The sequence below is a fragment of the Salvelinus fontinalis genome, unplaced genomic scaffold, assembly GCF_029448725.1.
Source record: "Salvelinus fontinalis isolate EN_2023a unplaced genomic scaffold, ASM2944872v1 scaffold_0011, whole genome shotgun sequence".
Taxonomy (NCBI): Eukaryota; Metazoa; Chordata; class Actinopteri; order Salmoniformes; family Salmonidae; genus Salvelinus; species Salvelinus fontinalis.
In genome coordinates, this window is record NW_026600220.1 from 1124572 (window position 1) to 1196660 (window position 72089).

Genomic DNA, 72089 nt, shown 5'->3' on the forward strand with positions numbered 1-72089 from the left:
TAGACACAGCTATGGGAGCACTGACCATCCGTGACATACAATGTATTTTTAATGATGTTTTTGGTTATACAGTGTTTGTTTACATTTACGTTGTACCATTGGAGTAAAACAATCTTAGGTCTAGGCCTAGAGCCAATCAGATCAAGCATTAACAGGAGATAGCCCACCTGCACAGCTGATGTTTTGGTGGTGTCAGAGATGTAACTGTGTTGGAGCTGTCAAATGGTGAGCAGCTGCTCTTGTGATCATTGTCACAAAGCCACATCCATCCCACTTGTGTTAGAAGTTCAGAAGGAGAAAGTGTAGGCTTTATAGAAATAATGAAGCTCGAATTGAAAATCATTAAACAAAATATTGTGTCAATTTAAACCTTGCACAAGACAGTCCACAGAATTGTCAATTTAAAAACATTTAGCCGACTTATACATTACTACATTTAACAAACATTCGATGGTTAATACAGAGATTCTTATTTGCCCCGATTCGGCAGTCTCGTCTCGTCTCGTCTCGTCCAGATTATCATGGCATTTGTAGTTCTTTATGATAGCCACATTAGCAGCTAATTGGCGTTATAAGTACAGAGGGGGGTAAATACAGGTGAATATATTGATAAAGTCACCTTGTCCTAGAGAGATTTACACGGTTATCAGGGTAAGTCTACACAAAATACAGCCCTTGTTTTAAAGGTTTCAAAAAATCTCCTATGGGAAAAATGTATGGTGGAAAAACGATTGGAACCATTTCCCTGTTTGACCAAAAGGTTTTGTGGGTATTATGACTCATACTGAATAATGAGGATTTATATCAGCCTAATCGAGATGGAAATGACGTCTCACATTCCAGTGATCGAACTTGTAAAAAGGCTGCATGGGATTTATCTTAATGCAACATGGTGCAGGCAATGGTAATGTCTGCTTTCCGCTTGTAGATTTGACAGCTCTAACGCAGTTCCATCTCCGACACGGCCAAAACAACCGCTATGTGTATGTTGGCTAAATATCCTCTGATTGAATCGAGCCCCTAGATTCAATCAGATCAAGCGTTAAATGGCGATTGCTAACACCCGTATAGATGAGGTGCATTCAGTTCACTTGAACGTTTGCTACTGAACAACACGTTTCCCCGTTCAACGTTCTTGTACTTTCTTGAACAGACTTTGAGGTACTGTATGTTTGCTGCCGTTTGGTGTGTGTGGCGAGGTGTGGCTTGAGGCAATGAGTGACGTATTTAAAGGGCAGTGGCCATTATGACAGCGTTCCCCAACCGACAACCCAACCCCTCCCTGTTTTTCAACTGGTCGTTTAGTACAGCACCGTGTCTGTTTAATTGAACGTTTCAGAATGTAAAAACGTACTGAACGCAGCCCTGATGCTTTGAAGGTGTCGGGGGTGTAACCAGAGACCGTAGAGAAAGCGAGACACTCCCTCGTTTTTTTCTGATCGGGGCGGAGCCACTGGTGTGCTTAATGCCCCCACCCTGCTGACGGGGTGCCCCAGGGTGACACATCTCACTGGCAAAAGGTTTCTGGTCGGGATAGGGCGAGCGGAAAGGGGACAATAAGTAAACTAGAGCCAGCTGTTCCTCTCGAGTGAGCATGCCAGATATTATAGAGGGACCGTGAGCTCAAGGGGAAAAGCTTATTCAAACGAGAAAAGCTTGCTCAAGTGATAGAGGAAACGGCCACTTACACAGACAGGAACCTTGAAAAAAAAATTCAATTGTAATTGCCTGAGTAAACTATCTATGGTGTAATTGTGTTGGAGCTGTCGAGTCGGTGAGCAGCTGCTGTTGTGATCATTGTCATGAAGCCACACCCATCCCTCTCACTCTGAGAAAGAACAACAAATCAGAAAACAGGAGGCGTAGATATCTTTCTGTGTTCCCTTGTTTAGGTGGTTTAGTATTTGTCTGATAGTCTTTGCATTACAAACTAAATGTGAGCGTCTGCATATCACCCACCTCACTTGTTTAATCTGATACATCAACACAGACACCATGATGCACTATTCAGAAATCGCTGTCATTTCCCTGGTGCCAAAAATGTGAATTGTTCACCTAATTTCAGTTTTGTGACAAAACAAACAAGTATAGTGTAGAAGATATTTTTACTGTCTAAACCACTTTGAAATATATTTCCATCATCAAAAATATTGTATTTTCAGCTGTTTGAAGGTGATGTAGACACCTGAAAGTAAAACAGCTCTACTGCTTCTTAGACTTTCTTTCAATGAGTGACAGATCTGTAACTCACATTTCTATGTGAATTTGGTTGGTCGCCCAAAAATGTTATATTGCAGCTTTAATGTTTGGAAATAAACCTCTAGCAATAGTTTAAAATATCATTGTCATCTTCAGTCAAAATGTCTATGTACTTAGCTTGATTTTTCAGCCTTCATATTTTCACATACATTTTCTTACCATGGATATTTTAGACCACAGCCTTGTCATAACTAAACAATATAATATTATGCAAAAACAGACAAGTGTCAACTTTCACCAGCTGGCGACTCTACACTACAATAAATGTTGATGGGTCGGGGACTCAGAGAATCAACTTGTTCCAGAGTGGTTGTGAGCTGTTCCTTTCTGCTGTACTGCGTAGGTTGTAAAGTTCAGTTGTTTCACCAGCAGAAAGCGCTATTTTGCATCATTTTGCCTAGGAAATATCACCAATAAATCACAGTTCAAACTTGTAGTGTCTGTTATATTAGTTTGTACCTGTCTGTGGACTGCCATGCATTTTCAAGGAACCGCCAACATATGACACTCATCTGCAATCGGCCTAAAAGATATTCACAAGTTGATCATGACATGAAGCAATATAGACCTATTTCAGCACAGGATGGGCAGAGGGACATCAGTCCGTGCACAGGATCAATGTGGTTTTAGGCAAAAACTACATTTGGAAAGCTAAACAAAGATACTTTGAATACACCTTAGTACATTTTATGTATATTCCTCATGACTTATATTAAAGTGGTATTTGAATTAGAATTCCTGTATTTTCTTTACAAGAAAAGTGTATTTATAACGTACTTCAAGTATACAAATACACTTCTACTCATAAACCAAATGACATATTGTAATTAGTCATTTAAAGGTTACCTTGATTGGCCAAGACATCTTCTCAGTTAATGTTAACATGCTATTTACAAATCAGTTGTGGCTGGAGCAATTTACAAGTAACGCTTTTGATAGATGTGAACCAGTGGCATTTCACACCTTAGTTGTTCACATTATGGTGATAAAAAAAATTCTATAAAATGTGTAACGTGTATTATGTCATGTGTAATAAAAAGTACAACAAAATTCAGTTTGAAAATGAAAGAAATAAAAAATATCATTGTCAACTTTGTCTTTACTCTTCTGAGCAGGAATTCAAAAAGCATTTTAAAACTCATTATTGGTACTGAAACTATAATACCTTGCAAAAGTGTACCCCTTGGATTTCTCAAAATTGTATTGTTGCAAAGTGCGATTAAAATCTATTTAATTGTACTTTTTTTGTCAACAATTGACACAACATTCTCTTAATGTCAAAGTGGAAGAACATGTTTTATAATTTTTTAAAGAGTGATAGAAGAGACTAAAATATAGTCGTTGCATAAGTATTCCACTCCCTGAGTCAATACATGTTTGAAACACCTTTGGCAGTGATTACAACAGTGAGCGTTCTTGGGTAAGTCTCTAAGAGCTTTACACACCCGGAGTGTGCTGTATTAACCATTTAGTATTTTTATAATTCTGTCAAGTTGTTGGGGATCTTCAAGTCTTGGCATAGAATTTCAAGCAGATATAAGTCAAAACTGTAACTTGGACACTCAGGAACATTCACTGTGTTCTTGTAAGCAACTCCAGTGTAGATTTGGCCTTGTTTTATGGGTTATTGTGCTGCTGAAAGGTGAATTACTGTCCTAGTGTTGCTTGTAAAGCAGGTTTTCCTCTAATATTTTGCCTGTCCTTAGCTCTATCCCATTTCGTTTTATCCTGAAAAACTCCCCAGTATTTGCCAATGTCAAGCAAACCCATATCATGATGCAGCCACCACCATGAAAATAAGGTGACAGTTACTCAGTGATGTGTTGTGTTGGATTTTTCCAAACATAAGGCTTTGCATTTAGCTAAACAGTATATTCCTTTGCCATGCTTCTTTTTGCAGTATTACTTTATTGCCATGTTGTACACAAGATGCATGTTTTGGAGTATTTTGATTCTGTAAATTTATATTCTTATTTTCACTTTGTCATTTAAGTCATTGTGGAGTCACTACAATGTTGTTCATCCATCCTGTTTTCTCCCATCGCAGCCATTGAACTCTGTAACTGTTTTAAAATCACCAATGGCCTCATTGTAACATCCCTGAGCAGTTTCATTCCTGTCCTGAAGCTCAGTTCAGGAGGACGACTGTATCTTTGTGTCTGGGTGGTTTAATACATAATCCACAGAATAATTATTAACTTGACCATACTTAAAGAGATATTCAATGTGCGATTTGATATTGTTACCCATCTAACAATCCCTGCCCTTCTTTTTTTAGGCTTTTGAAAGGCTCCCTGGTCTTTGTAGTCGAATCTGTGTTTGAAATTAAATATTTTTCAGATGTTGTATGTATGGGGGACAGAGGAAGGGTTAGTCATTCAAAAATCATGTCAACCCCTATTATTTCACATGTAACATATTATGGGATTTGTTAAGTCAAATTGTACTTCTGAACTAATTTCGGCTTGCCTAACCAAATGGGCTTAAGAGTTATGCAACGACTATTTTTTTGTTATGAATTTGTATTCATCTTGCTTTTTTCTCTTTGACCTTACAGAGTAATGTTGACAACAAATGAAATCCATTTTAATCCCACTGTTTAACACAGTAAAATGTGAAGAAATCCAAGGGGTATAAATACTTTTGCAAGGCACTGTGTACTTATAGCTGATCCCTCACCTGCAGAATTTCATAACAAAAATCAATGCTTCAACTCATTCTTTTGAATGAATATACTTAATTACAATTAAAGTGTTTGAAATATACTATACTAAAGGACTGAAAACAATGAATTTAAAGTACATTTGTATTAAGTGTGTTGAAGTGTGATGATAGCATATTTATAGTATACTTAAGATATACAAGAAAAGTAAATCATATTTGAAATATATTATTTGAATTTTTTGTATATTTAAGAATACTTTTAATATATTCAAATATGTTTTTTTGTTTTGCTTGAGTTTCTATGTTTGTTCTGATTCCAAAAATGGTAGCATCCAGGAATGTATTCCATTGTTCTGCTTTCACGTTCACCAGTTTGCTAAGGGTCCTGAAGCATACTGTATAAAGATGTTTGAGGATTATGTCATTCCAATGTTGTTAGAACTTCTAAATTATATTCACCATAACTTTGAATTGTGGCATTCATCCTCTCCCATTTGTTTGAGGGTGGTACGGGAACAAAGGCTACATTCTATTTCCATCCTCTCTCTGTTCTTTCAAAGTAGGAAAATAATGAATTGCATTTACCCACTCTAATGTCAATGCTAACGCATGTGAAAAACATGTGAATGGTAAATGAGGATACCTGTAATTTACAGGTCAATTTACACAAAATGCTGACCATTAGACTAAAAAGTATTAGTAATGTTTGGACTAAAACTCACCATGTACACAGATTCTTTCCATTGATCAGTTTAAATACTTTTTGGGGTGCCAATCTTGCAATTTCACAAGGCAGCCTGTGAACTCCTCTGCACAATTTCTCGTTAAGGGGACAGCCTCTGTCCATTTTGTATAGTAGTCTACCATTACATAGATGTACTGGTAACCACATGCTATTTTCACCCTGGTTAGGTCCAGCTCAACTACGGTTGACATGCCATACTCTTTTTGGCCAGACAGCATCAGATACAATGGCTACACATACTCAGACAGAGGGGCGCTGTTTCGCTCGCTCTAATGCTTTACTTGAGTTTGATGCTTCTTTCTGTCTGCGCATGTCTCAGTAAAATAAATTATCACTATTTAATCAATACTTAAATATTTTATTTGGACGAGCAAGGAGGTATAGTAGTGCGAGCCAGGCCTCCAAAGGCCCGCCCATAACGCTGACCCTGAGTACATGACAATCCAGCATCATGGCATCGACACTTCCTAGAACAGCCACACATTTTGCAGCCACACATCAGGAGTTCTCTGCAAACTTTGTCAGCCTAATTTGAGAGTGTCCATAAAGGTGCACAGGAGTCAACTGTTGTAGCCCATCCAAATCGTGTTGACCAAATGCTTGTTTGGTGCACTGCACAGTTTGAATGTTGCAGCAGTGCAGCCTGGGTTGGAGGGATGTTTTCGATCGAGTATGGCCTCTTGGAGAAGATATCCTTACTCAGATCATTGACAAAATCTAGGCTGGTTGTCTTGTCATAGACAACACAGGTCTCTCTCAAGCAATGTGAAAGTGGACCAATCCAGATCAAGTGGTTGAAATGGTTCACCTTTGGAAATGACTTCCATGCGCTCCACGCTGTCTTTTTGCCCTTTCTATGAAACTGTGCAGTTGTATCATAACCTGTGATTGTGTGGAAGTCTGACAAAGATTCTCGTAGATGATGTTGATGCCAAATCTCCTGCTAGTTTTTACCCATACCGAAAGCAATCCACAGCTTTATGGTTAGATAATCCTTGGTATAATGGAAGAACAGCCCATAAAGGAGAACAGTTATCTCTGTATCCACTGTTAAATGATAGTGGTTTGTGCACCCTGTTGAAGGGCATCTTTAAGATGAAGTCATACTCTTGTGTGTGCCTCTTCATGGTCTCATTCCAGCATTGATGTCAGAGAGCCCTTTGAGACCACAGATTCATCAGTTGTAGCGTAGATCTCTTTTCCATCTTAAAATTCATTGGCAAACACCTGCTGTGTCAACATTTTGAAAAGCTCTTGTTTGTTATTAGGATTTCTGAGAAAGTGAGAACTTACATGAAATTTGGTTGTCTCCCCAACTTTCTTTCTGACGCCTTTTCCTTGCTTCTCTCTTGTTGAGTCTTTTAAACTATCTTCTTTGTATGTGTCCCACACAAAATATGGATGTTATAGACGTTTTTTAACTAGTGCTCTAGCCAAGGCAGGAAGACACTACTGCCATATTTGCAAAATGTTGAAACTTTGTGGTTAGGCAAGGAACAATGACAGCTCCATCAATGATTTTGGCATCAAAAGAAGCGGGCAAAGGTGAGTAGGAATCTACAGCGATCAGGCCTAGAAGATCAGATTTTGACAGGTTAAACATTCTGTTATTTGAAAGGGCTGGATGACATGGGTTAATTCTTATGAGGTTCCCATCTCAGAACTCTGATACTCTCTGATGGATAGATGTGTTTCTGTACACATGTTTTTATGTTGAGAAGTGCGTAGTTCCTCAATTAATTAATAGTACATGATGACTGTTGTTTCCCATGGTCTCAATAAATTAGCTACATAATGTAAATTGTTGGCCATTTTTAAGCTTGATAAAATTATATTTTTAAGGTGAGTCATGTGGTAGTTAAGCAAAATTATTAAATATAATGGCATATTGTTGAAGACTGGTCCACTAGTCCCAAATATACAATATATTTGATTATATATTGCAACAAAAATTCTACAGTAATATCACCTTTTCAAAATCTGATTCAGTTTTGGCGTTTTGCTCTGTAGTTCATCAAGATAATTGTATAATGAATTCTAAATCCCACTGGCAGTCAGTGTAAGGAGGCCAAAACGGGACTTGTATTTCAGTGACTTGAGTTTTTTGGTTTTTGTATTTGCAATTTGTAACAAGCCACTTTTCTACAATTTGCATAGTGAGGTCTTCTGTAGCTCAGTTGGTAGAGCATGGTGCTTGCAATGCCAGGACAGTGGGTTTGATTCCAGGGACCAAGAGGACATAAAATATATGCATGAATAATTATAAGTCGCTTTGGATAAAAGAGTCTGCTAAATTGCATTTATTATAGTGGTTTGCAATTGTGTTGCCCCTATCATCAAAAAAATATGCTGCATTGGTTTCAGTCGTATGGCCCTAACGTGTGACTGTGAGGCCCACAAACCAAATCTTACTTAGAGCCCCCACATATTAGGGTCGGCCCTGGGTCACAGGTTGTTTTATAACTTATTTAAGGAGGCTACTTGCAAATGTATTTAATATTTTCTATATTTTAAAATACAATACCATTTCTGGCAGCAGTATATTGTTATTTATTTTGCTAAATTGCTTGGAAGGTATTTTGTAACAGAATACATTTTGATGTATCTTTGCCCAGCTGTCTTTACTGTTGGTTAATCATTCACTCGTTATATTTGTTGTGAGAGTAAACAACTAACAATGTTTTTACTTTGACAAACTCTAAAAAATCATATTATGTTTTCCCTGGCAGACCTCAGAAGCCCATCCAACTGTTGGTGGTGGGATTCCCCACCAGGTGGAGTTAAAGTGATGGAGAAACCTGATGATGAGGAGTCACCAGGTGGAATTATAGTAATGGAGAAGGCTGATGATGAGGAGTCACCAGGTGGAATTATAGTAATGGAGAAGCCTGATGATGAGGAGTCACCAGGTGGAGTTAAAGTGATGGAGATGCCTGATGATGAGGAGTCACCAGGTGGAGTTAAAGTGATGGAGATGCCTGATGATGAGGAGTCACCAGGTGCAACAGGTGGTGAAGTGGACGGAAGAGACACCACACCTGTTCACAGCACTGGCACTCCTGAAGGCTCACCAAATGTTGTAGCAATGCTACAGGGCTTCAGGTTGAATCAACAGCAGCAACAGCAGCTACAGCAGGCAATGCAACAGACAATGCAAGAAATGCACCAACAGATGCAGCAGCAGATGCAGCAACAGATGCAGCAACAAATGCAGCAGCTGATGCAGCAACAGATGCCGCAGCAGATGCAGAAGCAGATGCAGAAGCAGATGCAGCAACAAATGCAGCAGCAGATCAGCCAGCTACAGGAGGAGGTGCAGAAAGGAAAGACAAAGCAACAGTGTGTTGTGACCCCTCTGGCAGCAGCAAACCCAGACACTTTGACAAGACCAGCTCCTCAGTCACCAGGTAAGTTGTTCAACATGCAGCTCTTTGAGGATAAAAACACAATACACAACAATGAAACACTGCAAATGTTCATTCTTCAAAATAACCACTTCCTGCATGTATGCTGATGTACAATACTATATCTCACCCTCCATTCTAGACCCAGCAGAGGAGGTATTAGGTGAAAACGTTGACAAGAAGGAGGAGGAAGCAGAGAGGGTAACCCACACTTACATAATTTACATCAGGGGTGTCCATCCCACAAGCCCATTCAATCCGGACCTCAGAGTTTTATGTAAAATAATATAAATGAAACGTGCAAGAATTTCATTGATTTTATTGAGTTATGTCGTGGTAAATCGTCTCAAAAATATAACACTCGTAAGAACTTGTGAAATCAATTTAGGCTTTTAATACAATTGTATAGCCAGCTGGAATGTCCCGCGGAACACACACCGCTTCCCAGCCCCGGCTCCAGCATTTATACACAAATAGCATATGGGTCCACCCCATATGCAAATAAGCATACTTCCCCTAATTCTTCCTGCCATCATTATCTTTTTAGTTCAGGCTTCCTGCTTGTTCACGCCTACTAACGCCCATATCTGCTTTCAGTTAGATTATAATAGTGGCCAGACCTATGCTTGTCTTAAAAATAATATATGTCCATCTATCCTATAGGCCTATGACTTAGCCCTGTATTTAATTCAGTGCCCCAGCATGTTCTCTGGTATGTGTCCTTATTGGAATCGGCAGACTATGTGTCTCTTCTATCATTAGTGTGTCCAATGGCCCTAGGCGCATATTTCTCTGGTATGTCAATCTACTCTTTGTTCTGTTCTCCCCTATCCTTAGTGTGTCCAATTGCCTTAGGCGCCTATGTGTCTGGTATGTCTGCACTCAGTGGAATCAGCAGACTCTATGTCTAGTGTGTCCAGTTGTCTATTTTTAATGTTCAGCTAGCTTATACATCTATGTGCTGTCCTATACGTATATATGTTATATATGTATCTCATGTACTCCTACAGTTACAGTTCATATGAGGAAATAAGGTAATTTAAATAAATAAATGATGCCCTAGTCTATGGATTTCACATGACTGGGAATACAGACATGCATCTGGTCACAGATGCCTTACAAAAAGAATGGGCCTCACGGTCTCCTCACAATAGGTTTGTGCATTCAAATGTCCATCAATAAAATGCAATTGTGTTCACTGTTCGTAGTTTATGCCTGCTCATACCATAACCCCACCGCCACCATGGGGCACTCTGTTCACAACGTTGATGTCAACACAAAGCCATACACATTTAGCTTTTTGTGCATATGGACAATTTCTGCTATCTTTTATTTCAGCTTATGAAACATGGGACTGCTAGACAGTCAGGGAGCAATCAACAATTCCAAAAACAATGAATAGAGGACTATGTTTTGGTAATTTTGACAGCGAGGAAATATAACACATTTTAAGTGCGGCCCTCCAGACCTTGACGAAGACTAAATGCGGCCTGTGGGGCAAAATGAGTTTGACACTCCTGATTTACATTCTCAACAGACCTGGAGTTGTAGATTCAATGTCATAATGTATTACATGTGTTTTATAGAACTTTCAAGAGAAAGAGCCACTGACACAAGCCAGAGATGAGTCAAAACCAGAGGAGGAAGGTTCTTCAGGAGAAAACATCGAAACAACCCAAGGTACCACGACACACAACACACTCGACAAATTATTTGTTAACACTTTTGTCACGTTCTGACCATAGTTATTTTGTATGTTCTTTGTTTTAGTGTGGTCAGGGCGTGAGTTGGGTGGGTATGATCTATGTTTTCTGTTTCTATGTGGGGTTTCTCCTTTGGCCTGATATGGTTCTCAATCAGAGGCAGGTGTTAGTTATTGTCTCTGATTGGGAACCATATTTAGGTAGCCTGTTTTCTGTTGGGTTTTGTGGGTGGTTGACTTCAGTCTTTGTGTGTCTGCACCAGATAGAACTGTTTCACTTTTGTTGTTTTGTAATTTGTAGTGTTCAGTTTTTGATTATCATTAAATTAAGATGAACACTAACGACGCTGCGCTTTGGTCCTCTCCTTCTTCCACCGACGAAAGCCGTTACAACTTTGTCATAAAACATAATTAATAAGCATTTATAAAGTATGTTAAACATGTGTGCACTGTTCCAGAATCTATACACATCATATGCATTAAAAGTACTCGTAAGCATAGGAAATTAGAAGCATTGTAAGCATTTATAATGATTAGGGATCCATGTGCTATTGATCTTACTCTTGACACAATGATTCACCGGAATGGAAGCAAACATTGTGAATTCAGATATGAGCTGCAAATCTATTGATCAGATATGGTATGCCTATGGTAATTTATGTTTGTTTAACCCTCATGCTACCAACATATTTGACATACAGTGGGGAGAACAAGTATTTGATACACTGCCGATTTTGCAAGTTTTCCTACTTACAAAGCATGTAGAGGTCTGTAATTTTTATCATAGGTACACTTCAACTGTGAGAGACGGAATCTAAAACAAAAATCCAGAAAATCACATTGTATGATTTTTAAGTAATTAATTTGCATTTTATTGCATGACATAAGTATTTGATCACCTACCAACCAGTAAGAATTCCGGCTCTCACAGACCTGTTAGTTTTACTTTAAGAAGCCCTCCTGTTCTCCACTCATGACCTGTATTAACTGCACCTGTTTGAACTCATTACCTGTATAAAAGACACCTGTCCACACACTCAATCAAACAGACTCCAACCTCTCCACAATGGCCAAGACCAGAGAGCTGTGTAAGGACATCAGGGATAAAATTGTAGACCTGCACAAGGCTGGGATGGGCTACAGGACAATAGGCAAGCAGCTTGGTGAGAAGGCAACAACTGTTGGCGCAATTATTAGAAAATGGAAGAAGTTCAAGATGACGGTCAATCACCCTCGGTCTGGGGCTCCATGCAAGATCTCACCTCGTGGGGCATCAATGATCATGAGGAAGGTGAGGGATCAGCCCAGAACTACACGGCAGGACCTGGTCAATGACCTGAAGAGAGCTGGGACCACAGTCTCAAAGAAAACCATTAGTAACACACTACGCCGTCATGGATTAAAATCCTGCAGCGCACACAAGGTCCCCCTGCTCAAGCAGGCGCATGTCCAGGCCCGTCTGAAGTTTGCCAATGACCATCTGGATGATCCAGAGGAGGAATGGGAGAAGGTCATGTGGTCTGATGATTCAAAAATAGAGCTTTTTGGTCTAAACTCCACTCGCCGTGTTTGGAGGAAGAAGGATGAGTACAACCCCAAGAACACCATCCCAACCGTGAAGCATGGAGGTGGAAACATCATTCTTTGGGGATGCTTTTCTGCAAAGGGGACAGGACGACTGCACTGTATTAAGGGGAGGATGGATGGGGCCATGTATTGCGAGATCTTAGCCAACAACCTCCTTCCCTCAGTAAGAGCATTGATGATGGGTCGTGGCTGGGTCTTCCAGCATGACAACGACCCGAAACACACAGCCAGGGCAACTAAGGAGTGGCTCCGTAAGAAGTATCTCAAGGTCCTGGAGTGGCCTAGCCAGTCTCCAGACCTGAACCCAATAGAAAATCTTTGGAGGGAGCTGAAAGTCCGTATTGCCCAGCGACAGCCCCGAAACCTGAAGGATCTGGAGAAGGTCTGTATGGAGGAGTGGGCCAAAATCCCTGCTGCAGTGTGTGCAAACCTGGTCAAGAACTACAGGAAACGTATGATCTCTGTAATTGCAAACAAAGGATTCTGTACCAAATATTAAGTTCTGCTTTTCTGATGTATCAAATACTTATGTCATGCAATAAAATGCTAATTAATTACTTAAAAATCATACAATGTGATTTTCTGGATTTTTGTTTTAGATTCCGTCTCTCACAGTTGAAGTGTACCTATGATAAAAATTACAGACCTCTACATGCTTTGTAAGTAGGAAAATCTGCAAAATCGGCAGTGTATCAAATACTTGTTCTCCCCACTGTACATGTATTACCAGAAACTATTAGAAAAAGCAACAATCATAGCAAAATACAAACTTAATTCTTATCAAAACATCATTAGACATGTAAATAATCAAATTAAATAAAAATACCAAATCAAACTGTTATTTTAGCAAAATTATAAATAATACCTTTAAAGCAGCAATCAGCAATAACTAAATCCTACTCCCATCCCTGTTTTGGTAAAAAGCTGAGGAATGGGTCTGGAGACTACAACCAATATGAAATTCATAGACAGAGCTATGAATGCATGAACTGATCATCCATGATATATCATAGTTTTAACCATGTTTAGAGGCAATATAGTGTTTGTTTACATTTTCTTTGTTGATAAACATCGGAGTTAAACAAGCCTATATGTTGGGTTCTGATGGGGTACGAGAGTTGAACTAAGCTCATTAGGCATTTCTAATAAAAAACGTATATTTTCCTCTTATAAATAATGTGAAGCTTTTTTCCAAAGTAAAATCCACATTAATACTAAATAGATGACCATCATTTGATTGTCTATTTATGTGGTAATAACGCCAGCTATTCAGTGAGCCCCACCTGTTTCACATATCTGTTTGAAAACATGTTTTTTTTTAAATCCTTGAGTTAATAAAGCCGCATACAAACATGGTCTCTTTTTGCTTTCTTGAGTAAGGCAGCTTCAAAATGCAGGTTTTTCAGCCGAGCTCAGTGCTTTGTGTGGAGGAGGGGCAGCCAGCGAAAGCACAAAGCCTAGGAGTTTGTAATCTTCTCTAGTTGTGCCGTGATTGGCTCAGTGTTCTGTCACTCATGGGGACACTACGTCACCGCAGAATCTGCAGGGAGAGCTAGGCAGTTCAAGCCCCTTGGGTGCTGCCATAGATATACAGTAGAAGTGCCCGTCCAAGAAGGCTCAAGGTCGTTGACCAAAGATAAAATTACATCAAATCACGTTTTATCTACCGTAGCTTTGATTAGGCTGATAATGTCAACACCACACGTTCATAATCTTAGCAAGCAAGCTATCTAGCTAGACAAGCAGTCATCACCGCATTCTAGCCGGTGTCTATTCCACAAGTTACCACCGGCTAAATCTATGACGCTGAAATGCCTATTTACTCTGTTCCATCAATTTATAAACTTGATCTCCAGTATAAAAAGCATCTAGACATTATCTCACATGACTTTTAGACTAACATTTAGTTTTCAACAGAGGAGATTTGTATAAACCTTGCTGTCTGTCTGTCTTTCTAACATTTTCAACGTTGTTTCAATATTCAAATTCGATCTCCAGCTGTCCCAAAGTAATAAAAGTGTCGGGAGTTGGGACTAGACAGACAGGCAGGCAGCGTTTCTCAGCCAGTCCATATCATGAATCAGCTGGCACCATTTTTATGGACATATACAAAAAAAGGTAAATTGAATTCGGAGGTTTACATACACCTTAGCCAAATACATTTAAACTCAGTTTTTCACAATTCCTGACATTTAATTCAAGTAAACATTCCCTGTCTTAGGTCAGTTAGGATCACCACTTTATTTTTAGAATGTGAAACGTTAGAATAATAATAGAGAGAATTATTTATTTGAGCTTTTATTTCTTTCATCACATTCCCAGTGGGTCAGAAGTTTACATACACACAATTAGTATTTGGTAGCATTGTCTTTAAATTGTTTAACTTGGGTCAAATGTTTCAGGTAGCCTTCCACAATCTTCCCACAATAAGTTGGGTGACTTTTGGCCCATTCCTCCTGACAGAGCTGGTGTAACTGAGTCAGGTTGGTAGGCCTCCTTGCTCGCACACGCTTTTTCAGTACTGCCCACACATTTTCTATATGATTGAGGTCAGGGCTTTGTGATGGCCACTCCAACTTTGTTGTCCTTAAGCCATTTTGCCACAACTTTGGAAGTATGCTTGGGGTCATTGTCCATTTGGAAGACCCATTTGTGACCAAGCTTTAACTTCGTGACTGATGTCTTGAGATGTTGCTTCAATATATCCACAAATTTTCCTTCTCATGATGCCATTTATTTTGTGAAGTGCGCCAGTCCCTCCTGCAGCAAAGCACCCCCACAACATGATGCTGCCACCCCCGTGCTTCACGGTTGGGATGGTGTTCTTTGGCTTGCAATCATCCCCCTTTTTCCTCCAAACATAACGATGGTCATTATGGCCAAACAGTTCTATTTTTGTTTCATCAGACCAGAGGACATTTCTCCAAAAAGTACGATCTTTGTCCCCCTGTGCAGTTGCAAACCGTAGTCTGGCTTTTTTTATGGCGGTTTTGTAGCAGTGGCTTCTTCCTTGCTGAGCGGCCTTTCAGGTTATGTCGATATAGGACTTGTTTTACTGTGGATATAGATACTTTTGTACCTGTTTCCTCCAGCATCTTCACAAAGTCCTTTGCTGTTGTTCTGGGATTGATTTGCACTTTCCGCACCAAAGTACGTTCATCTCTAGGAGACAGAACGTGTCTCCTTTCTGAGCGGTATGGCTACTGCGTGGTCCCACGCAATATACTTGCGTACTATTGTTTGTACAGATGAACGTGGTACCTTCAGGCATTTGGAAAGTGCTCCCAAGGTTTAACCAGACTTGTGGAGGTCTACAATGTTTTTACTGAGGTCTTGGCTGATTTCTTTTGATTTTCCCATGATTTCAAGCAAAGAGGCACTGAGTTTGAAGGTAGGCCTTGAAATACATCCACAGGTACACCTCCAATTGACTCAAAATATGTCAATTAGCCTATCAGGAGCTTCTAAAGCCATGACATCATTTTCTGGAATTTTCCAAGCTGTTTAACGGCACAGTCAACTTAGTGTATGTAAACTTCTGATCCACTGGAATTGTGATACAATGAATTATAAGTTAAATAATCTGTCTGGAAACAATTGTTGGAAAAATTACTTGTGTCATGCACACAGTAGATGTCCTAACCGACTTGCCAAAACTATAATTTGTTAAAAAGACATTTTTGGAGTGGTTGAAAAACGAGTTTTAATGACTCCAACCTAAGTGTATGTAAACTTCCGACTTCAACTGTAAATTGAAAAAAGTAAAAATGAAACACAGCTAATTTGCAGTCTTTTCAGCTTCAGTTTGAAGTGATTGTGTTAGCTGTGTTGTTGGCTAGCTCCTCTGAACAACAGCGTCCTGATGAGATAGAAAATGTTCTATGCCAGGCGAAATCGTGCCTCATTAGCCAATTGTTATGGATGTATCCAGATAAATGTCACTAGAAAACAGCTTTATCAAATGCAAAGGCAGCTACTTTGCTGTTATTCTGGCTGCACTTTTTGACGTGACTGTAAGTTAGCAGTAGTTGGCTAGCTAGCAAGCAAGGGATAAGAATGTTAACCGGCCAGTATGGCAATGGAACATTTAGAACGAGCCACTGGGTCATGTCCATAGATACAGAACAAAAATACTGAATGACTGGGTCACGTCTCTAGCAACCGAACCGGTAGAACAAACGACCAGCTGGCTTCAAATCAAATCAAATTGTATTTGTCACATGCGCCGAATACAACAGGTGTAGACCTTACAGTGAAATGCTTACTTACAAGCCCTTAACCAACAATGCAGTTTTAAGAAAAAAAAGCGTTAAGAAAGTATTTACTAAAATAAACTGTGGTAAAAAATAGAAAATGTTTAATAATTAAGGAGCATCAATAAAATAACAGTAGCTAGGCTATATACATGGGGTACTGGTACAGAGTCAATGTGTGGGGGCACTGGTTAGTCGAGGTAATTGAGGTAATATGTAGGTAGAGAGTAGCAGCAGCGTAAAAATGGGGGTGGTGGTGGGGTGGGGGCAATGCCAATAGTCTGGGTAGCGATTTGATTAACCGTTCGGGAGTCTTATGGCTTCGGGGTAAAAGCTGTTAAGAAGCCTTTTGGACCTAGACTTGGCGCTTGGTGTACAGGGAGAATACTGTAAGAATGGCCCATCTTCTGAATTCGGTTGCTGTCCATTTCAAAAGTCACAAACAAATAGGCATATGACAATGTCGGTCTTAGCTCACTGATGTCTTAATCGAAATTACAGCTTGCCTCTTATCTGCAAATGTTTCTCTTATGCCATAGTTTGAGTATTCATCATTTTAGGCAATGTTGGAATGATGCATTACATTTCCATTGTTTTGCTTACTTTATGTATTATCAATCAATTTTATTTTATATAGCCCTTCGTACATCAGATAATATCTCGAAGTGCTGTACAGAAACCCAGCCTAAAACCCCAAACAGCTAGAATGCAGGTGTAGAAGCATTTTATTATAATTAGCTCATGTTCTTTTCTCCACGAGAAGAGGACACTATAATGTTTTTTGGTCTGTAACAATTGCCAGTGACAGTCTCTTCCCATTCAAATATATTTTTTCGACAAAAAGTTCAGTAATAGACCCATGCAATTCTATTGCGAGGGTCCGCAATGCGCTCGTGATATAATTTTCCTTTTTTTATGAAATAGGCCTAATAAGATACTTCAAATGGTAGGGTAAGTGCGTCTCTCTCTCTCTCTCTCTCTCGCTCTTTCGCTGAGGTGACTTAAAGAAGAGTAATGTTAAGGCCTCAACATCTGGCTGAATTTACCTCGTCGCAGCTCGTTTGCCTGCACTTGCTTATACTCAGAGCTGTGTTAATGATATAAGAACAAACATGATGAATTTACTGAACATACATGTAATATTGTTGGTGTATGGTTCAAAAGTCACAACTCAGGTCGGCATTCGTTATTATTGAAGGAGAATGTGGTTCTTATCGAGTTTGTAATGAATACTCAGGAGGAAAAAGTATAGATTCAAGCGCAGAGCGCGGCAGGTTAATTGCGTCTTCACCAAAATACAGAATACGTGGTGACAGGCTTGCAAAAGTCAAAAACATGAAGGGAGCCAGACAGGTGAAAACAAGAATAACTCACTAAGGCCAAAACAGAAACAACCAAACTAAATAAGTAACTAATGATACCAGGTGAGAAAAAACACAGGTGAAGTCAATGAATAAAAATGAAAGACAGGGCACGTTCAAGAACACAAAAAACAAGTCTACGTACAAAACACAAGGAGAAAAAAGAGAGGAAAAAACAGAACCTTACGGAGTTTCACAAATCCACAAGGAGTCAGTAGAAAATCATATTTATTTAAGCAAGTCAGCCATATCAACTATGGTTTTTAAAAAGGCATTAAATGAGGGCGAATGAACGGTTTCGCTGCCAGGCGAGGCTCCGCTGATAGCCAGGTGTAGCGGTGGAAAGGATTAACTCCATGGTGCTGAAAGGAAAGCTCCACTGTCGGGACAGCTTTATGTAGGACCCAGCAGTTTGTGGGCACCGTTTGTCACTGTTTTAGTGCAATTCATGTTTTGTTTAGTGTTGTGTAGTGGCTTTGCTGGCATGTATATAAAAACAATTGTCTGAGTTTGCCACACCAAGATTTACATGCTAAAATCACCACTGCTTCCGTTTAAAGGGGCTGTACACCAACATTTGAAATATACTTTGTTTTATTGACAAAAGTGATTGATCCTGAGAGACAATGACCAAAAATATGACTTAGTTGTCTTTATTTACTTACCCCATAAATAGCATTAGCATCTCTGCTAGTGAAACAATGAGAGTGGTAGGGCCTATGGCAGGATGTTTCTCAAATTCTCAATGTCACTTCAAACCAATTGTTATAGCAACCCATAGAGCATAAAAAGTTGCACATATATATACTATTGGAGGAAATTATAGGAATTCTGGTACTTATATAACATTTCCTGTAGAATATAATTATTTTCGGAGAATACACAGCAATACAGCATTATGGGTACATTCAGAGGGTAGCTGGTTTCTGGATTACAGTTCTACCAAGTATTCCAACCACTAACAGACTTTATGAGCTGTTGTGACTGCATCTAAGCATGCACAGTCACCTCCAAAATTATAGGCACCCTTGATAAAGCAGCAAAAAAGACTGTATATAATAAATAATAGAAACATTGCGCTATATTGGTGCTAAAGGTTTTTTGTTGTTATTTTTTTATACTAATACAATTGCTCAGAAAAATATATTTTGTTTAACAAGTAATAATGATAAAAACATCAAATATAGATAGGTTTCAAAATTATTGCCCACCTGAATATTTTTTTTTATAAAATCGAACAAAATAAAATCTGCATTAATCTATCTTTTTAAGCTCATCTCAGCTTAAAGATAAACTGCCCCTTTAAAACAACTTCTCATTTAGAAAACAGCCTATTTGGCATCGATACGAGTCAGAAACATGTATTCTACTGTCAAATTTTAGTACAAAGTGTAAATATGATAATTTCCCTAAATAGCCCCGGTGATAGACTATCCAAAGTCAAACCAACATTCCCATTATCGCACACTAGTCAGCTGAATCTAATTGGCGAAATCATTTTGCTAAGTCTTCCCACCTACGAACACACAAGTGACAACTACACCAAACCAGGAAAGGCAAAGACCTCACAAACTAAACTTGGCTGCAAGTTAATCTTCCAACAAGACAATGACCTCAGGCACACATCAAAATGCACAAAGAAGTGTTTAATTGACCACAAAATCAACATTTTGCAATTGCCATCTCAGTCTCCAGACTTGAACCCCATTGTATGTATATGTTACTCAATTAGTTTTTATCGGCTAATAGCAGCAAGGCCAAATTCAATGTTTAATAGCAAAATTATCCATGGTATGACCATCTTAAAATAATTTTATATGTTAGCTTAGTAGAACCCTCCGACTTATTATCTTGTTTGAACGACTTAATTGTTCTTTTGTCAATATAGGACTCGTTTGGTACCTATACTGGTATACCATCAAGCCCTGGTGTTTTTTCAGACTGAAATTTTTTTATTGCCTCAAAGTTCCTCTTCTGTATGTTGGCCTTCACACCGGTCTTTCTGTAAATGTGTTAATTTACAGTTCACATCATTCAGTGGAAATGGACTAGACTGAAAAGAAAACATATGCTTAAAATATTTTGCTTCCTCTTTTAAAATATTATTTGGTGAATCATGGATAATTCCATCATTTCTAACAAGTTTCTGTAAATAATTTTTGGTAGAATTTCTGTGTTGAAGATTCAAGAGAACTTTTGTGCATTTTTCCCCATTTTCCATCTAATTCGCTTTATTTTTGTAATACGCTACACTTGATCGTTCTTGAACAAGTACCTCCATTTCCTTTTATTTTTCCTCTAACCTATTTTGTGCCTCTATGGTACAGTTTCCATTACCATCTTCCTGCGCTGTCACGTACTTCCTCTATTTCCTTTATTAGTCTCATCTCTTTTGACCTTAACTGCTTTTGTTTAAATGATGAGTATTGCATTGAATGGCCTCTAAGTATATTTGAAAGTGTCCCATACAAGAAGGGGATCTGCTGTACCCATGGTATACAAAAAAAAGTCAATTATGATTGATTTTGTCTTAGTTAAGAACAAATTGTCATCCAATAGGCTTTGATAAAATTTCTAATATCCCCGTCCACATGGAAATTCTGTAAGAGTTATATGAAGGCCAATTAGATGGTGGTCCAATCTCATTCGGTCTCCTATTAACACTTTTTTAAAACTTTTGATACCAGCAGGAACGAGACTAGGAAGTAATCAAGCTTGATTAAGCTTGATTAGCTTGATTAAGCCTCCTCCATGTATATCTCTCTAGGTCAGGGTTTTTTAACCTCCATATATCCACTAGTTCTAATGTATCCATGATCTTTGTGATCTCCTTAAGTGCTTGAGGGTGATAGTTTGTAGTGTGTTTTCCTTTACGATTCATTGTGGTACTTAAAATCGTATCATAATCTCCCACCATAATAATAGATTATTTCGTTGCTTGTGAGCTCAATAGATTATTATATATATTTTCGAAAAAGTGTGGATCATCATTATTTCGCCCATATAGATTAATTAGCCAGATCTGTTTTTGGTACAATAGAATATTTAAAATAATATTTCTTCCTTGAGGATCTGTTTGTACAGTTTGCACAATCAGATCAACATTGTTATTAATTCATATAATCACCCCTTTTGAGTTTCTTTGACCATGACAAAAATATATTTCTCCTTCCCAGTCCTTTTTCAACCAACCTCATCTATATTTGTAGAATGAGTTTCTTGTAAAAAGTAGATATTATATCCTTTCTCTTTTAGCCATGTAAAAATGCATCTTCTTTTTTTATGATCTGCTAAGCCATTACAATTATACCTTGCTATACTTATTTCCCCACTTCAATTACACTTACCACAACCAATGTTTGTAAACTTACCATTAAAAAGCACCATGATGATAAAGTGTCCATATAGCTGTACCATAATAATTTGCACTGTTAAGCATACTGTAGCTGCAACTTTGTAAACCTCCAATTGTCCTAATATTCCACCTACTAAAACCTCCCCCCATATCTAGGTCTGTTGTCACTAAGACCATCAGACCCTCTCCCTGACTCATGAGGCACCTTTGCGTCCTAAAGCAAACCCTTGGCCGCCAATTGGAGTTGGCCAGAGGGAAATATTCGCAGTCCCATGATAACATAATTATCTATGAGGATACCTAATAGAACTAACCAAATAACATGCAAAACAGTCAGAAAAAAATGTTTTGTAACAATAATAGATAATATTAATATAAATAATAACAGCACGATCTTATACATGCACACTCATATTTGAAAGTCTTAGCAAGGCTATAAGCATGTCAGCCCAGCCTGCTCACTTCATTGGATTCAATTCTTCGTAAAAAATATATATGTATATATATATCGCAAGACCAGTCCTTTTTAATGTCCATTACATGCAAGACATATTTCATGTAGCCCTCATTATATCCTGTTATATTCCGACAAAAAAAGTAAGAAGGAAAAAGAAACTAACGGATTCTAACGGCCGCTAATGACGGAAAGTCAAAATTTGTCTTAGGCATCACATTATATCCTGTTGTATCGTGCCATGGCGGTGCCAGAGCCGACCGCAAGCCAACCCCAGGAATTCCCTTATGGGAAGGCATGCTCAAGTTCAAACTCACAATCAATTCTGACACAACCACAGCATGACAGCCAAGAACACATGCAGTACTGACAATCGAGAGCGAGTAAACCTGTAAAACCAACCCTCTCTCCACCCTACACATTATGCTTTTTATTCCAGGGTCGTTGCTCTATCACCTCGGCTGTTTTACATCTCGGCCTATATCATTAGGATCAAGAATATAAAAGGTAGCATATATAGCTTATATAGAAATATATAATATACCTTTCTCTAGCTTAGAGAAGTGCTTCCATAAGCCAATTATTGTATTAGTTCTACCGTTAACTTGAATCCCTTTATCCCAGTGTTAAGCAGCCCACACACACTAGAGACAACAGCCCTGTTGACAATACCTAATCTATCCATTTGCCGGGGTGTATTGGAAGAATAATCATCTTTTACATTTTTTATATTGAGATTTATTTTTTAAATGTAAAAGGGTAATACGAAATATTTTAGGATCGTATAGGCCTATTTCAATAGAGAACCTAGGCAGGTTTTTAATTATATAATAATTTATCCAAGCCGTATAATACCACTATTCATATTTAAGTTTTATCTTAAAAGCTAATCATTCCAATTAACATCGAGTGACAAGGGCCGCACTATATAACAGCTTTTAAGTCATAATATACTCGACCTCTACAATTAGGACATATCAGATTAAACAAAAACTAAAGCTACCTTGGTATTTCTAATGTACAATCTTCAAATTAAATACATTTTAAAAAATTACGTTTTTAAAGTCAGTCTTACCCATACTCGCCTTCACCCAAATCAAAACCTGATATTACGTCCATATAGTCCAAAGTTCCATATTGCTTATATAGAAAAAGGAGTATGGTAAAAGATAGGGTTAAGGTTTCAAATCAGATTTTATGACTTTGGGGCTGTGCCAGCGTCTAACCTGTACCGCTTAAGGGGAAAGTAATCTTCACGTAACGGAATGTAATCCAAAAGTTACATTACTGATTAAAATGTGGGACAGGTAACTAGTAACTAATGGATTACATTTAGAAAGTAACCTACCCAACCCTGGATCTAAGACCATTGATATCCTTTGTCTCCGCTCATGAAATGCCTTCTTCAATTCAAACTACAGGTTTTCAATGGTTTTGAAGTCCGTAGACTGAGATGGCCATTGTAAAATGTTGATTTTGTGGTTAATGAACTATTTATTTGTGGATTTTGATGTGTACTTTGTACTTTGGTATTGTCTTGCTGGAAGATCCACATGAAGATGTCCAGGGAATGGGTAAAGTTCATGATGTCGTTAACCTTAACAAGGGCCAGTGGAAGCAAAATTGCCCCATGACACAAAAGATCCCCCACCATATTTTACAGTAGGTATTGGGTTATTTTCTGCTTATGGAATCTAATTTCAATGGCAAACCCACCACTGGTGTGCATGGCCAAAGAGCTCTAGTTGAATTGGAACCAATGCTTTGGTCAACTGACATGAACATAGAGCTCTTTTGCCACGCACACCATTGGTGGGTTTAGCATCAAAATGAGAACACATGAGAAGAAAATAACCCAATACATACTGTAAAATGACTTACTTAGTGGTAAGCTAGAGTCATAAACACAGTTTCACTGATATCACTGCATCTCTCTTCTGCATCTGAGATAGTGCCATCACTAAAGTAATATATATCAATCTCCATTCCAGGTGCAGCAGAGGAGGTATTAGGGAATCACAATGACAAGAAGGAAGAGGCAGAGAGGGTAAGACACACTTTTACATCCTCAGTGGTCATGCTGATCATGTTCCTGTAATGTGACATGTTCCATTTCAGGGTTAAAGCTAAATGTGATAAAACATTGACTTCCAGCTTGTTTTTGTTGTAATATACATTTTGAATATACGCTATGTAAGGTGAATAAAAATAATACTCTAATTGTAACTGTATGGATCTAGTGACATCACTAATTGGTGGGTGTATTATTGACTCAAAGCCCCGTCCAGAGATTTCAGCCCCATCCCTTTCCAATCCAGAGATGGTCTTGAAAGAAAATACTCACCAGGGAGAACAAAAGGTGGGTAATGACTAGGGTTGTGCTGAGTAGAGTACCCTGAAAGTATGTACTTCCATAACATTCTAGATAGAAGCCACTGTTTTGCTGTCGCATTGCGTGATCTTGCTCCAATGAAATCTATTGGGTGCAGTGCTTGACTTGGGAAGGAGCTCACCGGAACTGAGTACCGGCACCTTGAAGGTTCTACTGCTTAAATTCCTGCACTTCTTATAGAATACTAGCTCAAATGTATTGTGGAATGCCCTCTAAATTAGTACTGGCACCTATTTCAGTCCAAGCCAAGCACTGATTGGGAGAGATCTTGAATTTTATCAATAGTTTATTGTGGATGTTTTGGCTGCCATTTTAACACAGATATACTTTCATAATTTGCTATCCGTGTTAAGATTGGAAAATAAGGGAACATGTTATATTTAATAGGTTAAGTCACTTGCCTTTTTCCAAACGTATCACCTCTCCTATTTGATGGTCACAACAGGGCAATGTCAGCCGTAGTATGAATTAAGCCCAAACTAGGCATGCCAGACTAGGAATTCATGTGACCTAATTCTAAATGGAATCTATTGTGCTTTATCCTCAACAGACCAGAATTGAAGATTCAATGTCATAATGTCTTTAAACATGTTAACCTATGAATTCAACTTTTTATAGAAATGTGAAGAGGAAGAACCACTGTCACAAGCCATAGATGAGTCAAAACCAGAAGAAGATTCCTCAGGAGAGAACATAGAAACAACCCAAGGTACCACAACACACTCCACATTCAATGATATACGATTTGGTAACACTTTGTCATAAAAAAAAATATGAATAAGCATTTATAAACAATTTAAAGGTTATAAGTATGTATGTATGTATGTATGTATGTATGTATGTATGTATGTATGTATGTATGTATGTATGTATGTATGTATGTATGTATGTATGTATGTATGTATGTATGTATGTATGTATGTATGTTGTATGTATAAGTATGTTTTATGTGTGCACTATTCCAGCATGTATACACATTCATAAGCATTGAAAATGATAAGCATCAGTTGGTTAGGTAGCTCTGTCTCATTAACCACCAAACGTTGCTTACGCTAGCTAGCTAGCTAGCCACTTTATATAACTTTTTTTTCTCAAAACAATTGTTAGTAATGTTATGAATACAACCCCCATCTGCTGTCGACATCCGGATCCGATTTGAGTGCACTAGTTAGCTCCAAAAGTGTTTATAGCTTTGTCTGCATTTTGACAGTGAATTTAGAGCCATTCAGTGGTAGCAATAAAACATGTATTTTTTTACTATGTTCCCTCAAAGTAATGACAGTCCACCACAACATACCCAATAGTCTCCTGACTAGTAAGGGGTAGTCTGTGTTTAATTTCATTGTGTATTAGAAACACAGTTTGAGATCATTGTGTTGTGCTTCCTGAGAAAATGTTGTCGGAGGTTGCAACACTAACCAAGGGGGTTGGGGACTAGTGAAGGATAAATTAGCTAAATATTCCTGTCACTAAAACGTGAAACATGTGCAGTGACCACTCTCTCGGACTCTGCAACAGGGATAAAGTCGAACATTTGTCATGACAAGGAAAACCACAGTTTCCTCACCCGAATTTGCATTTGCACAGATCATGTAACACTTTGCACCTGTGTAGAATTTGGATTCTTGGAAAACACATTTGGATTGACTGACCTTCATGACTTAAAGTAATGATGGACTGCCGTTTCTCTTTGCTTATTTGAACTGTTCTTGACCTACTATGGACTCGGTCTTTTACCAAGTAGGGCTGTCTTCTGTATACCACCCCTCCCCCCTCCCCATCCTGCCACAACACATCTGATTGGCTCAAACATATTAAGGAAAGAAATTCCACAAATTAACTTTTATGAAGGCACACCTGTTAATTGAAATGCATTCCAGGTGACTACCTCATGAAGCTGATTGAGAGAATTCCAAGAGTGTGTAAAGCTGTCATTAAGTCAAAGGGGGGCTATTTGAAGAATCTCAAATATAAATATATTTTGATTTGTTTAACACTTTTTTGGTCACTACATGATTCCATTTGTGCTGTTTCGTAGTTTTGATGTCTTCACTATTATTATACAATGTCGAAAATAGTAAAGAATTAAGAAAAACCCTTGAATGAGTAGGTCTTCTAAAACCTTTGACCGGTAGTGTATGTTTCTATTATTATTAGTACAAAATAATATAATTACCCATTTCCTTTGCATACAATAAAGCTTAATATTTGTATTTTTAATGTATCCTTTTTATGGACATTTTTATCAAGGGTGCCAATACTTTTTGGACCTGACTGTATATATTTTTGGGGGCAGAAACAATTTAGCAGCGGAATTGCCGAATAAATATATTTTGATACATTACAAATCCAACTTCTGTTGTGTGATTTCTGTTTTTAGCTTATTTATATTTCTTCCCATATCTAAAGGCATTACAACACAGACTTTTTAAAAACGTTTTAATTACTATTATTCAAGTCTCCTCATGTAATATATTTCTAGAGTTAAACTGTAGCACTAACAATAATGTATTTTCCCTTAGTAATTCCTGCTCCAGAACAGTTGACTGTTGATGCAAATAGTCTGTGTCAATGCAAATAGTCTGGGGAGCCATTTGACTAGACGTTCAGGAGTCTTATGTCTTAGGGGTAGAAGCTGTTTAGAAGCTTCCTGGACCTAGACTTGGCGCTCCGGTACCTCTTGCCGTGCGGTAGCAGAGAGAACAGTCTATGACTAGGGTTCCTGAAGTCTTTGACAATTTTTAGGGCCTTCCTCTAACACCGCCTGGTATAGAGGTCCTGGATGGCAGGAAGCTTGGTCCCAGTGATGTACTGGGCCGATCGCACTACCCTCTGTAGTGCCTTGAAGGTCGGTGGCCGAGCAGTTGCCAAACCAGGCAGTGGGGCAACCAGTCAGGATGCTCTCAATGGTGTAGTTGTAGAACCTTTTGAGAATCTGAGGACCCATCAACCAGTGCTTGTGAGACAAGGGTGGATCACGAAAGAGCCTGGGGCTGGGTCTTTTTTCAGAAACATCTGTTGAGTCCGAATGCTTTGAGCTACAAACAATGACACACTATCTATGAAAAGCTGAGACTCTCACGAACATTCACAAGTAACATGTTTTGCTCTATGATGCTCACAAGCTAAACAAGAGTTGTTACTTGGACAGGAGGTCTTCATAGAAGATCATATGAAATCCCAGGACATAGTGTCTATAATACTGTAATAAGCTCACATAGTTGCTGTCACAAACTCCAAATTCCACACAGTTTTCACTGAAGAATTGGATATTCATTTCCCATTGAGCAAACACTTTCTGTACTAACAGCATGAATATAAATCCATTTATATCAGGATCTTTTGTTACCACAGCCCACATTTTTTCTATTGACATTTGTCAACAACACTCATGGATGCAACGGTTTATGTCGTTTTTTTGTGTTCTACTTGTAGCCCTGGTTGTCCTGAAAAGAAAATGGTTAAACACTTCTTTTTGAGGCTAAATATAAGGGCTGGACATGCAAACAATTGAAAGTCAATTAAATGAAAAGCCACATTTTCCTGTGTTCTCTGGACTGATAGTGTTACGTTTATCCAAAGTACAGTGTTAAACACTTGTTATTGTGGAGAGGATTTATAATTATAGCATTGTTTTTTTTTTTTTTTTTTTGCCTTGATGCCAACAATTGAGCAGTGGCATAGTGAAGTTGCTAAATGCATATAGCGAAACATTTTATTCATTAATTCATGTTTTTTCCCTTAGAACTTCCTGCTCCAGACCAGCTGACTGTTGACTCAGTGGACACCACATCAGCTGCTGTTAGCTGGAGCCAGCCACCAGGATTGGAACAAACCCAACATCATTACCAGATCTCCTACCAGTGTCCAGGGACAGAACCGCACATCACTACCACATCTTCACACAGCATCACTCTCTCTGACCTGCAAGGTGGTGCTCAGTACTCTGTCACTGTCTGCACTGTGCTGGAAAATGGAACGAAAAGTCAACTGGTATCAACAACCCTCACCACAGGTAAGGAAGTTCCCTACTTAAGTATTGTCTGGGAAAAATCTGGTTGAATCAACTTTATTTAAACGTAAATTGTCAACGTATTGTGACATAGAATCTATGTGGAAAATACATTGGACTTGAAAAAAGTAATCAACAAACTGTTTTTTTGAGGGGAGTAATTCTACTCCAGGATCATGTCATCATGGTAACCAAATTTCAACATAGAAAAACCTTTTTGTAAAATATGTTGGATTTGTACCTTCAAAACAATGTCAGCTCTTCAATGTAATATCCACCTTCAGAATAAACAATCAGCTGGGAAGCACCTCCTACCTGAGAGTTGATCTACCCTTTTGTCTCCCAGGGTTTTAACCTTCTTGGCTATGATATATGTCAGTTGCCAAAAAATCTAAGTAAAAAAATGTGACTAAATCAAATCAAACTTCATTTCAGGTGCATTTAAAGTTTGATTCAGTCAAGTTCTTTAACTTCGACTTTTGGTTGAGATGTAGACGTGACTACCACATTGCAATTATTAATTTGTAGACAAACTGAAATTAAAGCCAGACAGTGGCACAGATGGAACTATCCAGGCAGAAGATAAATCACCTTCAAATGTTGCTATGTGACTGAGTTGACAACCAAACACAATTCAATATCTCTTTTGAAATACAATAAATAGCGCATTAATTGGATGTCTCTAACTGAACCAAAAACTAAAGTTAAAGGATGGGATTAAGCCAGATGTTCAGATGGAGCTATCCAAGCAGTACTTACATCTCATTTAAAGTGAGAATCCTTCATTGAAACAATAACAAAGCAGAGCACCCCGCCTCTGTTTTGGTAAAGAGCTGAGGGATGGGCCTGGAGAAATGTAACCACTCAAATGCATAGACAGCGCTATGGATGCATGGACTGACCATTCAGGATATCTACATTATAGACCATGTTGTGTGACTTCTGTTTTTGCATATTTCTTATCCATATCGAAAGGAATTGCAAGCTGGCTTTTTCTACTATTCTACTTTTACTCCTGTAATATATTTCTGCAGTTAAATTGTAACACTAACAATAATGTATTTTCCCCTTAGTACTTCCTGTACCAGACCAGCTGACTGTTGACTCAGTGGGCACCACATCAGCTGCTGTTAGCTGGAACCAGCCACCAGGATTGAACCAAACCCAACATCATTACCAGATCTCCTACCACTGTCCAGGGACAGAACCACACATCACTACCACGTCTTCACACAGCATCACTCATTCTGACCTGCAAGGTGGCACTCAGTACTCTATCACTGTCTGCACTGTGCTGGAAAATGGAAAGCAAAGTCAACTGGTGTCAACAACCCTCACCACAAGTAAGAAAGTACCCTACTAAAGTATTTTCTGGGCAAAAACTAGTTGAATCAACTATATTTAAACATGATTTGTCAACGTATTGTGACATAGAATCTACGTGGAAAATACATTTGAAAAAAGTAATCAACAAACTGTTGTTTTGACGGGAATGTCGGAGTGGCGTAGACTAAAAAATAAATATATGATGGTGAATTTCCTGGATCTTTTCTTTTTCCTGATCTTCCTTTCCATTTACAGAACCCAGTCTCAAGGAGCTGTTGTCAAAGACTGGACTAGAAGATCATTATGAAAACAAGCTGACGTTAAGTTCTGTCCTTGAGATAAATGCTGATACTACATCAGATGAACCTCTTACCACTATGCAGTCACTTCCAGGGGCCTTCCTGAAGAAATTAATGATGGCAAATGTGAATGCTAGGAGTGTGACACTAAAAAGTGACACTGATGAGAGTGACTCTGAAAACAGTTATGCAATTAATCCACTGGACCTGATTACAGCCCTGTTTCTGTGTTCAGATGGTTTCCTGCAGCAGGAGATGGTCCAGAAAATGTCCATGTGTCAGTTTGCTGTTCCTCTGCTGCTGCCCAACTGTGACACAGAACAAAGCACGTTGATGCTGTGGGCCTTGAGGGACATAGTGAGGAAGTTTAGACCCTCTTCACAAGTAGACACAAAGTCCTTCATAGAGGAGAGAATTGTACTCTCTGATATCCCTATGGTGTCCTTTGTTAGGCTAGGAGAGAGCAACTTGTCCAAGTCTAATATGTTGAACAAACTGCTAAGTAATCCTGACACATTTGTCCATCGTGATATGGACTGTGGTGATGTACCTCGGAAGATTTCAGATGGTCTAGTTGAAATCAGCTGGTACCTCCCATGTGGGAAAAGAAACATAGACAGGTTCACCAAGCCTGTGGCTTTTGCCAATCTCAGAGGAGACATCAGGTCCTTTAAGACACAGTTTTCCTTTCTGTGTCAAACATCAGCAGCAATTTACATGTTTAGTGATGAATTAGAGGCGGATTCTGAGGTTTTGAAAGACATAAACACGGAGTTATTTCTGGTTGTTAACTCTCAGAGAAAAACATTCACAGGAGACAAAGTCACACATGTAATAGAAAAGAAGGGGAGGAATGAAGCAGCATTTGTAAAAACCCTGCAGTCATCTGTTGGTGATGTAATTGAAAATTGCCAAAACAAACTGACAATTGAAAAAATGGATGTTATTGCTCGTCAGAGTGGGATTCTGGTTGATGAAGACAGTGATGAGTGTCAGAGTGCCAGGAAGATGGCAGATAAAATCACCAGCAACATCACAGACACAATTAAATTCAAAGACAAACAGCTACCCTTACAAGGAACAATCTGGAAAGAGCTTTCCCAGTTGGAGAAAGAGAGATGTAGACTGAGAAAAGCAGGAGCTCAAACAATTCAACACTACATGAGCTCTCTGAAGAAAAAAGTTAAAGAACTGAGAGAGAAGCAACAAAGCTTTGATATGACAGAGGCAATGACAAATTTCCTAATTGGCATGTCAACTTCAGAAGTGGAGCGATCCTATTTCATCAAATGGATGCGGATATATTTGGACAATATGTCACGAAAGAATCTGTCTGGTTTACGGGAAAAGTATAAAATGCTCCAGGAAAAAGAATCTGCAGATAAAAAAGACATTGCATATTTGGATAGGCAGAAAAAAGACATTACAGATTTGGATAGGCAAATATCTGACGGTTCCCTGGGACTTGAACACTTCCTGCGTGAGTTGGGCCAATTATATGAAGCTTCCTGCTCCCTCCCTGAAAGTAGCCGTCAAAGGAAACAGATGGAGAATCTCCCTGGATTGTGTGCTCAGATGCTGATGGATGGTTTCCCCATTGAGCTTGTGGATGGAGATGCATCAAATATCCCTCTGAAATGGATATCAGCTGTTCTGACTCAGCTTCATACTCTTGTCCAATCCAATAGCAAGATTCGCGTTGTGACAGTTTTAGGGGTTCAAAGCACTGGGAAGTCCACTCTCCTCAACACCATGTTTGGGGTCCAGTTTGCTGTCAGCAGTGGAAGATGCACAAGAGGGGCCTTCATGCTACTGATTAAAGTCAACAAAGAACTCAAGGAGGAGCTGAAATGTGACTTCATCATGGTGATTGACACAGAGGGGTTGAAATCACCAGAGTTGGCTCAACTAGATCATAGCTATGAACATGACAATGAACTGGCAACACTGGTAATTGGACTCAGTGATGTCACTATCATCAACATGTCCATGGAGAACTCCACAGAGATGAAAGACATTCTGCAGATTGTTGTTCATGCTTTTATCAGGATGAAGGAAGTGGGGAAGAAGCCAGTGTGTCATTTTGTGCACCAGAATGTGTCAGACGTGTCTGCTCATGACAACAACATGAGGGACAGAAAGAAGTTGTTGGAACAGTTGAATGAAATGACCCAGGCAGCAGCCAGAATGGAGAAGAAGGAGAATATCACCAAGTTCACTGATGTGATGGAGTATGATCCAGACACAAGCAGTTACTACATCCCAGGACTCTGGCATGGGACTCCACCTATGGCTCCAGTCAATGCTGGATACAGTGAGGCTGTGTACGACTTCAAGAAGAGCTTGATGCAAGATTTAAGACAATGTCAGAGTAATGATGACATGACACATTTCATGAAGTGGACACAAAGTTTGTGGGAGGCAGTGAAATTTGAGAAATTCATCTTCAGTTTCAGAAACAGCTTGGTTGCAGATGCATACTCCAGATTATGCTCTGAGTACAATGTTTGGGAATGGGCCTTCCAGAAGGAGATGTATAAATGGATGGTGAGTGCTGACACCAAAATGTCCAACATTGGAATGACAGATCAACATCCCCAGAGGTCCATAAGAGATGTGCTACAGGACTTGATGATAGAAGCATCTGAGAAGCTGTCAATGGGAGAAAATGACGTACAAGACAATCTAGTAAAATACTTTAAACAGCAAGATGGCCATGTCAATCTGGTGGAAAAATACAAGGAGGACTTTGTGAATAGTGCTAAAACACTGAGACGAGAGACAGAAAACACAGTGAAGAACAAACTGCAAGGAGCTGTTGAGATCAAAGAGGGAATGACAGAACTGAAGAACATCAAGAGCTCTCAGGCAAATACAATGGAAAAACAGGTGCTTGATTTGCTTCAGAAATGTAGACAGAATAAATCTGGTCTATCAGATAAGGACATCAGTGAAGAGTTTGAAAACATGTGGAAGAAAACTCTGTCTGAGATACACTTCAAAGGACTTCCAAGAAGAGATGTGGCTCAAGGTGCCTTCCTCATGTTAAGTGGAAATCTATCAACAAGGGGTGGGCACGTCAATAAGATGTTGGTTGGAATCAGCCTGGTGGATTGTGGTAAAAAAGAATTTGTTGTGGAAACTGGGGGTTTTGGGGAGAAATTCGGGGGCTTATTTAAGCACGGGGACTTCAACCATTACAGGAAGAAACTACAAGACTTCTGTAATGACATCATAACACAGTGTCAGTTGTTTATAACACAGAAGGTGGAAAGCAAAACAGATTACCATGATACTTACATCAAAGAGCTGCTGAACAAGATTGATGAAACATTGCAACAACACAAGAATGTACAAATCAGTGAGGAATGTGAGGTTCCTCTCAAACAACACATCTGTGGCAGAGCAGCCAGAGAGTTTCAGAAGATGCATAATTATTTCATTGAAGTTAATGACCCAAGGAAGTGTCTGGAACAGTCTAAGAACAAGTACCTTTCTGAGTTCAAAGACATATTTCATAACCAAGACCAGTGCCAAAAGAAAGCTGAGGAGTTCTCAAAGCTGTGTTTGCAGCCAGCTGTACAGGACTACATTACCAAAATGATTGGTCCTGATGTGGTTGATGAAGTGAAGACAGGTGAAGGGTCAGAGGATTACAGCACCCGAGGGGCTTTCCAGTTCTCCATTTTAAAACAACTCCTGACAGATGGACAATATGATAAATATGAAAAGTACATTGACAATTATGAAAGCTTTGTGAAGGACTGGCTGTTTGACCAGATTGTCCAACAACTGTCAAAGGACCGCAGTCTGGAGAAATTGGAGGAGAAACATCTTTCAGAGATGGTCAAGATGATCACTGACACAATCTCTAACATCAGAGAAACAACTGGCACAAAACATGTAAATGATGTCAAGACATTCATTCAGAACATCTGCAGTGTCCTTGAAGAGAAGCTGGTCCTCAAGGATGCTCTGGATTCCATCTTGATTCTAAACACTTCTGACACAAAACAGTTTGCTGTCTACCTCACAGAGTTAGTGGATGAAATGAAGCAGTCACTGGCAGCTAAGTACAACAAGATAGGAGACATCAAAGAGAGACTCATATCTCTGCCATTCAAGCCTCATGACGAGATGTTCACCATTCTGTTTGGCTGTGGAGAACAATGTCCCTTCTGTGGTGTACCTTGTGAGGCAGGGGGGATAACGCACGTAAAACACCATGCCTCCATTCACCGTTCAGAAGGTATCAATAGTTATAGGTGGAGGAGTTCAAGTAAATTAGTAATAGAGATATGTTCATCTCTTGTGGTTAGTGACAAAGCATTCTCCAATGCCGAGACTGGAGGAACATTTCACCCCTACAAGGACTACCAGAAATATTACCCTGACTGGATCATAACTGGAGATACCAGCATTGAGGCTTCAGACTACTGGAAGTATGTGATGGTCACATTCAATAAGAGAATCGCTGAAGACAGAGGAGACTCAACACTTCCTGCTGATATCCCAGAGGACTGGAAGGCATTAACACCTGATGATGCAATGAAGAGCTTGATGAAGTCATTCAACATGAAATAAAGTGGAATACTTTCTAATGCCTTGTTGATCACAAACATGATTGACGTTTCATAGACTTAACAACCAGAAATGACATATCACAGAAACATCATATGTAGAACCAGTCATCTCAATAAAGTTGTTGTAATAATGTGCAGATCTTGCAATACCCAATGCAATTTAGAAAAGAACAACTGCAGCAGGAAAAACATATTTTCAGATGCATTCATAATTTTATTTGATTTATTTAACTAGGCAAGTCAGTTAAGAACAAATTCTTATTTTCAATGGCGGCCTGAACTGCCTTGTTCTGGCTCGACAGATGTTTACCTTGTCAGCTCGGGGATTCAATCTTGCAACCTTTCAGTTACTAGCCCAACGCTCTAACCTCTAGGCTACCTGCCGTCCCATAACCTATGTATCATCTTTGGAATTTACAGATCAAATGTTCCTTAATGAAATAGCTAAGACTTTGAATATGATGTGAAAGGAATACAACATTTAACATAATGTAGATTTAAGCAAAGCAATTTAAGCTACATTCAGAAATCATACAGATAATAAGAGTAAATATGAACACCAACAAGTTAACCAACAGAATCAGAGTGTTTTACTTGCTGATGTCCATAAATGAACACAATACACAGGTAACTAAGGAGCTAGTCTAGATAAACACAATACACAGGTAACTAAGGAGCTAGTCTAGATAAACACAATACACAGGTAACTAAGGAGCTAGTCTAGATAAACACAATACACAGGTAACTAATGAACTAGTCTAGATAAACACAATACACAGGTAACTAATGAACTAGTCTAGATAAACACAATACACAGGTAACTAAGGAGCTAGTCTAGATAAACACAATACACAGGTAACTAAGGAGCTAGTCTAGATAAACACAATACACAGGTAACTAAGGAGCTAGTCTAGATAAACACAATACACAGGTAACTAATGAACTAGTCTAGATAAACACAATACACAGGTAACTAAGGAGCTAGTCTAGATAAACACTATACACAGGTAACTAAGGATCTAGTCTAGATAAACACAATACACAGGTAACTAAGGAGCTAGTCTAGATAAACACAATACACAGGTAACTAATGAACTAGTCTAGATAAACACAATACACAGGTAACTAATGAACTAGTCTAGATAAACACAATACACAGGTAACTAAGGAGCTAGTCTAGATAAACACTATACACAGGTAACTAAGGATCTAGTCTAGATAAACACAATACACAGGTAACTAAGGAGCTAGTCTAGATAAACACAATACACAGGTAACTAAGGAGCTAGTCTAGATAAACACAATACACAGGTAACTAAGGAGCTAGTCTAGATAAACACAATGCACAGGTAACTAAGAGCTAGTCTAGATAAACACAATACACAGGTAACTAAGGAGCTAGTCTGCCATTGTTAATTTATTTTCCATTATAATAATTATATTTCTTTCATTTACTTTATAATTTAACCTATGGCTTGATATGCCTTAATCACAGATTAATGATTAGAAGTGACTGCATGGTCGTTTAGTGGTAAACGGTTGGCTTGGCTTTTGTTTTTGTAATTTGACCTTTTGCATTTTAATCTTAATGTACTTTTTATTGTGAACAAATCCACAATTGGCTTGGCTTGGCTTTTGTTTGAATAATTTATTTCAGCAAAAATGATAACTAAGAATATTTTAAATGTGTTTATTATTGGACCACCCATTATAATTTGTTCAAAACGTGGTCAGTTTTGAAGGTATTTTCCGACGTCCTCAGGACATGACGTCCAATTTCGAAGTCCATCTTGAGCGATCTGCCTGGATGATGATGATGAGGATTTATATTTGTTGTTGACGTTTTTACTTTTGTTGATGATGATTCTATTTTTGTTGTTGACACGGATTTTGTTATTGATGTTTATTTAATTTTATTTTAGTAGTTGATGATGTGAGATGGAACTCTGTAGACGGGAGGGAATGACTTTCAGTTGGCCAAACTATTACCATGATGAAGACAAAAAAAGTTAATTTTTTTCTGCAATGAACATATACTGTAGTTTACAGACATATTGTGAGATGATACCAAATTTGCTTCCATTGAAACTAAAAATACTTTTTCATTTTGCATTATCTTGTGACTAGAGATGATGAATACAAATCAATCAATTAACAAAACATCATTTATTTTAAAAACTTGATTTGTTTCCCTTGGAATCTGTTGTAGGCTATAACATTTTAATTGGGTATAGACAAGTAAAGGCCCATAATGTGAGCATCAAGTGTCTCAGAGTAATGTGCTGCTCTAGGATCAGGCCCTCCCTGTCCATGTACTCTTATTCAATGTGATCTAAAAGGCTAAACTGATCCTGAGTTAGCGCTCTTGCTCTGAGACGCTTGATACATTCAGCCCCTGGTATTAAAGAAAAAAATAATTTACCATTAGATTGTGATGTTGGTATGGCATCTGTGGAAATGTAAACAGACCAAATGCTTAAAAACCCCTCTGCTCCTTGTCTTGTCCCCTGAATCTGCACTGATTGGCAGATCAGTGAAGGAGAGGACTGACTTTCAGAGGACTGAGAAAGAGCCAAAGTGTTGTGTGTTGAGTAAAACACCTAGTTCTTGGTACTATATTTAACCTATAGGTATTCTCAATTATTATAATCCAATATATACCCAATATATTTATCCAGTATATTCTATATATGATATGCATGCACTGTGTGAATCAGTAGAATGTATATACTGTGTTGGAATCCTCACTCCTGTTCAGAAATCAGAAACCACACTTAAAAAGGTCACAGACAAGCTGACAGAGAAATTCCTCTAGCTGCTCATTCTGGACCAGGGAATACACTGACCAAGACATTCTGAAACCTGAGTTGTTGACCAGATTGAACCATGTATTTTTAATTACCATGTCAGTGCTCATAGTACCATGATAGCTGTCTGTAAAACATGTTTATGCCATATTTGGCTAAGAGGTTTCACCTGTCAACTCTATAATTATTGGTTGTAGTGACGGCCGAGGAACCTTCCCATATCGACGAAATCAAATGTACTGTATGGGTGGTTTTGGGCCAACCAATTGTGTGAGTTGGCAACATAAAAACCATGTAGATCTTGACATTTTCAAGGTGTTTGTTGAAGTGCAGGTTATTAAAATAATATTGGACCTGGAGAACCTGTCATAGATTCCTTGAGTCGTCTCATCACTCCTCTATGAATCTGAATTCAATATTTAATCTTCAGTTTAAATCCTGGATTTGAAAAACAACCAAACAGCATCTGCAACACTTGTTTACTAGATTAATTATCTTTAATAATCACAACTAGTCATCACACCAGTAGTGGTGTGTGGGTAAAATCACTTGGTAAGCCATATTACAACCTATGTTGTGATAATTGCGTTGTTTGCTCTATAACCTGTTAGTTCATATGCCTTGATACCGTAATATATAGGCATAAAGGCTGAGACAATAACAAGACACAACTTAACCTTTGTTTCGTCACAAAACCGGAGAGCAACCTCTGTCCAGTGATCACACAGATAACTACGTTCAACACCATCACTGTTCTCCAGGTTTTCTGACATCTACACTACTATAACAGGTCAGTTATCTGGTGATAGTATAGTGTTCTGACATCTACACTACTATAACAGGTCAGTTATCTGGTGATAGTATAGTGTTCTGACATCTATACTACTATAACAGGTCAGTTATCTGGTCATAGTATATTGTTCTGACATCTACACTACTATAACAGGTCAGTTATCTGGTGATAGTATAGTGTTCTGACATCTACACTACTATAACAGGTCAGTTATCTGGTGGTAGTATAGTTCTGACATCTACACTACTATAACAGGTCAGTTATCTGGTGATAGTATAGTTCTGACATCTACACTACTATAACAGGTCAGTTATCTGGTGGTAGTATAGTGTTCTGACATCTACACTACTATAACAGGTCAGTTATCTGGTGATAGTATAGTTCTGACATCTACACTACTATAACAGGTCAGTTATCTGGTGATAGTGTAGTGTTCTGACATCTACACTACTATAACAGGTCAGTTATCTGGTGATAGCGTAGTGTTCTGACATCTACACTACTATAACAGGTCAGTTATCTGGTGATAGTATAGTGTTCTGACATCTACACTGCTATAACAGGTCAGTTATCTGGTGATAGTATAGTGTTCTGACATCTACACTACTATAACAGGTCAGTTATCTGGTGATAGTATAGTTCTGACATCTACACTACTATAACAGGTCAGTTATCTGGTGATAGTATAGTGTTCACACATCTACACTACTATAACAGGTCAGCTATCTGGTGATAGTATAGTTCTGACATCTACACTACTATAACAGGTCAGTTATCTGGTGATAGTATAGTTCTGACATCTACACTACTATAACAGGTCAGTTATCTGGTGATAGTATAGTGTTCACACATCTACACTACTATAACAGGTCAGCTATCTGGTGATAGTATAGTTCTGACATCTACACTACTATAACAGGTCAGTTATCTGGTGATAGTATAGTTCTGACATCTACACTACTATAACAGGTCAGTTATCTGGTGATAGTATAGTGTTCTAGACATCTACACTACTATAACAGGTCAGTTATCTGGTGATAGTATAGTTCTGACATCTACACTACTATAACAGGTCAGTTATCTGGTGATAGTATAGTGTTCTGACATCTACACTACTATAACAGGTCAGTTATCTGGTGATAGACAGTGTTCTGACATCTACACTACTATAACAGGTCAGTTATCTGGTGATAGTTTAGTGTTCTGTCATCTACACTACTATAACAGGTCAGTTATCTGGTGGTAGTATAGTTCTGACATCTACACTACTATAACAGGTCAGTTATCTGGTGATAGTATAGTTCTGACATCTACACTACTATAACAGGTCAGTTATCTGGTGATAGTATAGTGTTCTGTCATCTACACTACTATAACAGGTCAGTTATCTGGTGATAGTATAGTGCTGACATCTACACTACTATAACAGGTCAGTTATCTGGTGATAGTTTAGTGTTCTGTCATCTACACTACTATAACAGGTCAGTTATCTGGTGATAGTTTAGTGTTCTGTCATCTACACTACTATAACAGGTCAGTTATCTGGTGATAGTATAGTGTTCTGTCATCTACACTACTATAACAGGTCAGTTATCTGGTGATAGTATAGTGCTGACATCTACACTACTATAACAGGTCAGTTATCTGGTGATAGCGTAGTGTTCTGTCATCTACACTACTATAACAGGTCAGTTATCTGGTGGTAGTATAGTTCTGACATCTACACTACTATAACAGGTCAGTTATCTGGTGATAGTATAGTTCTGACATCTACACTACTATAACAGGTCAGTTATCTGGTGATAGTATAGTGTTCACACATCTACACTACTATAACAGGTCAGTTATCTGGTGGTAGTATAGTTCTGACATCTACACTACTATAACAGGTCAGTTATCTGGTGATAGTATAGTTCTGACATCTACACTACTATAACAGGTCAGTTATCTGGTGATAGTATAGTTCTGACATCTACACTACTATAACAGGTCAGTTATCTGGTGGTAGTATAGTTCTGACATCTACACTACTATAACAGGTCAGTTATCTGGTGATAGTATAGTTCTGACATCTACACTACTATAACAGGTCAGTTATCTGGTGATAGTATAGTGTTCTAGACATCTACACTACTATAACAGGTCAGTTATCTGGTGATAGTATAGTTCTGACATCTACACTACTATAACAGGTCAGTTATCTGGTGATAGTATAGTGTTCTGACATCTACACTACTATAACAGGTCAGTTATCTGGTGATAGTACAGTGTTCTGACATCTACACTACTATAACAGGTCAGTTATCTGGTGATAGTATAGTGTTCTGACATCTACACTACTATAACAGGTCAGTTATCTGGTGATAGTATAGTGTTCTGTCATCTACACTACTATAACAGGTCAGTTATCTGGTGATAGTATAGTGTCCTGTCATCTACACTACTATAACAGGTCAGTTATCTGGTGATAGTATAGTGTTCTGACATCTACACTACTATAACAGGTCAGTTATCTGGTGATAGTATAGTTGTGACATCTACACTACTATAACAGGTCAGTTATCTGGTGATAGTATAGTGTTCTGACATCTACACTACTATAACAGGTCAGTTATCTGGTGATAGTATAGTGTTCTGTCATCTACACTACTATAACAGGTCAGTTATCTGGTGATAGTATAGTGTCCTGTCATCTACACTACTATAACAGGTCAGTTATCTGGTGATAGTATAGTGTTCTGACATCTACACTACTATAACAGGTCAGTTATCTGGTGATAGTATAGTTGTGACATCTACACTACTATAACAGGTCAGTTATCTGGTGATAGTATAGTTCTGACATCTACACTACTATAACAGGTCAGTTATCTGGTGATAGTATAGTGTTCTGACATCTACACTACTATAACAGGTCAGTTATCTGGTGATAGTACAGTGTTCTGACATCTACACTACTATAACAGGTCAGTTATCTGGTGATAGTATAGTGTTCTGACATCTACACTACTATAACAGGTCAGTTATCTGGTGATAGTATAGTGTTCTGACATCTACACTACTATAACAGGTCAGTTATCTGGTGATAGTATAGTGTTCTGACATCTACACTACTATAACAGGTCAGTTATCTGGTGATAGTATAGTGTTCTGACATCTACACTACTATAACAGGTCAGTTATCTGGTGATAGTACAGTGTTCTGACATCTACACTACTATAACAGGTCAGTTATCTGGTGATAGTATAGTGTTCTGACATCTACACTACTATAACAGGTCAGTTATCTGGTGATAGTATAGTTATGACATCTACACTACTATAACAGGTCAGTTATCTGGTGATAGTGTTTTCACATCTACACTACTATAACAGGTCAGTTATCTGGTGATAGTATAGTGTTCTGACATCTACACTACTATAACAGGTCAGTTATCTGGTGATAGTATAGTGTTCTGACATCTACACTACTATAACAGGTCAGTTATCTGGTGATAGTATAGTGTTCTGACATCTACACTACTATAACAGGTCAGTTATCTGGTGATAGTATAGTTCTGACATCTACACTACTATAACAGGTCAGTTATCTGGTGATAGTGTTTTCACATCTACACTACTATAACAGGTCAGTTATCTGGTGATTGTATTGTCCTGACATCTACACTACTATAACAGGTCAGTTATCAGGTGATAGTATAGTGTTCTGACATCTACACTACTATAACAGGTCAGTTATCTGGTGATAGTACAGTGTTCTGACATCTACACTACTATAACAGGTCAGTTATCTGGTGATAGTATAGTGTTCTGACATCTACACTACTATAACAGGTCAGTTATCTGGTGATAGTATAGTGTTCTGACATCTACACTACTATTTCCAATCCAAGATGGCATAGCAGTAAGACGTCTTTATGTCCTCGTCTTGTCGTGTCCCGTATATATATATATATATATATATGTACACCTTTCTTTGCATATCAGTAAAGAGTTTGAAGTCATGTGGAAGGAAACTATTTCTGAGATACACTTCAAAGAACTCCCAAGAAGAGATGTGGCTCAGGATGCCATCCATTCGTTAAGTGGAAATCTATCAACAAGGGGTGGCCAGGTCAATAAGATGTTGGTTGGAAACAATCTGGTGGAATGTGGTAAAAAAGAATTTGTTGTGGAACCTGGGGGTTTAGGGGAGAAATGTGGGGGCTTATTTAAGCACTGGGATATCAACCATTACAGGAATAAACTACAAGAGTTATGTGACAACATCATAACACAGTGTCAGTTGTTTATAACACAGAAAGTGGAAAACAAAACAGATTACCATGATACTTACATCAAAGAGCTGCTGAACAAGATTGATGAAACATTGGAACAAAACAAGAATGTAAAAATCAGTGAGGAGTGTGAGGTTCCTCTGAAGCTACACATCTGTGGCAGAGCAGCCAGAGAGTTCCAGAAGATGCATAATTATTTAATTGAAGTCAATGACCCAAGGAAGTGTCTGGAAAAGTCTAAGAACAAGTACCTTACTGAGTTCAGAGACTTGTTTCATAACCGAGACCTCTGCCTAAAGAAAGCTGAGGACTTCACAAAGCTCTGTTTGCAGCCAGCTGTACAGGACTATGTGACCAAAATTATTGGTCCTGATGTGGTTGATGAAGTGAAGACAGGCGAAGGGTCAAAGTATTACAGCACAAGAGGGGCTTTCCAGTTCTCCATTTTGAAACAACTCCTGACAGATGGACAATATGATAAATATGAAAAGTACATTTACAATTATAAAAGCTTCAAACCTCAAATCTGAAATCCACAATAGAAGCTAGCCAGAAGCTAGCCAGTTTACTGGCTAACGTTAGTATTTCAGCTAACCACGGTTTGTGGTCATCAGCTATTCCTTTAGCTCGAAAATCTATCGCCACTTTTGTACAACGCGACTCAGACCAGAACATACCGGACCTATTTTTCTCCATATCCCCGGATTTCAACCGCAAGCTCTGGACATTTACACTTGTATTTTGCAGCTAGCTAGCTGCTTCCCGTGTGTCTATTGGCTTACGTCGTTCCCGGAGCAAACATCAATTATTCCGGAGCTAGCCAGCTGGGTCAGCGGTCAAACGACCTCCACTCATCACTGTCAAACGCTCCCTGAAACACTTCAGCGAGCAGGCCTTTCTAATCGACCTGGCCGGGGTATCCTGGAAGGATGTTACGGATACAAGTATTCTGTGTGTATCCTGTGTGTATTTGTTTTCTCTCCTTCTCCCCTACTCACAGGTGACAATCATCATTCCCCAATCAGTCATCAATCAGTCGCTAATCAGAAGACACCTGCTCCTTTTCTCCTACCCAATCACAGTCCCTTTCCCTTGGTTTAAAAACCCTATCAGTTGTTTTCTCTGGATCAATCTCTCTGTAAATGCCATATGTCTGTAGATCTCTTGTGTGGTTTAGGATACATGTCACTTTGTCCCCACCTGTGAGTATTGTTTTTGGTTATGGTGTTTGAGTAGTTGTTTGTGTCACGTTCCTGTCCTTATTTTCCTTTGTTTAGCTTTGTTTAGTTGGTCAGGACGTGAGCTGGGTGGGCAGTCTATGTTGTTTGTTTCTATGTTTAGTTTAATTGTTTATTAGCCTTATATGGTTCTCAATCAGGGGCAGGTGTTTGACGTTTCCTCTGATTGAGAACCATATTAAGGTAGGCTGTTCACACCGTTTGTTTGTGATTGTCTTCAGACACGGGACTGTTTCGTTTGTGTAGTCTGTTCCTGTTCGTGCGTTCTTCGTTGTTTGTTTAGTTCTATTGTTCAGGTCGGTCTATGTCGTTTTGTAAGTTATTCAAGTGTGCTTCGTGTTCGTCTTGTTTAATAAATCAACATGTATTCATCACCAGCTGCATTTTGGTCCGATCCTTGCTCCTCCTCAGACGAGGAGGAGAACAATCGTTACAGAATCACCCACCAAATCAGGATCAAGCAGCGTGGGAAAAAGCAGCAGCAGCGATCGCAGGATTCCTGGACATGGGAGGAAATACTGGACGGTAAAGGACCATGGGCACAACCTGGAGAATATCGCCGCCCTCGTGAAGAACTGGAGGCAGCTAAAGCCGAGAGGCGGCGGTATGAGGAGGCAGCACGGAAGCAGGAGCAAAATCTGGACTACACTACATGGGAGGAGATCGACAGGTGGGCGATCGACCCAGGGAGAAGGCCGGAGCCCGCCAGGGATTCTCTGGCGCAGTGTGAGGAGGGATGCCGGCGAATGGAGGCAGCACGACGACGTGGTAGGAAGCCTGTAAGTCAAGCCCAAAAATGTATTGGGGGGGGGGGGATAAAGGGTAGTGTGGCGAAGTCAGGTAGGAGACCTGCGCCAACTCCCCGAGCTTACCGTGGAGAGCGAAAGTACGGGCAGACACCGTGTTATGCGGTAGAGCGCACGGTGTCTCCTGTACGTGTGCATAGCCCGGTGCGGGTTATTCCACCTCCCCGCACTGGCAGGGCTAGATTGGGCATTGAGCCAGGTGCCATGAAGCCGGCTCAACGCGTCTGGTCTCCAGTGCGTCTCCTCGGGCCGGTATACATGGCACCAGCCTTACGCATAGTGTCCCCGGTTCGCCAACACAGCCCAGTGCGGGTTATTTCACCTCCCCGCACTGGTCGGGCTACGGGGAGCACACAACCAGGTAAGGTTGGGCAGGCTCGGTGCTCAAGGGAGCCAGTACGCCTGCACGGTTTGTCGTGGAAAATCATTTCAAATACAACGCTTATCAGAACTTGTAAATTCAATCATGCTCTTTATTACAACTGTACAGCCCACTGGCATGTCCCCGCGGAACACACCCCGCGGAACACACACCGTGGAACACCCCCTTTCTCAGAACTCCAGCTACTCTATTTATACACACATATTATTATGTCCATCCCTTATGCAAATGACCTTTCATTTCTTAAGTCTTTCACCATCATTATCTTTTAGTTCAAGCTTCCTACTGGTTCATGCCCTATAACACCCATATCTGTTTTCAGTTAGATTATAATGGTGGCTGGACCCTCTATCTTTTTAGTTTGTCAGCATAATGTCTCACTTCCCTTCATTAATGTGTCAATGTACTCCCTGTTCAGCTTGCCTTTATTGGAATCAGCAGATTCTGTCCTATATGTCTTCAGAAGCAGCTGACCATGGGTCCCTCCATCCCTAGTGTGTCAGCATAATGTGTCAATGTACTCTTTGTTTTGTTTGCCCCCATTGGAATCAGCAGACTCTACCCTATAGGCCTTCATTTTAGAAGCAGCTGACTATGCATCTCTTTATCATTAGTGTCAGGTCAGCAGACCATGTGTCTCTCCCTTTCATTAGTGTCAGGTCAGCAGACCATGTGTCTCCCTTTCATTACTGTGATCTATTTTTAATGTTCAGCCATTTTATACATCTATGTGCTGTCCTATATATCTCATTTACTCCTACAGGTTCGGTATATCCGGCGCCACCTCCCCGCCCCAGCCCAGTACCACCAGTGCCTACACCACGCACCAGGCTTCCAGTGCGTCTCCAGAGCCCTGTTCCTCCTCCACGCACTCGTCCTATGGTGCGTGTCTCCAGCCCGGTACCACCAGTTCCGGCACCACGCACCAAGCCTCCTGTGCGTCTCCAGAGTCCTGTGCGTCCTGTTGTTGCTCCCCGCACTAGCCTTAAGGTGCGTGTCTTTAGCCCGGGACCTCCAGTTCCGGCACCACGCACCAGGCCTACAGTGCGCCTCAGCCGGCCAGAGTCTGCCGTCTGCCCAGCGGTGCCTGAACTGCCCGTCTGCCCAACGCCGTCTGAGCTGTCCGTCTGCCAAGCACCGCCTGCGCTGCCCGTCTGTACTGAGCCTTCAAAGCCCCCCGTCTGTGCTGAGCCTTCAAAGCCGCCCGTCTGTCATGAGCCTTCAAAGCCGCCCGTCTGTCCTGAGCCTTCAGAGCCGTCCGTCAGTCAGGAGCCGCTAGAGCCGTCCGTCAGTCATTAGCCGCTAGAGCCGTCCGCCAGACAGGAGCCGCCAGAGCCGTCCGCCAGACAGGAGCCGCCAGAGCCTTCCGCCAGACAGGAGCAGCCAGAGCCGTCAGCCAGCCATGAGCAGCCAGAGCCGTCAGCCAGCCATGAGCAGCCAGAGCCGTCAGCCAGTCATGAGCTGCCCTCCAGTCATGAGCTGCCCTCCAGTCATGAGCTGCCCTCCAGTCATGAGCTGCCCTCCAGTCATGAGCTGCCCTCCAGTCATGAACTGCCCTCCAGTCATGAGCTGCCCTCCAGTCATGAGCTGCCTCTCTGTCCGGAGCTGCCTCTCTGTCCGGAGCTGCCCCTCTGTCCGGAGCTGCCCCTCTGTCCGGAGCTGCCCCTCTGTCCGGAGCTGCCCCTCTCTCTTGAGCTACCTCTCTGTCTTGAGCTACCTCTCTGTCTTGAGCTACCTCTCTGTCTTGAGATACCTCTCTGTCCTGAGCTACCTCTCTGTCCTGAGATGTCTCCTCTATCTAGGGGGGACCTTTGTGAGGGTTCCTAGACCAGGGTCGGGGGCAAGGGTCGCCACTCAAAGGACGCTAAGGAGGTGGAGAAAGACAATGGTGGAGTGGTGTCCTCGTCCTGCGCCGGAGCCGCCACCGTGGACAGATGCCCACCCAGACCCTCCCCTATAGGTTCAGTTTTGCGGCCGGAGTCTGCATCTTGGCATCTTGTTTAGCTTTGTTTAGTTGGTCAGGACGTGAGCTGGGTGGGCAGTCTATGTTGTTTGTTTCTATGTTTAGTTTCATTGTTTATTAGCCTTATATGGTTCTCAATCAGGGGCAGGTGTTTGACGTTTCCTCTGATTGAGAACCATATTAAGGTAGGCTGTTCACACCGTTTGTTTGTGGGTGATTGTCTTCCGTGTCTGTATATGTACCACACGGGACTGTTTCGTTTGTGTAGTCTGTTCCTGTTCGTGCGTTCTTCGTTGTTTGTTTAGTTCTATTGTTCAGGTCGGTCTACGTCGTTTTGTTGTTTTGTAAGTTATTCAAGTGTGCTTCGTGTTCGTCTTGTTTAATAAATCAACATGTATTCATCACCAGCTGCATTTTGGTCCGATCCTTGCTCCTCCTCAGACGAGGAGGAGAACAATCGTTACAGTTTGATGGTGGGAAAAGGGGGTAACCAGACAGGTCGCCCATGGGCATACACTACCCGTAGGTAAACTTTGTTAAATACACTAGTTAGAACTGGGTGGACCACCCACTGTATTTTTTGTTAGTTAGTTAACTGTTGTTGAAATAGGCTAGTCTAGCCTAGGGGTGTTTTTGGATGTTTATGCTTTCTTTCCTTGGGTCCAGCTCAGCCCCTTTTCCTGCCACCCCCCCCCCCCCCCATTACCGTGTGTTTACTAATAAACTCTGAGTTTGACGGTAGAATTTAGTTGTCTGTGGTTATTTTGTTCTCACCGTTACTTTGTCACTATTACACCTTGCGTGAGTTATGTTACGGGTCCCATTACCATCCCCCCTAGACTGTCGGGCCAAAGGGGATTCGTAACAAAGGATATTGATCTCATCGCGTCAGTAGAGGATGCCTGGTTATTTTTTAAGAATGCCTTCCTCACCATCTTAAATAAGCATGCCCCATTCAAGAAATTTAGAACCAGGAACAGATATAGCCCTTGGTTCTCTCCAGACCTGACTGCCCTTAACCAACACAAAAACATCCTATGGCGTTCTGCATTAGCATCGAACAGCCCCCGTGATATGCAACTTTTTAGGGAAGCTAGAAACCAATATACACATGCAGTTAGGAAAGCCAAGGCTAGCTTTTTCAAGCAGAAATTTGCTTCCTGCAACACAAATTCAAAAAAGTTCTGGGACACTAAAGTCCATGGAAAATAAGAACACCTCCTCCCAGCTGCCCACTGCACTGAAGATAGGAAACACTGTCACCACTGATAAATCCACAATAATTGCGAATTTCAATAAGCATTTTTCTACGGCTGGCCATGCTTTCCACCTGGCTACCCCTACCCCGGTCAACAGCACTGCACCCCCCACAGCTACTCGCCCAAGCCTTCCCCATTTCTCCTTCTCCCAAATCAAGTCAGCTGATGTTCTGAAAGAGCTGCAAAATCTGGACCCCTACAAATCAGCTGGGTTAGATAATCTGGACCCTTTCTTTCTAAAATGATCTGCTGAAATTGTTGCCACCCCTATTACTAGCCTGTTCAACTTCTCTTTCGTGTCGTCTGAGATTCCCAAAGATTGGAAAGCAGCTGCGGTCATCCCCCTCTTCAAAGGGGGGGACACTCTTGACCCGAACTGCTACAGACCTATATCTATCCTACCCTGCCTTTCTAAGGTCTTTGAAAGCCAAGTCAACAAACAGATTACCGACCATTTCGAATCCCACCATACCTTCTCCGCTATGCAATCTGGTTTCAGAGCTGGTCATGGGTGCACCTCAGCCACCCTCAAGGTCCTAAACGATATCTTAACCGCCATCGATAAGAAACAATACTGTGCAGCCGTATTCATTGACCTGGCCAAGGCTTTCGACTCTGTCAATCACCACATCCTCATCGGCAGACTCGACAGCCTTGGTTTCTCAAATGATTGCCTTGCCTGGTTCACCAACTACTTCTCTGATAGAGTTCAGTGTGTCAAATCGGAGGGTCTGTTGTCCGGGCCTCTGGCAGTCTCTATGGGGGTGCCACAGGTTCAATCCTCGGGCCGACTCTCTTCTCTGTATATATCAATGATGTCGTTCTTGCTGCTGGTGATTCTCTGATCCACCTCTACGCAGACGACACCATTCTGTATAGTTTGGCCCTTCTTTGGACACTGTTAACAACACTCCAGCTTCAATGGTGATAGTATAGTATTATAGTATTTCACCTTTATTTAACCAGGTAGGCAAGTTGAGAACAAGTTCTCATTTACAACTGCGAACTGGCCAAGAATAAGCAAAGCAGTTCGACACATACAACAACACAGAGTTACACATGGAGTAAAACAAACATACCGTCAATAATACAGTAGAAAAATAAGTCTATATACAATGTGAGCAAATGAGGTGAGATAAGGGAGGTAAAGGCAATAAATAGGCCATGGTGGCAAAGTAAATAGAATATAGCAATTAAAACACTGGAATGGTAGATCTGACAGATGAGTGTGCAAAGTAGAAATACTGGGGTGCAAAGGAGAAAAATAAATAAATACAGGAGGAGAAGAGGCAGTTGTTTGGGCTATTTATAGATGGGCAATGTACAGGTGCAGTGATCTGTGAGCTGCTCTGACAGCTGGTGCTTAAAGCTAGTGAGGGAGATAAGTGTTTCCAGTTTCAGAGATTTTTGTAGTTCGTTCCAGTCATTGGCAGCAGAGAACTGGAAGGAGAGGCGGCCAAAGGAGGAATTGGCTTTGGGGGTGACAAGTGAGATATACCTGCTTGAACGCGTGCTATGGGTGGGTGCAGCTATGGTGACCAGCGAGCAGAGATAAGGAGGGGGTTTCCATAGTAAAGGCATATAGATTACCTTGTCACGCCCTGATCTGTTTCACCTGTTCCGGTGATTGTCTCCACCCCCTCCAGGTGTCGCTTATTTTTCCCAGTGTATTTATCCCTGTGTTTCCTGTCTCTCTGTGCCAGTTCGTCTTGTATGTTTAGTCAAGTTAACCAGCGTGTTTTTCCCATACTCCTTTTCTATTCTTTTTTTACAGTCCTCCCAGTTCTGACCCCTGCCTGACTCTGGACTACGTTCCTGCCTGCCTTATCATCCTGACTGCCCTGACCTTCATTATGCCTGCCCTTCGGTACCTATTGGACTCTGATCAGGTTTTGATGTTTTTGCCTGTCCACGACCACTCTCTTGCCTACCCATTTGGATTAATAAACATGGTAAGACTCCAACCATCTACCTCCTGTTTCTGCATCTGGGTTTCGCCTTGTGCCTTGATGGTACGAACTGGCCATGACAGACCCAGCAGACTTGGACCAGCTCCACCACGCTATCTCTCTGCAGGGAGCCACCATTAGGAGACATGAGGAGTTGTTACAGGGCCTTTTGGAAGGGCTCAGGTCCTTGACGGTACACCACGACCATGGATTAATTCTGTGTGGTTACAGGGTTAATTATGTGTGGTTACAGGGTTAATTCTGTGTGGTTACAGGGTTAATTGTGTGGTCACAGGGTTAAAACCGAAACAATTCAAATGGTTATGGTTAGGGGTTATGGTTAAACACAACGCTCTGTTTCCATCAAGTACTCTCCCAGCTTGCTAGAGCATTGTGAACTGCCGTGGTGTAGTCGTCAGAGCAGAGTGCTTGGTCTGTGTGGTCTGAGCACGCTTCCCCACCAAGCTTCATTAGTTTGCACCAGCGTTCGTTTTGTATTTTTTAGGGTGAGCGTTGAGGACGGAATATATGGAAGTACTCAGGAACTTTTCAAACATCCTAAATCACCTTGTATTTCTATTGACCAGGCTGAGTACATTATACAGTCGTGGCCTAAAGTTGAGAATGACACAAATATTAATTTTCACAAAGTCTGCTGTCTCAGTGTCTTTAGATATTTTTGTCAGATGTTACTATGGAATGCTGAAGTATAATTACAAGCATTTTATAGGTGTCAAAGGCTTTTATTGACAATTACATGAAGTTGATGCAAAGAGTCAATATCTGCAGTGTTGACCCTTCTTTTTCAAGACGTCTGCAATCCGCCCTGGCGTGCTGTCAATTAACTTCTGGGCCACATCCTGACTGATGGCAGCCCATTCTTGCATAATCAATGCTTGGAGTTTGTGGGTTTTTGTTTGTCCACCCGCCTCTTGAGGATTGACCACAAGTTCTCAATGGGATTATTAAGGTCTGGGGAGTTTCCTGGCCATGGACCCAAAATGTCGATGTTTTGTTCCCCAAGCCACTTAGTTATCACTTTTGCCTTATGGCAAGGTGCTCCATCATGCTGGAAAAGGCATTGTTTGTCACCAAACTGATCCTGGATGGTTGGGAGAAGTTGCTCGCGGAGGATGTGTTGGTACCATTCTTTATTCATGGCTGTGTTCTTTGGCAAAATTGTGAGTGAGCCCACTCCCTTGGCTGAGATGCAACCCCACACATGAACGGTCTCAGGATGCTTTACTGTTGGCATGACACAGGACTGATGGTAGCGCTCACCTTGTCTTCTCCGGACAGGCTTTTTTTCCGGATGCCCCAAACAATCGGAAAGGGGATTCATCAGAGAAAATGACTTTACCTCAGTCCTCAGCAGTCCAATCCCTGTACCTTTTGCAGACTATCAGTCTGTCCCTGATGTTTTTCCTGGAGAGAAGTGGCTTCTTTGCTGCCCTTCTTGACACGAGGCCATCCTCCAAAAGTCTCACTGTGTGCAGATGCACTCACACCTGCCTGCTGCCATTCCTGAGCAAGCTCTGTACTGGTGGTGCCCCGATCCCGCAGCTGAATCAACTTTAGGAGACGGTCCTGGCGCTTGCTGGACTTTCTTGGGCGCCCTGAAGCCTTCTTCACAACAATTGAACCGCTCTCCTTGAAGTTCTTGATGATCCGATAAATGGTTGATTTAGGTGCAATCTTACTGGCAGCAATATCCTTGCCTGTGAAGCCCTTTTCGTGCAAAGCAATGATGACTGCACGTGTTTCCTTGCAGGTAACCATATTTGACAGAGGAAGAACAATGAGTCCAAGCACCACCCTCCTTTTGAAGCTTCCAGTATGTTATTCGAACTCAATCAGCATGACAGAGTGATCTCCAGCCTTGTCCTCGTCAACACTCACACCTGTGTTAACGAGAGAATCACTGACATGATGTCAGCTGTCATTTGCATTGTAAAGAGGGACTTTGCAATTAATTGCAATTCATCTGATCACTCTTCATAACATTCTGGAGTATATGCAAATTGCCATCATACAAACTGAGTCAGCAGACTTTGTGAAAACTAACATTTGTGTCATTCTCAAAACATTTGGCCACGCCTGTACTACTACTACTACTACAACTACTATTAGACTGCTACTACTATTATTTATAACGTGCACAATTATTTCTCTGCTGTTGGGATTAAATAATGGCCATTGCTTTTCATCCACAATTATATTATAGATATTTATCAATGGATTTAAGAAGAATGTCTGGATTGGTGCATATAAAAAAATGCAATGTGAAAGTGGGTTGGCGACACACCGTTTAAACCTACGTGAGTGAACCTAGTCCAGTTAACTGTCTGATTCTCTCTGTAGAATGGTAACAACTGGGCCTGGGGACTAGGTTAACTGTCTGATTCTCTATGTAGAATGGTAACAACTGAGCCTGGGGACTAGGTTAACTGTCTGATTCTCTATGTCACAAGCCGGCTCATAGCCTGTGACAAAAATGAGGGGACACAAACAACAGGTATAGGCCAATTTAAAAGTGTTCTTTATTATAAACAAACTATTAACTTAAACTAAGAAAAAGGAATGAGGTGTGGAAGTATCATGATGTAAGGTGTATGTAAAGTGCATGGATGCGTGAATATGTGTGTGTGAACATGACTGAGTGAAAACTATGCAAAACTACAAAGGAACAAACCAATCATGAGCATACCTGGAGGAGCAGAGAGAGAGAGAGAGGTGATTAGTGAAACAGTTTATAAATACCCTGAGCCCAGGTGGCTCCAATCACTAACGACCCTCCTCTGCCTGCAGGAGGAACCGCCCCCTGCACTGCAGAGGAGCCGTGACAAATGGTAACAACTGAGCCTGGGGACTAGGTTAACTGTCTGATTCTCTATGTAGAATGGTAACAACTGAGCCTGGGGACTAGGTTAACTGTCTAATTCTCTATGTAGAATGGTAACAACTGAGCCTGGGGACTAGGTTAACTGTCTGATTCTCTATGTAGAATGGTAACAACTGAGCCTGGGGACTAGGTTAACTGTCTGATTCTCTATGTAGAATGGTAACAACTGACCCTGGGGACTAGGTTAACTGTCTAATTCTCTATGTAGAATGGTAACAACTGAGCCTGGGGACTAGGTTAACTGTCTGATTCTCTATGTAGAATGGTAACAACTGACCCTGGGGACTAAGTTAACTGTCTGATTCTCTATGTAGAATGGTAACAACTGAGCCTGGGGACTAGGTTAACTGTCTGATTCTCTATGTAGAATGGTAACAACTGAGCCTGGGGACTAGGTTAACTGTCTGATTCTCTATGTAGAATGGTAACAACTGAGCCTGGGGACTAGGTTAACTGTCTGATTCTCTATGTAGAATGGTAACAACTGACCCTGGGGACTAAGTTAACTGTCTGATTCTCTATGTAGAATGGTAACAACTGAGCCTGGGGACTAGGTTAACTGTCTGATTCTCTCTGTAGAATGGTAACAACTGAGCCTGGGGACTAGGTTAACTGTCTGATTCTCTCTGTAGAATGGTAACAACTGAGCCTGGGGACTAGGTTAACTGTCTGATTCTCTATGTAGAATGGTAACAACTGAGCCTGGGGACTAGGTTAACTGTCTGATTCTCTATGTAGAATGGTAACAACTGAGTCTGGGGACTAGGTTAACTGTCTGATTCTCTGTTGTATTGGATGATTTTCTACTCTGATTCTCTGTATTGTTTCTAGCTATTGGATGGAAGGGGAACCAAATAACTTGAATGACAAGGTGGCTTGTGTTGAGATCTCACAGACGGCATCAGACCCATTGAAGAGTTGGAAGGATGGACCATGTACTACTCCAAGATACTGGTTGTGTGAAAACCCGTTCCCACCATAGTCTAATTATAATAGCTAATGTAAGTTGTCCATGTTGTCCATATCTTATGGAGTTGTTCATGTTAGGCTGAACCTGTTTTTGTTTCTATGTGTAACTAACTACATTGAAAGATGTATTCCTGTCTTTAAAGAGACCAGAGCTATGTGGAGTCTACCGTTCATCAGGCCCAGGGGAGTGGAACTGCTGTCTAGTTGGCTCTAGCTGTGGTTTACATTTTTACCTATATGGTGTACATATACCAATTTAAAAAGATACTGTTTTCATTTAAGTTTTTACAATAATCAATCCATTTCAAATGCAGCTATGTTCTATGTTTGCTTCCATTCTGTTCCATATGTACCATGTGTTCATTCTACTGATTAAATACATCTATATACTGTGATCCAGGTATCTAATTTACTTGTCAGGTATACTGTATTACTAAGTGTTGTAGTGTACTAATAGTAACTCCAGTGTTTTCCTTCTAAATGGTGTCAGTTATTAGTTGACATAGCACAGAAGAAACACTAGTTAACAGATAGAAAATAGTCCTTATCATAAAAGTTATAGCAATACCAGAATGGACACTAGATGGGTTGTGTCATCCATGGACATGTGACCAGAGCCCGTATTCACAAAGAGTGCCAGAGTAAGAGTGCTGATCTAGGATCAGTTTGGTCTTTGACCTCTCTCTGGTAATGTTTTTTTATTTGTTTTTTTTACTTAGCTTACCCAGTACAATGGAACCAATGGGATAGTCCCAAAAGTGCAAATTCTGCCCAACTACCGACACAACACTATTCACATTTAGAACATCTGTGCAGTATTCTGGAACATGAACTTTCAGTTGACGGTGAACTTTAGTTACACATAGTGTTTTGTTTCCAACCACCCACACATTTTCTGAATAAGCCCAAGTTAACCACATGTTACCTTGTATCTGAACCTATTGTCCAGTGGTATATTAGTATATTAGTTCTCAATTGTTTGTCTAAATAAGATAATATTACACCCAGTGTAGGCTACTGACCCACACGAACACTTTAATCCAATATTACACCCAGTGTAGGCTACTGGTCCACAAGGACACTTTACTCCAATATTACACCCAGTGTAGGCTACTGGTCCGTCCACAAGGACACTTTACTCCAATATTACACCCAGTGTAGGCTACTGACCCACACGGACACTTTACTCCAATATTACATCCAGTGTAGGTTACTGACCCACAAGGACACTACTCCAATATTACACCCAGTGTAGTCTACTGGCCCACAAGGACACTTTACTCCAATATTACACCCAGTGTTGGCTACTGGTCCACACGGACACTTTACTCCAATATTACACCCCGTGAGGATACTGGTCCACATGGACACTTTACTCTACTATTACACCCAGTGTAGGTTACTGGTCCACAAGGACACTTTACTCCAATATTACACCCAGTGTAGGTTACTGGTCCACAAGGACACTTTACTCCAATATTACACCCAGTGTAGGTTACTGACCCACAAGGACACTTTACTCCAATATTACACCCAGTGTAGGCTACTGGCCCACAAGGACACTTTACTCCAATATTACACCCAGTGTAGGCTACTGGTCCACACGGACACTTTACTCCAATATTGCACCCAGTGTAGGCTACGGACACACAAGGACACTTTACTCCAATATTACACCCAGTGTAGGTTACTGACCCACAAGGACACTTTACTCCAATATTACACCCAGTGTAGGTTACTGACCCACAAGGACACTTTACTCCAATATTACACCCAGTGTAGGCTACTGACCCATACGGACACTTTATACCAATATTACACCCAGTGTAGGCTACTGGCCCACAAGGACACTTTACTCCAATATTACACCCAGTGTAGGCTACTGGCCCACAAGGACACTTTACTCCAATATTACACCCAGTGTAGGCTACTGGCCCACAAGGACACTTTACTCCAATATTACACCCAGTTTAGGCTACTGGCCCACATGGACACTTTACTCCAATATTACACCCAGTGTAGGCTACTGACCCACACGGACACTTTACTCCAATATTACACCCAGTGTAGACTACTGACCCACAAGGACACTTTACTCCAATATTACACCCAGTGTAGGTTACTGACCCACAAGGACACTTTACTCCAATATTACACCCAGTGTAGTCTATGTAGTCTACTGGCCCACAAGGACACGTTACTCCAATATTACACCCAGTGTAGGCTACTGGCCCACAAGGACACTTTACTCCAATATTACACCCAGTGTAGGCTACTGGTCCACACGGACACTTTACTCCAATATTGCACCCAGTGTAGGCTACGGACACACAAGGACACTTTACTCCAATATTACACCCAGCGTAGGTTACTGACCCACAAGGACACTTTACTCCAATATTACACCCAGTGTAGGTTACTGACCCACAAGGACACTTTACTCCAATATTACATCCAGTGTAGGCTACTGGTCCACACGGACACTTTACTCCAATATTACACCCAGTGAGGATACTGGTCCACATGGACACTTTACTCTACTATTACACCCAGTGTAGGTTACTGGTCCACAAGGACACTTTACTCCAATATTATACCCAGTGTAGGTTACTGGTCCACATGGACACTTTACTCTACTATTACACCCAGTGTAGGTTACTGGTCCACAAGGACACTTTACTCCAATATTACACCCAGTGTAGGTTACTGGTCCACAAGGACACTTTACTCCAATATTACACCCAGTGTAGGTTACTGACCCACAAGGACACTTTACTCCAATATTACACCCAGTGTAGGCTACTGGCCCACAAGGACACTTTACTCCAATATTACACCCAGTGTAGGCTACTGGTCCACACGGACACTTTACTCCAATATTGCACCCAGTGTAGGCTACGGACACACAAGGACACTTTACTCCAATATTACACCCAGTGTAGGTTACTGACCCACAAGGACACTTTACTCCAATATTACACCCAGTGTAGGTTACTGACCCACAAGGACACTTTACTCCAATATTACACCCAGTGTAGGCTACTGACCCATACGGACACTTTATACCAATATTACACCCAGTGTAGGCTACTGGCCCACAAGGACACTTTACTCCAATATTACACCCAGTGTAGGCTACTGGCCCACAAGGACACTTTACTCCAATATTACACCCAGTGTAGGCTACTGGCCCACAAGGACACTTTACTCCAATATTACACCCAGTTTAGGCTACTGGCCCACATGGACACTTTACTCCAATATTACACCCAGTGTAGGCTACTGACCCACACGGACACTTTACTCCAATATTACACCCAGTGTAGACTACTGACCCACAAGGACACTTTACTCCAATATTACACCCAGTGTAGGTTACTGACCCACAAGGACACTTTACTCCAATATTACACCCAGTGTAGTCTATGTAGTCTACTGGCCCACAAGGACACGTTACTCCAATATTACACCCAGTGTAGTCTACTGGCCCACAAGGACACTTTACTCCAATATTACACCCAGTGTAGGCTACTGGTCCACACGGACACTTTACTCCAATATTGCACCCAGTGTAGGCTACGGACACACAAGGACACTTTACTCCAATATTACACCCAGCGTAGGTTACTGACCCACAAGGACACTTTACTCCAATATTACACCCAGTGTAGGTTACTGACCCACAAGGACACTTTACTCCAATATTACATCCAGTGTAGGCTACTGGTCCACACGGACACTTTACTCCAATATTACACCCAGTGAGGATACTGGTCCACATGGACACTTTACTCTACTATTACACCCAGTGTAGGTTACTGGTCCACAAGGACACTTTACTCCAATATTATACCCAGTGTAGGTTACTGGTCCACAAGGACACTTTACTCCAATATTACACCCAGTGTAGGTTACTGACCCACAAGGACACTTTACTCCAATATTACACCCAGTGTAGGCTACTGGCCCACAAGGACACTTTACTCCAATATTACACACCGGGTAGGCTACTGGTCCACACGGACACTTTACTCCAATATTGCACCCAGTGTAGGCTACGGACACACAAGGACACTTTACTCCAATATTACACCCAGTGTAGGTTACTGACCCACAAGGACACTTTACTCCAATATTACACCCAGTGTAGGTTACTGACCCACAAGGATACTTTACTCCAATATTACACCCAGTGTAGGCTACTGACCCACAAGGACACTTTACTCCAATATTACACCCAGTGTAGACTACTGGTCCACAAGGACACTTTACTCCAATATTACACCCAGTGTAGGCTACTTACCCACAAGGACACTTTACTCCAATTATACACCCAGTGTAGGTTACTGACCCACAAGGACACTTTACTCCAATATTACACCCAGTGTAGTCTATGTAGTCTACTGGCCCACAAGGACACGTTACTCCAATATTACACCCAGTGTAGGCTACTGGTCCACAAGGACACTTTACTCCAATATTACACCCAGTGTAGGCTACTGGTCCACACGGACACTTTACTCCAATATTGCACCCAGTGTAGGCTACGGACACACAAGGACACTTTACTCCAATATTACACCCAGTGTAGGTTACTGACCCACAAGGACACTTTACTCCAATATTACACCCAGTGTAGGTTACTGACCCACAAGGACACTTTACTCCAATATTACACCCAGTGTAGACTACTGACCCACAAGGACACTTTATACCAATATTACACCCAGTGTAGGCTACTGGCCCACAAGGACACTTTACTCCAATATTACACCCAGTGTAGGCTACTGACCCACACGGACACTTTACTCCAATATTACATCCAGTGTAGGCTACTGGTCCACACGGACACTTTACTCCAATATTACACCCAGTGAGGATGCTGGTCCACATGGACACTTTACTCTACTATTACACCCAGTGTAGGTTACTGGTCCACAAGGACACTTTACTCCAATATTACACCCAGTGTAGGTTACTGGTCCACAAGGACACTTTACTCCAATATTACACCCAGTGTAGGTTACTGACCCACAAGGACACTTTACTCCAATATTACACCCAGTGTAGGCTACTGGCCCACAAGGACACTTTACTCCAATATTACACCCAGTGTAGGCTACTGGTCCACACGGACACTTTACTCCAATATTGCACCCAGTGTAGGCTACGGACACACAAGGACACTTTACTTCAATATTACACCCAGTGTAAGTTACTGACCCACAAGGACACTTTACTCCAATATTACACCCAGTGTAGGTTACTGACCCACAAGGACACTTTACTCCAATATTACACCCAGTGTAGGCTACTGACCCATACGGACACTTTATACCAATATTACACCCAGTGTAGGATACTGGCCCACAAGGACACTTTACTCCAATATTACACCCAGTGTAGGCTACTGGCCCACAAGGACACTTTACTCCAATATTACACCCAGTGTAGGCTACTGGCCCACAAGGACACTTTACTCCAATATTACACCCTGTGTAGGCTACTGGCCCACATGGACACTTTACTCCAATATTACACCCAGTGTAGGCTACTGACCCACACGGACACTTTACTCCAATATTACACCCAGTGTAGCTTACTGGTCCACAAGGACACTTTACTCCAATATTACACCCAGTGTAGGCTACTTACCCACAAGGACACTTTACTCCAATATTACACCCAGTGTAGGTTACTGACCCACAAGGACACTTTACTCCAATATTACACCCAGTGTAGTCTATGTAGTCTACTGGCCCACAAGGACACGTTACTCCAATATTACACCCAGTGTAGGCTACTGGCCCACAAGGACACTTTACTCCAATATTACACCCAGTGTAGGCTACTGGTCCACACGGACACTTTACTCCAATATTGCACCCAGTGTAGGTTACGGACACACAAGGACACTTTACTCCAATATTATACCCAGTGTAGGTTACTGACCCACAAGGACACTTTACTCCAATATTACACCCAGTGTAGGTTACTGACCCACAAGGACACTTTACTCCAATATTACACCCAGTGTAGGCTACTGGCCCACAAGGACACTTTACTCCAATATTACACCCAGTGTAGGCTACTGACCCACACGGACACTTTACTCCAATATTACACCCAGTGTAGGCTACTGACCCACAATGACACTTTACTCCAATATTACACCCAGTGTAGGCTACTGACCCACAATGACACTTTACTCCAATATTACACCCAGTGTAGACTACTGACCAACAAGGACACTTTACTCTAATATTACACCCAGTGTAGGCTACTGACCCACAATGACACTTTACTCCAATATTACACCCAGTGTAGGCTACTGACCCACAATGACACTTTACTCCAATATTACACCCAGTGTAGGAAACTGACCCACATGGACACTTTACTCCAATATTACACCCAGTGTAGGCTACTGACCCACATGGACACTTTACTCCAATATTACACCCAGTGTAGGCTACTGACCCACAAGGACACTTTACTCCAATATTACACCCAGTGTAGGCTACTTACCCACAAGGACACTTTACTCCAATATTACACCCAGTGTAGGTTACTGACCCACAAGGACACTTTACTCCAATATTACACCCAGTGTAGTCTATGTAGTCTACTGGCCCACAAGGACACTTTACTCCAATATTACACCCAGTGTAGGCTACTGGCCCACAAGGACACTTTACTCCAATATTACACCCAGTGTAGGATACTGGTCCACACGGACACTTTACTCCAATATTGCACCCAGTGTAGGTTACGGACACACAAGGACACTTTACTCCAATATTACACCCAGTGTAGACTACTGACCCATACGGACACTTTATACCAATATTACACCCAGTGTAGGCTACTGGCCCACAAGGACACTTTACTCCAATATTACACCCAGTGTAGGCTACTGGCCCACAAGGACACTTTACTCCAATATTACACCCAGTGTAGGCTACTGGCCCACAAGGACACTTTACTCCAATATTACACCCAGTGTAGGCTACTGACCCACACGGACACTTTACTCCAATATTACACCCAGTGTAGGCTACTGGCCCACAAGGACACTTTACTCCAATATTACACCCAGTGTAGGCTACTGACCCACAATGACACTTTACTCCAATATTACACCCAGTGTAGACTACTGACCCACAAGGACACTTTACTCCAATATTACACCCAGTGTAGGTTACTGACCCACAAGGACACTTTACTCCAATATTACACCCAGTGTAGGCTACTGGCCCACAAGGACACTTTACTCCAATATTACACCCAGTGTAGGCTACTGACCCACACGGACACTTTACTCCAATATTACACCCAGTGTAGACTACTGACCCACAAGGACACTTTACTCCAATATTACACCCAGTGTAGACTACTGACCCACAAGGACACTTTACTCCAATATTACACCCAGTGTAGTCTACTGACCCACAAGGACACTTTACTCCAATATTACACCCAGTGTAGGCTACTGGTCCACAAGGACACTTTACTCCAATATTACACCCAGTGTAGTTTACTGACCCACAAGGACACTTTACTCCAATATTACATTTTGTGCTCACTCAGTACATTTTGTTACGTTCCTTTTGACAACACACCAATATAAAAAAAAATTATGCTTTTTTTTCAACTCTAATAGACTGGTAAGATTTATTTTCTCCATTTCACCAGATATGATAATTTTATGCATTGTCTGATTATGTTGAAATATGTTAGTAGCTCTGGGGGACTGAGCAGGTGGAACCACAGCTGGGCCAAAGTACAGTACATAGGGGGGGGATACGTATAGGACAATCAGTTTTAGAGATATTGAACTAAGTGTTTTAAATATATTTTACTCAATAAGAGTATTGTGTTTCTAGTTGTGCAGAGTTTGCACTTTTGGGAGTTTGCACATTGGTTTCTTAGTACTGGTTAAGCTAAGTCAAGCTCAATTATTTACATAAGAAATAAATATTAAAGTAAGAGATGATCTATGCAAATGCAGGCTGAGAAGAAGTGGAGAATCCAGCAATGTAGTCCGGATATTGATGATGCCAGGTACGCCAACAAGCACAGGAAAAGGAATATGGCCTATGTGTTAAATATTAATGTATCAAGCAAGCTTTACAAGGAGATTTGGAGAAATCAGGGAGTGGGGTTACTGGAACAAACTTGTTTTAAACACCAAGAAAACCAAAGTTATATTGGTCTGTTCCACTAGGAAAAGGCCAACACAGCATGGGATACAATTAAGTATGGGAGGAGTACAAATTGAAGAAGTGGCAGAAACCAAACTACTGGGAGTTCAGCTAGACAACTGCTTATCATGGTCGTTTCAAATAACTAATCTATGTAAAACAATTATTTAAACAGCATGCATGATCAGATGGATAGCTAAATATTTACCAGGAACAATTCTTAAGCAAATAACACAAGCATTAATTGAGAGTTAGGTGAACTACTGTTCTGTGGTCTGGGGAAATGCATCATCAAGTGAAGTTAGGAGGCTGCAGATTGCACAGAACAAAGCAGCAAGGATTGTTTTAAGGTGGAGATGTGGTTCTTCTGTTGCAGTCATGCGCAAAGTTCTTGGTTGGTCATCAATCGACAAGATCATTTAAAAAAACATGCTTATTGTATTTCATAATATACATCATTTAAAACGGCCAGGTTCTATTCACAACGGTATTCAGTTGGTAAGAGACAGACATTCTGTAAATACTAGGAATAGATTGTCCACCATCTTTGCGTTATCCACACAGAAAAGAAAAATAGGCAAAAGAACATTTCGATTTAGCGCAATAAAGAAATTGAATAAATTAACTTAAACCAGAAACCTTTCAATATATACATTTAAAAAATATTTAAATATAATTCCTAGAAATGTTGTGGGACTATAGTAGATGAAGAATCTATCTTTTTTAGATTGTGTCACGACTTCCACCAAAGGTGGCTCCTCTTCCCATTCGGGCGGCGCTCGGGCGGTCGTCACCGGTCTACTAGCTGCCACCGATTCCCTTTTCCTTTTCTGTGGTTTTGTCTGTATTGGTTTCAGCGGTTTCTCATTTGGGGTTTTGGGTTGGGTTTATTGGGTCATTATGTTAGTATATTATGTATGTTTGTAATAGTGTGTTATATGTGAAAATGTGTTCGTATTATACATTTTATTTTAATGTTTAAGGACTCTTGGAAGATTAGTCCAAATGGGGACTAAAAGAGATCCAAATAAAATAAATCAATCAATGCACACCAATGGAAACACACACTTTAACAGGTGAGAGTACTGCAGTAAATATATGTTTCTTAATGATCAATAGAGCAACTTATCCCTTACAGCCAGAGAAAAGACACAAATACCGGTTGTTATAATACTCTGTGATTCAGAACATGTTCTGTGGTGGAAGATGCTGTTAGCAATTTATGTTATTCCTCAATAACACAAACTCCAAAGCAAATCAGGGGGAGAAAAATAGTTTTTTTCATAGGACAAATCAAGATCTTATGCTGGGAGGTAGATGTTCAGAGGTTCAGTCTCCCCTGTCCTCAGCTTTCCCCCCCCTGAACAAAGGAACAGGATGCCATTTATAACCCCCACCCTAGCCTGGGGTTGGCCAATCAGAAGTCCTTGCAGTACAACTTGGCCAACGGCCAAATAACCGGTATCCTGCTCCCGACTCAATGTACAGACCAATGAAAACGTGGCTGAATTCAGGAGTGACATTCCACAGATTCTAAACAGATGTTGAACTGAAACCCAACTCCTATTTACAATTTGCTATTGACCTTTAGTCCTCTCATCCTCTCAAACTCTGCATTGTGTATTTATCTTCAACATATTCTTATAATACCCTCTAGAGTTTCGAAACTGGGATCATAGGCATGTTTGTCTACTGTAAGTTTACTATACATTAGTAGTGAGTTACTGTTTGTTTTGACTGAAATATTTATCAGATTCAATGGTGTGACAGTTAGTGTTTGATGAACTTTTCCCTTTTACAGAATGTTGGGTTAAAAGGTTAAGGTTAGGTGAAGGGTTAGCTGAAAGGGTTACGGTCAGGGTTAGCTAAAATGGTTAAGGTTAGGGGAAGGGTGAACTAAAATGGTTAGGGTTAGGTGCAGGGTTAGCTAACAGGGTTAAGGTTAAGGTCAGGGTTAGCTAAAATGGTTAAGGTTAGGGTCAGGGGAAGGGTTAGCTAACATGCTAAGTAGTTGCAAAGTAGATAAAACATAGTAAGTAGTTGAAAAGTTGCTAATTAGCAAAAATGCTAATGTTGTCCATGATGAAAATGCTAAAGTTGTCCAAATCCAAACCTTTGGGTTGCTAGATGTTTGCCTACCTATCCACACTGACCAACCACCCTGTTTTAGTTTATGCCTTAAGTAACCATCTATATTACGTAACCATACCAAACATAACATATCCTACTAAATGGAGTGTCTCGGATTTACATACAGAATGATACAAAATGCTCTGAGACCAGGCTGCGGGGAAGAGACATTTCCATGGAAGTCCTGAGGTCACTGATGTCAGGAGAGGTGTAATGACTCATGACAACTTGAATTGACAAAATATATATTACTGTGTGAATTAAATTGTTGATTTTTTTTTTTTCAATAGCTTTTAAAGAGCTGCACATTTGGATATTTATCACATTGTGTGTTTTCTGGTTGATGTATTTTTAAAGTGACTGGATTGTATGTTGGGTTGACTGGTTATCAGGAACATCCCTTTTGCCTGGTCAGAACATTAAACTAATTAGATTATAATCTGGGTGTGTTCCTTTCTTTTATTTTTACTAGAAACGTGCTAAGAAATGTTCTTTCAGGTTGGGGCTGCATTTCATCTTGAATTTGGTTAAAAGGACAGTGAATTCACTCATACTTTGAGGACTTGCTACCAAGCTCCTTTGTGTCAGATGCTTCTGGGAAGGCTTTCCACTAGATGTTGGAACATTGCTGCAGGGACTTTGTGAGGTCGGGCACTGATGTTGGGCGATTAGGCCTGGCTTGCAGTTGGCATTCCAATTCATCCCAAAGGTGTTCGATGGGGTTGAAGTCAGGGCTCTGTGCAGGCCAGTCAATTTCTTCCACACGATCTCAACAAAACATTTCTGAATGGACCTCACTTTGTGCACGGGGGAATTGTCATGCTCAAACAGCAAAGAAAAGTATACCTCCTCAACCAAACTTTAGTTGGCACTATGCATTGAGGCAGGTAGCGTTCTCCTGGCATCCCCCAAACCCAGAGTTGTCCGTCAGACTGCCAGATGGTGAAGCGTGATTCATCACTCCAGAGAACGCGTTTCCCACTGCTCCAGAGTCCAATGTCAGCAAGCTTTACACCACTCCACCCGATGCTTGGCATTGGACATGGCCACGTTGAAAGTCACCGATAACAGCGCTCAGAATCCTTATTTGCTGTACAGTATGTATTATTTATGACAGTGTATTACATATAGTATATAAGGCCTTTCGAGGGCCTAGTTATACCCTGACACAGTGGTGTTAGAAATCTCCTGGTTTACAGGCCACATACAGGCCACATTACATCCTATTGGAATCCAACCAGAATTAGGAAATCCAACAAGTGGAGTTGTTATTCACTTCCAAACTGCATTCAGAATGACTGCCAGAGTAGAGTAGATTGAATACTGAGACTACCTCAATAATCTTAACTGGAACAACCATCGCAGGAACGGGTACAATAAATACAATTACTAACAGACTGGATAAGCTTAGAAAACAGTGTGTTATATATCTTTGTGTAGCATACAATTAATCAACCAATCAATGCAAAAACACATATATTACAGTTAACAAACCATTCAGAAAATCTCCCTGAAATATGATATATGGTTCTATGTAGAACCCTTCTTGTCTTCCAAAGAATCATTAAAGAACCCTTTCTTCCAAAAACGGTTCTAAGGATGTTAAGGGCTCTATTTTCTGCTGGCGTTAGGACGGCGCTAGTGTCAAACCCACGTTAGTTTGGCATTTCCTCATTTAAAAACTGACGTACTGGCATTTTCCAACAGAAGACCAACCAAAAACCAACCAAAAGCTGGTTTAGCAGCAATGCAGTTGTTTATGTCATGAATTTTGACAGTAGAAACGCAGCCTATCCAGCCGTGACTCAAACTGCCCATATGCACATGGAACAAGAATATCCTAATGTGCTTTTGGCGCCTACATACTTCATATTTATAAATATACAAAACTCATGTTTTTTCCCCCCATTTCATTTTATTTTATTAGAAATAGTGAAAATGGCCTAAGTATTTCTGACCCCTGAAACTACAGTATAGCGCTACCGCCTGCACTTAGATTTACCATCGCTTAAGGTTTGTTCAAATTGAGCCCTAGGTGTTCTAGGTAGAAAACAAGAGACTATGTACAAAAAGTGTTGTCATTTCTAAATGGATGAAAATACCCTCAAATTAAAGGTGAGTCAAAAGAGTCAATAGAAGAAAAAAATATTCACTGTCCCAATAATTAAAGAGGGCACTGTATCTCAAACCATTTCCAAACAACTTGAACCGAGCTGTCCTGTGCTGACCTGGTTACTCATTTACATAATTGCTGGAACCGCGTGCTATAAAGGATTGTAATGTTCTGGATGCGTTCCTACGGTGATCATAGGACCACTCATGATATGCAGGAAGTATGAGCTGTAACCTTGCCTTGATTAAAATTGATTCTAATTTGAGAATTCAATATGGTGACTTCACTAGTGAATATTATAAGGACAGTTTGTACATAGTATGGTTGGAGTCTGAGTCAGTCAGCATGGTAGTGTGAAAAGGTTCAACTCTGTTTTATTTTTAAAATGTCAACACTAATACATTGTCAAGATGTGTTTAAATGTCCTTTGCACATTTTGGCGACATTTTCTTTTTGTTACAAAGAGTTGAAAGAAGAGACAGAATAATTAGTCCCCTTTGTTTTGGTACTGTCCATATGCAGATCCAGGTATGGTTGAAGAAGTGCAACATTTACCTGGAGCTAACTCTGCAGATAGCACCACTAGGTGATTTAAAATGTCCTACTCAATCGATCAATAATATAATACTTCTAGCAAAAAATGTAATCTGTAATTTACAATCAGTAGGAACTATGAGAATGACAAGGTTCAGAACTTTTGTGAAACATCACAGTTGAAAAATATATGGCAAATAGAAATAAAAAATGGAAGGTGTTCGGAGATGGATGGGAGGGGCTGAGTGGAGCTGAAGGGTGGGATTAGAAACAACAAGAAAACTAATGTTAAAGATACTGTGCCGTAAAATGAATAAAGGTTCAGAACTTTTGTGAAACAGCATAGTTAAAAATATATGGCAAACTGGATGCTTTTCAGATATAGATGGGAGGGGTTGAGGGTAGCTGAAGGATGGGATTAGAAACAAACAAAAGATAACTATTGTAAAAGACATTGTGTCCGTATATAGTATGTATAAGCTGGAAGTAGAAGCCTAAGTGAAGACTTGTCCATTAGTTTACTCCAATTATGGTAGGGGTGGTAGGGTTAGGGCAAAATAATAAAGGAAAATATATTTTAAATAGATGTGTATATATATATAGTACCAGTCAGAAGTTTGGACACACCTACTCATTCAAGGATTTTTCTTTATTTGTACTATTTTCTACATTGTAGAATAATGGTGAAGACATCAAGCATGTGAAATAACAAACATGGAATCCTGTAGTAACCAAAAAGGTGTTAAAACAAATCAGAAATAAATGTTATATTTGAGATTCTTCAAAGTAAGCACCCTTTGCCTTGATGACAGCTTTGCACACTCTTGGCATTCTCTCAACCAGCTTCATGAGGAATGCTTTTCCAACAGTCTTAAACTTCTTATGGCTGCAAGGGGCAGCACTGAGTAACCTGGAAAGAGGTGGCCATTTCAAACGGCCTCCTACTTAATTCTTGCTCGTACAATATGCATATTATCATTACTATTGGATAGAAAACACTCTCTAGTTTCTTTAGCCGTTTGAATTATTTCTCTAAGTGAACCAGAACTCTTTCTGCAGCCCATTTCCTATCCGGAAGTGAGATTTCCAAAAGCGAGGTCTCTCTTCAAGAGCTTGTCTATAAAAGGGCATGTCACTTGGGACTATAGAAACACGTCATACACCTTCCCTTGGGTGTCATGCGGAAGTGAGAGCAGAAAGGACTTGAATATCTCGTTCTGGGATTGAATACAGCCTCTTGGAGTGAGAGGTGCGCCATAATTTTTTTGTTCGCAGGCGCGAAGTTGGACCTGGAATTGCCTCCTGGAAAACCGTCTTTATAGGTGAATATGATCTCTGGCTTCGATTTTTTTTGATACATGTCACAATATCATCCTAAAGTATGTTTTTTCAATATAGTTTAATCAGATTATTGACATTTTTTCGGGAGTTTTACCGTGTTCCGTCGTCTGACTGTGTTTACGTCTGAGAGATTTGTGCCACTTGGCTACTTTCAATGCTAATTGAAGAGGGATATTTGCCATTCTGAATCCAAACAACGACTCATCTGGACAGAGGACAACTTTTTCAACATTCTGATGAAAGATCAGCCAAAGTAAGAAACATTTTATGATGTTATTTCATATATCTGTCGTGCATGTGAACGGGTCGTGGGCGCCCAAATGTTTATCTCTAGTGTGGCTACGCTAATATAGCGATACATTTTGTTTTCGCTGTAAAACATTTTATAAATCGGAAATATTGTTTGGAATCACAAGAAACCTGTCTTTCAATTGCTGCACACTATGAATTTTTCAGAAATGTTTTATGATGAGTAATTAGCTATTTGACGTTGGTGTCTGTAAATATTATGGCTGCTTTCGGTGCACTTTCTGATTGTAGCTGAAATGTAAAATATGATTTATACCTGAAATATGCACATTTATCGATAAATATGTTATCAGACTGTCATCTGATGAATTTGTTTCTTGGTTAGTGGCTATTTATATCTTTATTTGGTCGAATTTGTGATAGCACCTGATGGAGTAAGAAACTGATGGAGTTAGAAAAGTGGTGTCATTTGCTAACGTGGTTAGCTAATAGATTTACATATTTTGTCTTCCCTGTAAAACATTTTAAAAATCGGACATGTTGGCTTGATTCACAAGATGTGCACCTTTTATATGCTGTATTGGACTTGTTAATGTGTGAAAGTTAAATATTTTTAAAAAATAGCTTTTGAATTTCGCACCCTGCACTTGAGCTGGATGTTGTCATAAGTGTACCGGTGTCGGGCCAGCCAGGGAGTTCCCATATATGCTTAGCACTTGTTGGCAACTTTTCCTTCACCCTGCAGTCCAACTCATCCCAAACCATCTCAACTAGGTTGAGGTCGGGTGAAGTTATTAAGGATACTTTGGATAGTGTATCAATACACCCAGTCACTACAATACAGGCGTAATTTCCTAACTCAGTTGCCAGAGAGGAAGGAAACCATTCAGTGATTTCACCATGATGCCAAAGGTGAATTTAAAACCGTTACAGAGTTCAAGTGCTGTGATAGGAGAAAACTGAGGATGGATCAACAACATTGTAGTTACTCCACAATTCTAACCTCAATGACAGAGTGAAAAGAAGGAAGCATGCACAGAATACAAAATATTCCAAAACATACATTCTGTTCGCAATAAGGCACTAAAGTAGAACTGCAGAAAATGTGGCAAAGAAATTAAATTATACTAAATACAAAGCATTATGTTTGTGGCAAATCCATTACAACACATAACTGTATATCACTCTCATATTTTCAAGCCTGGAGGTGGCTGAATCATACTATGGGTATCCTTCTCATTGTTAAAGACTAAGGATAAAAATAAATGGAATACAGCTTTAAGCACAGGTGAAATCCTAGACGGAAACCTGGTTGAGTCTGCTATCCAACAGACACCAGTAGACAAATTCACCTTTCAGCAGGACAATAACCTAAAACACAAGGTCAAATATACACTGTAATTGTTTGCCAAGATTACATTTAATGTTCCCGAGTGGCCTAGTTACATTTTTGACTTAAATCGGCTTGAAAATCTATGGGAAGACTTGAAAATGGCTGTCCAGCAATGATCAACAACCAACTTGACAGAGCTTGAAGAATTAAAAAAAAATATAATGTGCTAACTATTGTACAATCCAGGTGTGCAAAGCGCTTGGTGACTTACCCAGAAATACCCACAGCTGTAATCGCTGCCAAAGGTATTTCTAACATGTATTGACTCAGGGGGCTGAAAACATATGGAAATTAGATATTTCTGTATTTCATTTTCAATAAATTGGCAAACATTTCTAAAAACATGATTTCACTTTATCATTATAGGGTGTTGTGTTAAAAAAATATTAATTTTGAATTCAAGCTGTAATATAGTAGTGTAGATGTCAGAACACTATACTATCACCAGATAACTGACATGTTATAGTAGTGTAGATTTCAGAACACTATACTATCACTAGAGAACGACCTGTTATAGTAGTGTAGATGTCACAAAACTATACTATCACCAGATAACTGACAAGTTATTGTAGTGTAGATGTCAGAACACTATACTATCACCAGATAACTGACCTGTTATAGTAGTGTAGATGTCAGAACACGATACTATCACCAGATAACTGACCTGTTATAGTAGTGTAGATGTCAGAACACGATACTATCACCAGATAACTGACCTGTTATAGTAGTGTAGATGTCAGAACACTGTACTATCACCAGATAACTGACCTGTTATAGTAGTGTAGATGTCAGAACTATACTATCACCAGATAACCGACCTGTTATAGTAGTGTAGGTGTCAGAACACTATACTATCACTAGATAACTGACAAGGTATAGTAGTGTAGATGTCAGAACACTATACTATCACCAGATAACCGACCTGTTATAGTAGTGTAGATGTCAGAACACTATACTATCACCAGATAACTGACCTGTTATAGTAGTGTAGATGTCTGAACTATACTATCACCAGATAACTGACCTGTTATAGTAGTGTAGATGTCTGAACACTATACTATCACCAGATAACTGACCTGTTATAGTAGTGTAGATGTCAGAACACTGTACTAACACCAGATAACTGACCTGTTATTGTAGTGTAGATGTCAAAACACTATACTATCACAAGATAACTGACCTGTTATAGTAGTGTAAATGTCAGAAAACTATACTATCACCAGATAACTGACCTGTTATAGTAGTGTAGATGTCAGAACTATACTATCACCAGATAACCGACCTGTTATAGTAGTGTAGGTGTCAGAACACTATACTATCACTAGATAACTGACAAGGTATAGTAGTGTAGATGTCAGAACACTATACTATCACCAGATAACCGACCTGTTATAGTAGTGTAGATGTCAGAACACTATACTATCACCAGATAACTGACCTGTTATAGTAGTGTAGATGTCAGAACACTATACTATCACCAGATAACTGACCTGTTATAGTAGTGTAGATTTCAGAACACTGTCTTTATCACTAAAGAACGACCTGTTATAGTAGTGTAGATGTCACAAAACTATACTATCACCAGATAACTGACACTTTTTATAGTAGTGTAGATGTCAGAACACTATACTATCACCAGATAACTGATCTGTTATAGTAGTGTAGATGTCAGAACACGATACTATCACCAGATAACTGACCTGTTATAGTAGTGTAGATGTCAGAACACTATACTATCACCAGATAACTGACCTGTTATAGTAGTGTAGATGTCAGAACACTATACTATCACCAAATAACTGACCTGTTATAGTAGTGTAGATGTCAGAACACGATACTATCACCAGATAACTGACCTGTTATAGTAGTGTAGATGTCAGAACACTGTACTATCACCAGATAACTGACCTGTTATAGTAGTGTAGATGTCAGAACACGATACTATCACCAGATAACTGACCTGTTATAGTAGTGTAGATGTCAGAACACTATACTATCACCAGATAACCGACCTGTTATAGTAGTGTAGGTGTCAGAACACTATACTATCACTAGATAACTGACAAGGTATAGTAGTGTAGATGTCAGAACACTATACTATCACCAGATAACCGACCTGTTATAGTAGTGTAGATGTCAGAACACTATACTATCACCAGATAACTAACCTGTTATAGTAGTGTAGATGTCTGAACTATACTATCACCAGATAACTGACCTGTTATAGTAGTGTAGATGTCAGAACACTATACTATCACCAGATAACTGACCTGTTATAGTAGTGTAAATGTCAGAACACTATACTATCACCAGATAACTGACCTGTTATAGTAGTGTAGATGTCAGAACACTATACTATCACCAGCTAACTGACCTGTTATAGT

At 40.3% G+C, this 72089-nt stretch overlaps 1 protein-coding gene across 1 annotated transcript; it reads left to right on the forward strand.

The window, feature by feature from the left end:
• The first annotated feature begins 8456 nt into the window (after positions 1-8456).
• LOC129842089 (interferon-induced very large GTPase 1-like) lies at positions 8457-37530 on the forward strand. Its single transcript, XM_055910481.1, has 7 exons — positions 8457-9075; positions 9215-9273; positions 10659-10752; positions 23776-23831; positions 24063-24143; positions 24795-24885; positions 29770-37530. Exons 1-7 carry the CDS (start codon positions 8457-8459, stop codon positions 34395-34397), a joined length of 5628 nt encoding a protein of 1875 aa, XP_055766456.1. The 3' UTR covers positions 34398-37530.
• Positions 37531-72089: the final 34559 nt, after the last annotated feature.

Excerpts from the sequence above, each read along its gene's own strand:
- LOC129842089 (XM_055910481.1), top strand. The coding sequence starts at position 8,457 with ATGGAGAAACCTGATGATGAGGAGTCACCAGGTGGAATTATAGTAATG. Across the intron at positions 9,076-9,214 it reads ACCAGCTCCTCAGTCACCAG|ACCCAGCAGAGGAGGTATTA; the intron begins GTAAGTTGTTCA and ends CCTCCATTCTAG. Across the intron at positions 9,274-10,658 it reads AGGAGGAGGAAGCAGAGAGG|AACTTTCAAGAGAAAGAGCC; the intron begins GTAACCCACACT and ends TGTGTTTTATAG.